The sequence below is a fragment of the Chamaea fasciata genome, unplaced genomic scaffold (genome assembly GCF_029207755.1).
Source record: "Chamaea fasciata isolate MVZ Bird 193981 ecotype frontalis unplaced genomic scaffold, bChaFas1.0.hap1 SCAF_6, whole genome shotgun sequence".
Classification (NCBI taxonomy): domain Eukaryota; kingdom Metazoa; phylum Chordata; class Aves; order Passeriformes; family Sylviidae; genus Chamaea; species Chamaea fasciata.
This window is the reverse complement of record NW_027094091.1, coordinates 18,435,138-18,495,788: the sequence shown is the minus strand read 5'-3', so window position 1 is coordinate 18,495,788 and position 60,651 is coordinate 18,435,138. Positions and strand designations below refer to the sequence as shown.

The 60,651-nt window shown below is 36.8% G+C and overlaps 1 protein-coding gene and 1 long non-coding RNA gene across 6 annotated transcripts; one reads left to right on the top strand and one right to left on the bottom strand.

Moving 5' to 3' along the window:
- Positions 1–2,510: 2,510 nt before the first annotated feature.
- TBC1D19 (TBC1 domain family member 19) lies at positions 2,511–53,612 on the bottom strand. Of its 5 annotated transcripts, none has more exons than XM_066185576.1 (22): positions 48,416–50,844; positions 44,256–44,335; positions 43,650–43,722; positions 42,837–42,882; positions 40,962–41,037; positions 35,035–35,109; positions 33,968–34,031; positions 32,946–32,992; positions 31,169–31,279; positions 30,311–30,383; positions 29,496–29,534; positions 26,947–27,059; positions 21,446–21,520; positions 20,914–20,976; positions 12,932–13,016; positions 10,638–10,682; positions 9,414–9,446; positions 6,908–7,017; positions 5,614–5,705; positions 4,756–4,871; positions 3,865–3,935; positions 2,511–2,884 (listed from the first exon to the last, which is right to left on the bottom strand). In XM_066185576.1, exons 1-22 carry the CDS (start codon positions 48,432–48,434, stop codon positions 2,810–2,812), a joined length of 1,581 nt encoding a protein of 526 aa, XP_066041673.1. In that variant the 5' UTR covers positions 48,435–50,844; the 3' UTR covers positions 2,511–2,809. The 5 variants fall into 5 exon arrangements, with proteins under 5 accessions (XP_066041673.1, XP_066041674.1, XP_066041671.1 ...); XM_066185577.1 differs by lacking the exon at positions 44,256–44,335 and adding an exon at positions 47,720–47,766 and having other exon boundaries at positions 48,416–50,843; XM_066185574.1 differs by lacking the exons at positions 44,256–44,335; positions 48,416–50,844 and adding an exon at positions 53,465–53,612.
- A 1,582-nt stretch (positions 53,613–55,194) lies between these two features.
- On the top strand, positions 55,195–57,902 carry LOC136290555 (uncharacterized). The gene is made up of 3 exons (XR_010721201.1): positions 55,195–55,295; positions 55,398–55,521; positions 57,175–57,902. It is a non-coding gene; the product is annotated as an uncharacterized lncRNA (long non-coding RNA).
- Positions 57,903–60,651: the final 2,749 nt, after the last annotated feature.

Sequence of the window (60,651 nt, the reverse complement as noted above, 5' to 3'; positions counted from 1 at the left end):
TTCAAATAGGGAGGAACAGACCAAACCAATCTGACTAAATCGAGCCATTGGATATCAAGCTAAGCCTGTTTAAACCAATGTAATTATCAAGTTAAATACGATTCTACAATCACATCTGGCCATTACTTAAAACATCAAAAATGAAAATAGAGTTTTAGGAATTTGGAAGTCAAATGACAGACTAGAGATGTCAAGAAGTTTGAACTGATCTCCAAAGTTAAAGAATTAAAAATTAAATAATTGATACTACCATGTCTATAAGAGAAGTATCTAGCTGCAAGATAGAAACCAGTCATTTTAATATTAAAAAAAATTAAATTAGTATTTATTTAAGCAAAGAAGATTAAAAATACAAGTATCAGCCAGAATCTGAAACAGAGTATTTTGCTGGAATTAGAGTAACTGAGGAGAAAAGGAAAACAACACCACTTCAGTAAAAGCAACATTTAAAATTAGATTTTAAAAAATATATAAAAATCTAGAGTATAGTTGAAGTATAAGGTGAGGATCTAGTTCATTTTTTAATCTCATCTTAGTCGCACTTTAGAGCACTTACGCTCAATATTCCTGTATGCAAGAAGGTGTGTGGGGACCCTCATGAGCTCCAGAGCACAAGGCTCCCCTGTCCAGTCATCAGGAGAGACACTGGTGCAGGTCAGGAACAGGGTAAGTGCCCCAGCGGGGAAGATGGAGAGGATGCAAGGGAGATGGGAGATAAAAACACACCATATTCTCTTAGTCATGGAACTGCTTGTTCAAACAAGAATCCAACAGTCTCTATCTCTGCCTACTTACAGCACTTCCAAATTTATTGTAAATGAAAAAGAAGATACTATTCAAAAATCCTAATCTGGAAAAGGTTAAGGCACTGTTCAGATTCTGCACCATGTACTAGCACAAAGCAAAGGAATTAGAGGGTCAGCAGGCCTGTAGGGAATCTCCCTTGCTATTTAGTAAATACTTTTAATTCTTGAAAACACCATGGTAACCCTTGTAATGACCTTACTGAGCCAAAATCCTTGTGACTGCTTTGTAACATTGTAAGTTCTGAACCGCTACCCAATTTACGGATTTTTAAAACTGCAAACTGCTGCATTTTTAGAGGTAGATGTATATTATGTGTTGTTCTGAAGATGAAATAAGATCTTGTGGTTTATACAAACTGAGTGTCCAGAAATGCAAACAGAAACTCAAGAGAGAAGAGACTACTCACCTCCTTTAGGAATTTACTCTTTAATCTTTAGCAAATCACTTAATCTTTCTATGCCTTCATTTCCCATATATAAAACAGGGTAGTACGTGCTGTAAAGGATAAAAGCCGTCATGTCTTTTTGCAACAACTCCTTGCAAATATTAAGGAAAACATCCATTTTCTTTGTTATGCAGAGCAAAATTTCCCCAAATATTCTCACATTATATCTGCTAAGCAGTTTGTTTTTTTATATTGGGAAGTGATACCAACGAGTCCACAACTTTACCTTTCTTTAAATTAGCCTGATAAATTTACTAGGTTAATTTAGTTTCTACTACATTATCCTGACAGAGACAAGAAGATTCACAGACATACAGTTCATACCTCTATCTGAGACTACGGCTTAGATCACTTGTTAAATTTTGAGCAAAGTGAGAAGGATTCATGTTTCGCGGATTTACATTCAGCATGGCAAATAATGACAACTACATGTACATAGCATGTACATGTTCATAAACTAGGCAAAGACAGAAGTCCTATTGCAAATGCAGTGACTATATAACCCATTATCATTTTTCGACTTAGAGCCTTTTTCAGGTGTTAAAATATGCTCAATCAAATCAGATTATTGATTCCAACTTTGGTATTAAACAAACTAATTTTGTGAGGAGGACCTCAAAAAAAGGTATGACAGCTAACAGATGATGCCAGCCTGACTGCAGTGACAATCCATCACATATTGATATGAGCAGGGCTCTTCACTGAAGCCTGAGCTGTTGAATCACAGAGGCTGGAAAACTGTCAAAGGCGTAGCACTGCTCTCCCAGAGAGGGTGTGTGGCACAGCAAAAGGAGTCTTGGCATCATTCTCAGGGCAATGTTTTGTCTCATGTAAAGGCCAGCTCCAACAAGTTCTATGCTCAGGCCTTCTCAGCAGGTGAACATAGTGCATGCCTTTGATGGGACTCCAGGGAGGAGTTCAGCAGACTCCTGGGATAGCTCTATACCGAACAAAAGATGAACAGGGAATGCCTGACTACATCTCTGTGTATGAAAAGAATAAACAGGAGCAGTTAACATGAGAAAGAACATGGAGAAAATTTCTGTGAAAAGAATAAGATAGGGATAGCAAAATTGATGTATAATCTCATCTTTTCTTTAGAAAACAAGAAAAAAAAATTGGAAGTATCTTTATTTTCTCACTTGACAGTATTGAAGATGATATCCTCTAAGCTGTGAGCCTGAAAAAGTAATTTCATATTAAAAAAATAAGAGCTTTTAGAACTCTGACAATAACATCACAGAACTCAGATCACGAATTACATTTACTTTATTTAATATTACATGCATTTTAAACAGTGATTAATATTATTTCCTTGCACAAGCAGTCATTCTCAAAGTACAAGTAATAACCATTGCTTTTAGAGTGAAATTAATTAGCATGCACTTCACACAATCGTGTGCAAAGTTATTTTTTTCCGTTAGAAAATATTAAGGTAATTATTTCTAAATTGATTTTATACATGGAGTTTAATTTTGGCTTTATGCAGACATTGCATAGTTGATGCTTAGCTTCTCCAGAAAGACTGGAATGTGGTACCAGTATTGTTGAAGCAGATCAAGTGACAGTAGCAAATAAGAAGATTTGAAGAAGAGGCATAACTTTGAGGGTTGAAAGGTCAGCAAGTACAGCCTAGAATGAAAATCAAAAAGGCTTGTTAAACTTGACATTTGAATCAAATATCCTTAAAGCAAGTTAAGAAGTCAGGAAAAGATTTAAATACTGACTATAATACTACCAATAATCAGATTTGGACATGGCTAGAAACAAATTATTCTGGTTTATGTTAATACCGTATTGCATAATTTTTCACTCTAACATTTCAAAGAAAAAACACGTTTACCCAATGTATAGTACCCATGTAACTTTATTTTAGCCTTTAGCCTTACTTCAGATATACACAGTATCATGGGTGAATAAGGAGTCTAACATTTCAACTTGCTTCTAAAAATAATTGGGAATTAAGAATCCTTATCCTGTGGCTTGGCTAGTACTTGTGAAGTAAATCCAATGCAATGCCTCAGACAATCAATGTCTTCTCATGAAAGTATGTTTTAAAAAAAGCCAAAGAAAGTGATCACAAACTCAAAGATTGGAAAAAATTCATCACTGTATTTTTGAAAAAAAAAAAGAAGAAAAAATAGGTTACTAGATATAAACAATAACAATCTTCATGCTGATAACTTCATTTTCTTCATTTCCTATGGCAGTACGCACAGGGAAATTTCAAATTCACATTGAAAAATACTGTAAATTTTTTGTCATTTGTAGAACAGAAGCAACTAAAATGTACTGAGGAAAAGTTTACAAACCTCTGCAATATTTCAAAAACAATATAGCCCACTAACACAGATTATATATTAAAAAAAACTTAACCATACAAAATGATTTTATAACACTGTGTTTTTATAGCAAATATGTTTTATTTCCTTTACTCCAGAAAAGCAGCATTATGTACTGCATGTTCACAATTTCCTTATTTTTTATCTAAGGTAAGAATTTAGACAGAAAGATTTGCACTATGCACCACGTGCCATGTGAAGCTTAAGTTACTTTTATTGGCAAAGCATCAGAAACTATTTCAATCTTCTCTAAGTGAAACTTATCCTTACTTCAGCTGCAGCCAGTGATGTCACCTCCATCAGGTTGACTGCTCGGAAAGCAAACACAGCAGCTGCCAGGACTGAAAGAAAATGTCCAATATTTACGTTTCTGACCTGATAAGTAGTGGTTAGAATTAATCTTGATATAAAATACCAATTTTCACTTACTTTAATTATTTTGATTCTAAAGAATAATATACAACAGGTGGCTGTGTTTGAGTTTCTTTGACCACTCTTTCAAACAGACAGGAAAAACACAACATTCTTTCAGGAAAGTCTGAGTGAACATGCCTGAGGTTGAAGATGACTAGCTTTTAATTGAAAGGGACAAGCTGTCTTACATATACACAAATGCAACCAAAACCTTTTCTCTTCTACTCACCTACTTTGTATTTAAAAATTGACTCAAATGAAGATACGGATTTTCTTTAAAATCTCCATCTTAAAACTTCCCAAATATGAGGACATTATTTAGCTACAAAACTTACAAAGTGTCTTAAAAGATGACACTTCAAAGGAAGAAATCCAGCAAAATCAGGGGGACTCTCAATTGTTTTAAGTAGAGCCAGTTGCCATAAATAACATGAATGCAGTATTTTGTGAAAGGTGATGAATTCATTTACCACTGAAGCTGGGAGAACATCCTATATCCTGTTCAGAGAGTACTCAGCATTATTTGAGTATTGCCATAAAAAAAGTTACCTGACATATTTTTTTTAAAGATGCAGTACTCATGCAATTCCATTTTTCTAGATGATATATCCTTTGACATGCATGTAACCTGCTGTCTGCATTCAAAGAGCAACTATTTTCTTCCCATCACAAAATACATTGAAGCTAACAAGTATTTGTCTTACATTCACACAGACTTCACACATTTAGTAAAAATAATTCTATTACCAGCAAGAATTTCTAGAGAATTGTATCCCAGGATTCTGTCCCACAGAAGCAAGAGCTGGTCTGTAGCTAAATAACCAGAAAATGCTCGTACCATCCATTTAAATGAAATTCGTAGCCTGCAAACGAGTGACAAACAACAGTTATTTTATTTCTGCCTTCCATAATGATCAGATTGTCTATAAACTGAAAATATTTCATTATCCTTCTGCATTTCTCTTTCAGGATGAATAAACATTTTCTCTTGCTACAGTAATAATTGATAGTTTTAATTTGCAAGCGCCATAATAAAACTATTTAGCATCTCATTTGATAAAGTACTAATATCATTCTCATTATCATTCTGATCAAACAATCACATTAGAGTGATCCTCAGCTATTATCACCCTCCATGTTTCGTCCTTTCTGCTATTATGCTATTAAGATGGATACCAATTAAGACAAAAAGGTTCTGTTGTGCCTGGCGCCATTAGTTCACTATTGAATGACTCTTGCTCTCTTGCCTCTTCCAGTACCTTCTGCTGCAACTAACACATCTCCGTGTCTTCTGTCCCCTAGGAAATTAATCACTTAGTTCCATCAGATCCAACATAAATTACTGAAACTCAGCTGAATAATGCAGCAACAGGGCATTTCTCACAGAACAATTCTCTCTCTTTCACAGAGCATATAGAAGAAATGCACAAAGCACAGACACACAGGTTAGACAAAGCACTCCATCTGACTCTCAAAGAAAAATGGCACACTGATGGTTATACATTTATGTAATTTCCCATAGATCTTACATTAAAATACTACAGAACAGCATTTTCAGAACAATCAATGTGAAACATTTGTAACAAGTCAGAAAAAAGTACTTACGGCTGAGCTCCAATTTCTCGGAGGTGATAGAAGAGCTGGGGCAGGTGGGTTTGTAGAAGAGTCTCAAAAAGCAAACACAATGACACAATGCCCTAAAGAAACAAGATCATATCGTGAATACTAACACTCATCCTGTCAAATCTGGGAAAACACTATCAGCATGTAAGGGTACATGAATTTTTAGTTCAAGCAATAAAACACTATTAACGATATAACAATCAACTCACGTGAGAAAGGCACAACCAATTCTAATACCTTCAGTCACTAAAGCCTTGCTCCTGCAATTCCATGTATGTGTTAGCAGCATAACATGTTCTGATAGTCCCTTTCAAGTCTGAGTTACTTATGGTGTATGTCAGAGTTGAAGTACTTAATGGGTTATTATAGTGTAACCTACTTGAAATATTCCCACTTTGATGAAATAGACCTCAGTTGCACTAAAAAATAAAGGATGTGAGAAAAAGTATCTCTCTGATAAGTAAAACCAAAGAGCAACAGGGATAACTACAAAAAGAGTTAAACATAAACACATTTTAAAGATTGTTTCAAAAATTACCATGGAAATGAATAGACTCTTGTTTGACCCCTTTCTCTGCTATTAAAGATGGAAAGCACAATACATAGCCTTGAAATGGTATACCAAGGAAAGGATTTTCTTTTAACGAGGAAATATTTTCAAAAAGCAATATAACTCTTCAGCACTTTTTGAAGGAAAAAAGAAGTATTTCCTCTGTTTTATTCTTCACAAGTAGAAGACAAGCCAATTTTTACAACTCTCGTACATTCAAGACAACTGATCCTGGTCACAAACAGACAAAGTATTTAAACTCATCCAGTAGTACTAAAAAGCATGTGCTGTCATACCAAGATACTTCAGATAAAGAAACAGACACTAACTTGGTATCACTGAAACAATATCTATACATGTATTTTAGTCCCTTTACCCCAGACAATATTTCAGATATTACATATCTTTAATGAAAGGGAATTTGTGTGACTCTTTGAACTGAGAAATGTATTAAAAAACTTATAAATTCTTATAAAAGACTCCACACCCTCATAAATTGAGAACTTACTATTTTAATAAAGTACATGATAGCAAAGACTAACACTGACATAGAAAGCAACAACATCCAGACTGGAATTATCTAATAATTTTCCCAAGCTTGCCTGAAATATTTTATTATATTTAAAAGGATACATTTCAATCACACAGAAAACCATGCTACTGTATACTATTGTTCTGTAGCAAACAGGATATCAAGTGAGTGGATTTAATTCCTAATGAACTTACAGAGGGATGAGAAGAGATGGAATGGAGTCTGAAGAAAAAACGCACATACATCTCACGGAATATCTGATACAATTTGGAAGGTTCATGGTACAGAAAACAAAGTGGAGCAACTGAAAGGATAAAAGAATTATAATTGACTCAACACTGTAAACTGCTAAAAGAGTTCAATGATTAAGCGCATGAAGTATGAGGAAAACCAAGTAATTTATAGTACCACAATTTACAAAAACAGTACTAAACCAATTATTGAGAAAGAAGTATTCAATCACAGTCTATCATTTAATGTAAAAAGTCAAAAAAGGGAGTATGATACATTCTAGATATTATTCTTACATATTTCAAGAAGCTAAACCGATTAGAACCTGCTTACTACAGTGCTGGCTTCTGAACCATGAGAAATATGCTGTAAGGAGAGCACCCCTGGGGTGTAAGGCAATGTGAACAGTGCAAGTTCTGATTCAAGTGTCTGTAACTTTCCATGTGCCATGGGGCCAGTGACCAGCTCCAAACTGATGCCCTGTTTGTAAGACTGCTTGAAAACGGACATTCGTGAAAACAAACACATTGAAAGAACAGCTTTGGGTTGCCAAAATAACACCACTAAGTATGAACAAACTCATAGAGACATGTTTATTTCTTACAAGATCTGTAAACCATGGACATTTGGTAGTTTACTGTTTAAAAGTCTTCTAGTACACCTGATTCAAAATGAAAATTGATTACATTTGTAAAAGAGCAGCTCTGAAACTTTGCTTGTTTCATAGAAGTCTAGCATATAGATAAATCTGTTATACGTATGTGCTGCTCAAACACAACCATCATTCCTTGAGACTGATAGTCCATCCACTCAATGCATTCTCACAGTTGTCATGCCTTTTTGTGAACAGCCTTTTGATCTGTCCAGTCATCATGATGACTGCTTCATTTTACAGATGCATTCATTTTAGCTGACAGCTTACATTTTAACACACTCACAGTTTCTATCTCTATATTCACCTTCCCCTCCATTTTATTTACACTAAGCTAGGGATATGGATATATTATCTGCATATGTATGTACACATACACACACACACACACACACATATATATACAGATATATGCACATGTGAATTTATTTTCATATCTAAATATCACAGAAGGTGGCTTAATGACAAAAATGGTGTCTGTGTATGAGAGGTGGGGTGCTAAGGTAGGGTAAGATGTTCACAGAAACAGGTATTTCTATAGGGATAAGAAAAGCAAAGGGTGTTACCCGTGTTCATGTTTTTAATGCTTGAAGATGGAGGTGGAAAACCTGTCAGTGTGCACATGTACATAAAGTCAAGGAGGGTAACAGATCAGCCTCTGACAGCTGGCACCCTGACAGCGTATGCATGCAAACAGGAAAAAGGGTATAGGATTTTCCTAAGGACCCAGACACTTCCTCATATAGCAGCACAGCATGGAATACAGAGGACGCTCTGCTTGGTCCCAGCCACTGTACCCACAGCCTGGAGCTCCATTACCATGTTTCTGCTGCCTTGCTTTTTACCCTTCCTCCTTCTCAGAGCCAGCATATTCTGAGCCTGTGCAAAGAGCAAGGACAGGAGGGAGGGAGGAAAACTCACACCCAAGTTTGGGAGGCACTGTTCTCAAGGGCAGAATCAAATCCAAACATTTTGAAAAGCAGTTCACACAGAACAAGTGAACGCCTCTAAATGAGTCCCTAAGGAAGAGTTTGTAACTTAAGTGCTCATTACTCCACAGACTTTGCCTGCTCAGGTTAAATTTCCATTTCATATTTCAATTCCATGATTTTAATGACTGTGTGTGACCATTAAACTTTATTATTTGGAAAACATAGCATTTTATGTATAATCTTACAATCTGCTTGCCCTGTGATGCTACAAACACCTTTGATAAACCAGAACAAAAAACTGAAAAGCCAAAACATCTAATCTCACATCTGCAATAGCTGTAATACATCTGTAACCCAAGGAGATTCTTCTGCTTTTTTTCCTAAAAATATTGTTGATATTTGTGCTTTCCTCTGTGCAGGAAATAAATTATAGCAACCATTATACTCTGTAATGCTCTCTTAACACCTCTTGTAGGCAAATGTAGAAAGCAACAGGCCTTTCACTTTATTCATGTTTTAAGAACTTTTAAGAACTTTTTTTTTAAGAACTTTTTTTATGGGTAACTTGGTCTACCTAGAAGTGAAACACAAGGAAAAAGCACTTTGTAAGTGAAATTTATCCCTCTATTCATATACATTAAGATGCATAGCTTAGCTCAGCTGTTAGCTCTCAAAGAAGGAATTCTCACATGGCAGCAAGCTGTAATCTAAGTAAATAAAACAGCCTGAAATTTAAAGAATTATATTCAACAATCTTCATACACAAAAACCCATAAAAGCATCTACATACACAAGTTTAAAAGTTGCAGAAAAGTATATACAGCTTTAAACCACAATATGAGGAAAAGCAATCCTGAGGTTTTAGCTTATGAGAGTCACACTTACCATACATAGAAAAGCCGTGGAAAGGAATTACACCTGCAAAACAAAAATATTTCTTCTTTTGTTCTTTAATAATCCTCTTTATGCATGCAAAAAAAATTATACCCCCCTCACATTATTGAACTGTATTCTGCCTAGGTCAGGAATAAAGTGTTTCCTTGTTACTGCACCTGCATAGATCTCCATCTTGTACCTATGTAAGTACAGCATCGCCTATGTCAGTACAACCAATTACAAGCTTAAACACAAGCTACAGTTCCTAGAAAGCCAAGTAAAAGCTCAGTTTGAAGTTGTTACACAGAGGCTTTATTGATAGCAGAACCTAATTTCAGATAAATGACAACCCATAAATGTCATGCTCTGACAAGAATGGAGTAGGAAAAAAAGGAGGCCAAGACCTCTAGTAATTCATGTAGTACTCAGAACATTCACAATACTTGGCAGTTGTAGCATGACAGCTCGCTCCTCCTTCCTAGCTGATCTTAGCTCCAATTCACTAGATTTTATTTAAGACTGGTAAGAGGTGGCTGCTTTGGCAAAATATCAGAAGAACAATGCTTCATGGCTACAAAGCTGCAAGAATTGCAGAGGCGAACACAGAAAAAAGAGAAACAAAAGTATGTACTGCAACTGACTTCACTGACATACAGACACAAAAGACAAGGCCAGAGACACAGATTTAAGATTGGTGACATAAGGCCTTGAAAGCAAGAGGAAAGAGCTTGAAATTGAAATACAAATGGAGGGAAAGGATGCAATAAGGGATTGAAATGGTCAAAGTAAGAGCTGAAAAAAACAATTTTAATAACTGAAGTTATAACAACAGCAATGATATTAAAATTACATAGATCTGTTGTGTCTACGCACATTTTGAAAGGAGAAGATTTTAGGGTGTGGTTTGTTAAAAAGTGAAAAGCTGGGAGGTCAGCAAGTTACAGCATTTATCATTCAAATCCTCTAGGTGCTGATACAAGACTGAATACAAGCTGCTGCACCACAAGTTGTTTGCCTTCTCCTTCCCACACATAGACAAGCTCCGTTTGTGATCACTAACACCCGGCTGAATGTGGGTTTGGAGTAGCTTCCATCCAGCTTACTCCTTTAAATTAATGAATTTCACAGAGTAACAGCAAAACATAACTTGTAATAGAAAAAGAAAATATCATGTATTTGAGGAAAAAAATCTTTCCAAACTACCACTAGAGGAGGCAATAGTATAATTCATACCATTTGGAGGATAGAAAACTGCATATTCTTCCATTCCAAGTTTTCCTGTAAACCATCAAACCACAAAGAAAATGCCATTAAGCTGTAAAAAGGTATAAAGACTTACGTAATTTAAATTAAAAAGTGTATTTTAAGTTACAATTACAAATATCAAAAATAAGTACATTATTGACCATCTGACATTGTCTAAAATGTGGCAAGCAATGCAATGGGACAGGTACAATGTCAGATATAACACTAAAATGCAGCACCACTAAAGAAGGATGACAAACAACAAAAAAGAGGAGGAAAATTTCAGCAGTGCTGTTCCATTGAGATTCTATTTGGGTGTGTCTCAGGAGCTTCTGGTGTTTGCTGCAGACCTTGAAGACAGTGAAGCTCTAGGAGGAAGTAAGGGCAGACTGACCTAGGAATAGGAAGGGCCTTTAAACAGGTACAACCACAGATAAATATTCAAGGCCTCATTAGATCTGCAACAGAGGAAGATGGATGTTCTGATATAACAAACAAACATTTAAGTCATCCACTGGACACAAAAAACTTAATTAAGTCAAGAAAATCACTGATCATATACACTGATCATATAACTTTTTTATCTTCCCTGCAAAATGAACATTATTAAAACATATTTTGACTACAGAAACTAATAATCAAAAATCCATTTATAAAATTTAACAATCTATTTAGAAATATAAAGGTGTTATTAAATACAATTACAACTAATAAAAATTTGCAATTATTTTAGTTCTAAAATGAGAACATTCACATAAAAATGTAATTAATTACATGAAAATTTAGAATATTCTGTGTACTCTACTTACTCTTCACAATAGAATTTAGCACATGCAACTTTTGTCAGGTTCAATGGAATCTGGACCTTGATATTTTCCTATAGCATGAATTGACTAAAATAAAATAAAAATTAACCTGCAAAACTCCTGCCTAATACTCAATGAAAAAAAAATCCAGTATTTTCCAATTATACAAATGAGGAGTTTCATTAAACTAAAAATTATTTTCTCCTTTTCCTTTCAACAGTTTGCTTGTTGTGCAGCCAGGAATTATAATCTCGGAGGATGAGTATTTTTAGCATAAAGCACATCTCTTGGAAAATCGGCTAAAAATAGGACATACAAGCCTTTCAGATTTACACTGCACCGATTTAGGCATCAGCAACATCATTCCCCACACTTGTCTAGGAATATGCAGGATGTTCTCCACAGCTGTGTTTCTGGGCTGCCAAGGTTCTGTGTCTGAAGTGAGACCTGGGATCGCACTGTTGTTCTGCTCTCAGGTGAGCCCTTTGCTTATTTCAAGGAGTAGGCAAAGAAAACTCCATAATTCAGCGGAAGACAGTGAAAAAAACAATAAAAGAAATTAAAAAATTAGAAAACAAACATTACTTATAGCGATGTAAGAAGCAGCAAGATGAAAACTGTCAGCAGAGGTCCTGCACAAGAAAAGTACTTCGGTATCATATTTGGCTAAATGCACAGGCACCAGGAGCAAGGAAATAAACAGGAATGTAGAAGATGAAGGCACATGGGAAAAAAAGTGATTGGATTACTGAATGACTCAAGAAAGAAGGCAAAATTAGGAACCTCTAGGTAAAATCAAGGCAGGTGTGGTTCTAAGATGCATGGAAACATCCAGAAGAATGGCATGAGAAGCTGGCAGAGAAGGCAAGTGGCCTGAATCAAGAAATCTAAAGATTGTTAAGAAAAATAATGAGACTTCAAGTCACAGAACATCCAAAAATAAGTTAATACTCTGGAAGATGCCATGCTGCCATGCTTTTTTAAAAAAATCAGTGCTAAGTATGTTTGGTAAAGTTCTACTCTCCTATACTTGAACAGAGCCCACAATTCTTCAGCAACATGTTCTGCTCCTGTCTACAAATATTTGCAAAACTCACTGCTTTGCAAAGACAACATAACTTCCAGCTGCTACATTTATTGGAGTTGCAGAGGACAATATTTAAATGTCTATTTAAATGTCTAGCTCTGATGAAAATCATTGTAATGATTTTACCATATTGTCATAGTTGTGTTTCACTTCTGGTAAAACACTGCAGAACTATACACAGAAAACTGGAGTAAAAGAACAACATTGGAATCTATGACCAGCTTCTAAACTGTCATAATAGAATCCATGCAGAAGTCATCTGGATATATTTTAATTAACATTCTTTAAAGTGTAGTCTACAAGGTGTAATGAACACAAAGAAAATTCACATGCTCTATTAGTGCATCCACAAAAATCTACATGATCTTATTAAAAACAGCTCTTTTTACCTCTTATGTATGACTTAGGTGGGGTGGCACTACTGTAAGCAAAGTGCTCCAATACAGATGTATCTCGGGAAAAACACAGTAACACCTGCAGAAAAGAAAGTCAACTGACTAACTGGATCAAAGCAATGTCAAACAAATTTAAGGACCTGTCTTAATTAGCACCTATCAGATGCTATTTAAGAGAGCCAATAAGGTTGAAAGCTCCTCACCACCTTAGTTTATTTTCCTGCTCAGATTTCCAGGCTCACTTTGAACTTGCTATGATTTTACATTCATCTTCATTTGTTATCAGTTTTACATCAACATTCTTCAACCCTCCTCCTTCCCTCTCAGCAGGTGTTTGTCCCCTTCTGTCACAACATTAGTGACTGTATGGTACCTGGCTGCTTTTACATCTTTTAGACTGTTTTTCTACTCAGTTAATATGACCTGGGGATGTCCTACTAAGGGAATAAGCAAACAAAGCATTTGCATTTTTGGATGTGTGCAGTTCTGGAAGAACTCACATTTGCTTTCATTCCCAGGATCTTTACAAAATGTTTGCATGCAATTCAGCTCTTTCAAAAAACAGATTATAATGTTCACCTTGTATCCTAAAGATCAGAAACACTCATCGTATACTCTAAAGTATATTTGGGGTGTATTGCATACATAAATGAAAAAAACTGTATTCACAACAACTGCATATAAAATTAAGCAGTAAAAGCATTAATAAAAAAAAAAAAAAAAAAAACAAAAAATAAAGAATCTCATCCTATCTGGAGTTGTAAAAAATGTAGCAGTTAGTACTGTACTTTAAAATCTTCATGTTCTCATGCACTGAAAGGCTGCACTATGAAGAATGTACACTAGAGGGCAGACACAACGCAGACTTCAAGTCACTGCTGACTTTTGCACACCTGAATCCCACTCTGTTGGAGTTTAAGCCAAGCTGGAAACTAAGCATCACTCATATGCTCACTCAACCCCCTCCCTCTCCCTCTATACCCCGGTGAAATGGGGAGGAGAATCAAAGTAAAACTTGGAGGCTGAGACAAGAACAGTTTAGTAAGTGAATAACAGAAAATGGTAATAATAATGATAATAAAAGACTAATACCAGACCCTTCCCAAACCCAGATCAGCCACCCAATTCCAGGTAACTCCCCCCAGTTTATATACTGGGCATGATGCTCTGTGGTGTGGAATATCCCTCTGATCAGTCCTGACAATGCTCCCTCCCAGTTTCTTTTGTGTACCTCCTCATTGGCAGAGCATGAGACAAGGAAAAAGTCCTTAGGATAAACACAACCTAGCAATATCCCAAAATACCAGTCTGTTATCAACACCATTCTCATTCCCAATCCAAAACACAGCACTGTAACAGCTACTGAGAAGAAATTAACTCTACCCTAGCTGAACCCAGGACGCTCTGCTCTTTAAGGTTTTAAGAGTTTATTTTAAGTGTAGTCAAGGTGTAAAAGGAGGAAATGCTTCACTACATAATTTATTATGAATAAAAATGAATGGACTTTTCCTTCCCACTAATTGGTGCAAACATGTTCCCCATATCAGCATTCGTCAAAGGAAACACATAAAATGACACAATTGAATATTATTGCTTTAATTTTTTTTATGGTAAGCAGGTCATATTTTGAGACTTTTTTCTTTTTTGAACCTCAAAACTATTTCTCAAATACAAACATCTTTTAAAAACGAATAAAACTTTCTTATCTCAAACAGTTTAAGCTAAATATTATTTTTGTGCAATACACAATCGTGTTCATAGCTGCCAAAATATCACTGACAATAACAATACACAGGCAAATGTAATTCCATGTGTATGTTAACTGAGGTGAAGGAAAGAGAAACTAATCTGAACAGGACATAAACTGTGTTCTCTCATAGGGGAAAGAATGTAACCTTCATTTGAGGCTCTCTTTTTTAGGAATACAGTGTCCAGTACCAGTATCTGGAAATCTTTAAATGAAGACTCTGCATCTTTATAAGAGATAGACTCTAGCTCAAACCTAAGTTATGACTATACCCAAAAAACTCTGGGCAAGGTTCTTTGCATCTAAGACTATAGTATTCAAATTGAACTTCTGGCCTGAAATAAAGAATTTATGAATTTACTAACCCATGTGTTATTTTCCTCATTAACAGAATGATAGTGCTAAAGAAAACAATAGCAAAAATCCCTTTTCAAGGACAGAAATATTAACCAAATTACTGGATATTTATAATCCAACTCAAAAGAAAAACATTGAATTCAAATCACTGAGGTAAAGAAAATAACCCAAAGTCAAAGCTTTTATCAAAAAGAAATCACATTATTAAAAGTACCTGTATTTTATTTTAATAGTTAGGAAGAAGTAATAAAAATAAGTAAACTTTGGGGAAAAGAAAGCAAAGATATTAAAGAAAATAAATGACATAATTTCACAGTGTTTTTCCTGAAAACAACTGTATGCTACTAAAGAGGTAGCAATAATGCAACAAAACAGCCTCATCATTATTTTAAGCCCAAATTTTCTTGTTTCGGTGGACACTTCATCTATTCCACAACACACAAAGGATACACTCTGCTCAATGACTTGGAAAACTTAAGAGGCAGTAACTAGTCATGAAAAAAAGCCAAAACCCTGTGCAAACCCAGAAATAATGTATCTGGTTTAAACTAACACTTTCATTATCTATCTTATTTAGCCAATATTTAATTCCATATATCATATTAAATCAATAAATAATATCCCATATCACAGTGACTCACACTACAAAATTTTTCCAAGGGCTATAGAACAAAATAATTCGGCAGTAAAGCATTTGCAAATTAGGTTGGAAGAGGAAATTATCAAGGAAAACGGATAACTTTTTTCTAGAGCAGAGTCTGAAGAATACCACAAAATAGCAATCAAAACTAGAGCAACAAATAATTAGAAGTTTGAGATAATCTCTACTTCAAAGCCTTGCAGTAAAACTAGCCATATAATTTTTCAAAGATTTTTGGTGAGTCTTCTTCAAATTACTAAAGACAGTTTAGTCTTTTTTATGATTTTCATTCTTTAGCTATTCTTTCAGTCAATAGAGATATTAAAAAATGGAAAACATTCAACTGTTTATATATTGACAATGATGAAAAAAAATGTATTTCTGATGATCTTAAAACAAAATATTATGTCATACACTAGTTCATACATCATAGTTTATAGCCCCATGTCTACTGCAAGTGTCAGTTAATGACTAATTAATGCCATGGTACTCTACATAACAAATGAAAAAGAAATAGAAATCAGATTTTCAAATCCCAAGATGAAGATACAGTGTTACAACAATGAAGATCATCTTTGACCATTAAATCAAGAAAAACTCTTACATGTAAATATTTTTAGTGAACAAATATCAATGTTTGAGTTGACATTATTCAGACAGTTTGCAAATTTCACAGAATCACAGAATCACTAGATTGGAAGAGACCTTCAAGATTATTGAGTCCAACCCAGCCCTAACACCTCAACTAAACCATGGCAACGAGTGCCACATCTAGTCTTTTTCTGTATCCACACATGCAGAGATGGTGACTCCACCACCTCCCCAGGCAGACCATTCCAGTACTTTGTCACTCTTTCTGGAATAAACTTTCTCCTAATATCCAACCTATATTTCCCTTGGCACAGCTTAAGACAGTGTCCTCTCATTCTGTCAGTTGCTGCCTGGTGAAGGAGACCAACCCCACCTGACTACAGCCACCTTTCAGGAGGTTGTAAAGTGTGCTAAGGTCACCTCTGAGTTTCCTCCAGGCTAAACAACCCCAGCCCCCTCAGTCATTCCTCACAGGGTTTGTGTTCCAAGCCCCTCACCAGCCTCGTTGCCTTCTCTGGATGCATTCAAGCGTCTCAACATCCTTCCTAAACTGAGGGGCCAGAACTGGACACAGCACTCAAGGTATGGCCTCACCAGTGCTGCTCCTGCTGGCCACACTATTCCTGATCCAGGCCAGGATGCTGTTTGCCTTCTTGACCACCACAGCACACTGCTGGCTCGTGTTCAGCTGCTGTCACCAGTACCCCCAGGTCCCTTTCTGCCTGGGCACTGTCCAGCCACGCCAGCCCCAGCCTATAACACTGCAGGGGGTTATTGTGGCCAAAATGCAGAACTCGGCACCTGGACTTATTGAACTTCAACTTATTGGACTCTGGCTTTGGACTTATTTTAAACTTCATCTTATTGGACTCTGCCCATCCATCCAACCATTCCAGGTCTCTCTGCAGAGCCCTCCTACCATCCAACAGACCAACACACACTCCCAAGCTTAGTGTCGTCTGCAAATTTACTAATGAAAGACCCAATACCCTCATCCATGTCATCAATAAAAATATTGAACAGAACTGGCCCCAGCACAGACCCCTGAGGAGCACCACTGGTGACTGGCCGCCAGCTCGATGCAGCACCACTCACCACCACTCCGGGCCCAGCCATCCAGCCAGTTCCTACCCCAGCAAAGAGTGCTCCTGTCCAAGCCATGGACTGCCAGCTTTTCCAGGAGTGTGCTGTGGGAGACAGTGTCAAAGGCCTTGCTGAAGTCCAAACAGACAATATCCACAGCCTTTCCTGTATCCACCAGGTGGGTCACCTGGTCATAAAAGGAGACCAAGTTGGTCAAACATGACCAACCCCTCCTAAACCCATGCTGGCTGGGTCTGATACCCTGGCCATCCTGTAAGTGCTGTGTGATGACACTCATTATAAACTAACTGTTCCATTACCTTACTGGGTACTGATGTCAGACCGGCCTATCAGGATTCTCCTTCCTACCATTTTTGTGAATGGGCATCACAGTGGCCAGCTTCCAGTCATCTGGAACCTCACCAGTGAGCCAAGACTGTTGGTAAATGATGGAGAGCAGCTTCACAAGCCCATCTGCCAGCTCTCTCATCACCCTGGGATGGACCCCATCTGAGCCCATAGATTTATGAACATCCAGGCACCTCAGCAGTTCTCTGACTGCCTCCTCCTGGATAAAAGGGGGACCATTCTGCTCCCTGACACCATCTACGAACCCAGGAGAGTTGTCCGGAGGACAAGCCGTCTTCCCATTAAAGACTGAGGCAAAGAAGGTGTTAAGCACTTCCGCCTTCTCCTCATCTGCAGTTACTAAGTTCCCTCCCACATCCACTAGAGAACAAAGGTTGGTCTTACCCTTCCTTTTGCCATTAATATATTTGTAAAAACATTTTTTTTATTATCCTTTATGAAAGTTGCCAAATTAAATTCTAACTGAGCTTTGGCCTCTCTAATTTTTTTCCTACATGCCCTAGCAACCCCCTTAAATACTTTCAGAGAGGCCTGACCCTCCTTCCAAAGATGATACATCCTCTTTTTATTCCTAAGCTCCATTAAAATCTCCTTGCCCATCCAGGCTGGATGTTTGCTTTGTTGACTCATCTTTCAGTGCACAGGGACAGTCTGTTCCTGTGCCCTCAAGATCTCTGTTTTGAAGTACGCCCACCTTTTCTGGACTCCTTTGTTTTTAAGGGCTGCTTCCCAAGGAACTCTCTGAAGAAGTCTCCTAAATAGGCCGTAGTCTGCCGTCCTGAAGTCCAGTATAAGAGTCTTACTGATGCTCTTCCTCATTTCATCAAATATCAGGAACTCCATAATTTCATGATCACTACACCCCAAGCAGCCTCCAACCACCACATTTCCCACCAGTCCATCTCTATTTGCAAACAACAGATCTAACATAGTCCCTCCCCTGGTAGGCCCACTCACCGGCTGCGACAAAAAGTTGTCCTCCACACACTCTAAGAACTTCCTGGACTGTCTCTTTTCTGCTGTATTAAGCTCCCAGCAGATGTCTGGTAGGTTAAAGTCACCTACCAGAACACGGGCTGGTGATCCTGAAACATTCTCCAGCTGAGAGTAAGTTGTCCACCTCTTCTTCCTGGCTGCGTGGACGATAATAGACTCCCAGTATGATGTCAGCCTTCTTGGCCTTCCCCTTAATTCTTATCCATAGGAATTCAACTTCATCGTCATTAGTTTCAACACCCATGGCAACAAAAACCTCCCTATATAAAGGGCCACCCCTCCACCTCTTCTCCCTCTCCTGTCTCTCCTGAAGAGCTTGTAGCCATAGAGTGCAGTGCTGCAGCCATGTGAGACATCTCACCATGTTTTCATGATGGTGACTACATCACAGCTTTGCTGCTGCACCATGGCCTCCAGCTCTTCTTGCTTGTTCCCCATGCTGTGTGCATTACTGCACATGCACCTCAGCTGGGCTACTGATTTCACCCCTAACTCAGGCTTACCATCCGTGGGCCTGCTTCCAGACAGCCCAGCTGCATCCCCTTCCCACTAGTTTAAAGCCCTCTCAATGAGTTCCACCAGTTCATGAGCTAAATCCTTCTGCCCTTAACAGAGAGATGGAATCCATCTGGTTCCAGCAGGCCAGGTACTGAAAGTTGTCCCATGCAAAGAACCCAAAATTCTGTCAATGACACCAACCCTTGAGCCACTTGTTGATAATGTGGGCTCTCCTATCCCTTTAATCGTTTTTTTCCACCACCAAAGGGACTGAGCAAAACACTACCTGTGCTCCTGTCCCATAAACCACTTGACCCAGTGCCCCAAAATCCCTCTTAATTGCCCTGATGCTCCTGTTTTCAATCTCATCACTGCCAGCGTGGAGTATCAGCAGTGGGTAATAATCAGAGGGCTGAATCAGCCCAGGAAGTCTCTCAGTAATATCCCACACCCAAGCCCCAGGGAGGCAGCAGACTTCCCTGTGGGTTGGGTCCAGCCGACATACGGGGCCCTTCGTTCTCTTCAGAAGGGAATCACCCACTACGATTACCCTTCTTTTCTCTTTAATGTCAGAGGTCGTGATCTGTCTGACAGACGAAGCATAACTGGGAGGTGCTCTGGGCAGATTGTTTTCTTCTACGTCAGCTGGCTGACCCTCAGGATCCAGGGCCTCATACCTATTCTGAAGCGGCACCTGGGTAGGTGATGTGGGTCGAGAGGAAATTTTAATTCTGATACAGATCTTAACATTGTGCCTACTTTTAAATAAAAAAGGTCATAATTTCATGAGGTAATAGTTTTAACTATTAATGTTTAAATGCTGAATTATATGCAGACATGCTTGAATAGTATGCCTAAACAGTACTGCATATTTTTATATTTATATGGACTAAAGCAGCAATAAGGACAGTTTCTTGCCTAGTTAAATTACTAGCAGTTTTATATATTCCCATCAAAGAAGAAATTATTTAGTTTCACATAGCTCTAAACAAAAAAATTGAGCAAGTCTGACATAACAGGTATGACTAATGAAATCAAAAGCACTGTGGAAATGTTAAGTTTGCTGCATGACAGTTATGTTGACACTGCAATCATCAACACATTAGGAAATTCATAGATGTACTCTCCTTCTAATTACGGGCATTTGATAGGCACCAACAAAGATAATTCCTTATAAATTAGCTGGATTCCTGATTGCTAGAAACAGCTTTGCAATGGGAGCAATCCTGCAAGTAACCATACCTGTCACTACCTTATTCAGAATCAATGTCTTTAATTTAAAAATACGTCAATATGCTTATTGCAATAGGTCACTGTAAAGCAGGAGGGTTTTTTAAATGGAACCCTGAATATACTTCTCAAGTCTTAATTTCTCCGTACAAAACAGCTTTTAATTGTTGGGGGTTATTTACTGCAAAGCTGGAAAGGGGAAAAACATGGCTGATTTCGAATTTTCCAGCTTAGTGTACTGGAATGACATTGTTTATGGTCCTTCATAGCAGCAGTTTTAGAAGCTTGCCCTGCTTAATCTGTTTAAGCACCCAAGTTTGCTATTCAGAAGGGAAAGTATATGCAGCAAACAGAAGTATCTGTCCCACTGTACTCTGTCTTACAAAGGCAGTTCTCTCTTCAAAGATGATACAACCCCACAAGAGTATACCTCCTAGGTTTTCTAACCAAAAAATAGTTACATACCTGATATAAATAATCCTCAAATACAAAATAGTAGTCATCGTTACTTGCTGTCAGCTTTACATCCTGTAATAAAAAATACAAGAGTCTGAAGCCAAAAGACCCCACTTCAGACTCCCATGGAGGCTGGAATTAACATGGTGATATAGAAGACACTGTTTCACTTTCATTCACAGAAATAAATAGTTAAGCTTAGACTCCACATTTTAAAATAAAAAATGGTATATTAACTTGATGATTAAGCATTCAGAGATGAAACTTGAAATGGAAGCAACCCTGTTGGTTCTTTCTCACAAACCCAGTTACTCCTTCAAATGAAGATATCATTCCTTTATGACTTATGACATTCGACTCAAATGTCTTACATGAGAGACAACACAGGCACAAGGAATAAGTTCATAAGAATAAGTTCACACTAATTACTTTTACAGTCCTCAAAACCATACCATCTAGTATTTTCTTTGTTAATAAAACCAACAACAAGATAACAGTGTGATAAGCACATAAATCATTCACTGTTTAGTGAATTACTTACTTTGTAAATCAGGCTGTCCACTAAAAGGTCGTGTTGAATCACATTTGACTTAAGCTGTTCATAATACAAGATGTCCTAAAATAAAGAATATTGCCATCATCTGTCTGAGACATGACATGAATTTATATTTAAAGTAAAAAAATTAATTTTCAGCAATTGAAAAAAAAAAGCATGCAAAAAACTTGAAAAAATGGAAAGAACTGAAAAAAGGTACTACACGTTTATGAAGCATCTATCATGGTTTGTTCTAGTTTAAGCTCTAAGAACTGAGATTTGACACATGAAACAACTTCACCGTCATGTAAGTAATAAAACGAGAAGGAAGAGACTAGTTCATACCAAAGACCCATATCTTCCAACCTTTGGTTCTCTCTACACCTAAAATCTTATCAATGCTCTAAATCACTATGTTTTATTTTTTTGTTACTCTATTTTCATGCGCCTTTCCATCAATAGGTTGTCTTATCTTTAAACATTACTGAATTGCTGCAAATATTTGACATTAAATTAGTATGAACCTGTAAACAGTTTAAATTTGTGCAAAGATGAAATGATAAATATATAAAAAAACCTGGTGAAGAGTACAAAAAACTAGGACCTGTTTTTAAACTCCAATTATTTCCTGAATGTCTATAGAACATCCAGGTGAAACAATGGGGAAGAATCAGAACAAACTTCTCTGCTTTTACTTATTCTATCCCTTATTTCTTAGAAAGTGCTTGCAAAGGGAAAATAGCATTAAACATCGCACTGTCATCCTGTAACTCCCAAATACCTAAATATCTCTTTGTCATTACACCTACAACTGAATAACAATTTCTGATTGATTTGAACTAATTGATAAATCACATCAACCATCCCAAAGATCCTTCCCACTTCAAAAAACTGTTTTGATTTCGAGGTATCTATATGACACAACACAAATATTTGTATATTCCAAACTTCACAGATTTATTGCTGATTTCTTTGATAAATACAAGCCCAGAGTAAGGATTTGAAGAACAAGTGGGAAGTAAGATGAAATCTTGAGAGGGAGAGAAAGGTGAATAGTACACACTTAGAAACTATTAGAGTTAACATATTACTAAACTGGTAAGTTGAAATGAGGACAAGAGCTGTATTTACTAAGTACTGATGCCTCTCACAGGGAAAATATTGAAATTATCCTTTTGAGAAATAAAAAAGGGGAGGTATAAATAATTCACTATTTCTTTAGGAAGGATCAGACATAAATAATGACTAAATGCAAAATATCTGTAGTATTAACATAGCATTCTCCAAAGCTACAAAGAACTATACAAATGCTCAAGTCATTACTTTAAAGCATCAATACTGTGGTCTAATCAAGTATAACACTGCCAAATGAATAACTTTTTTTTTTGCCATCTCAAATGACTGTCTATATTAAAACACAAAAAGCTAATATTTAAAAAAAAACCCAAAGAAACCAAAACCAAAGAAACCACAAACCAAAACCCATGGTCAGGGGGTTGGAACAAGATGATCTTTAAGGTCCCTTCCAACCCAAACTATTCTATGATTCTAAGAAGACCAGAAGGACAAGCTATTCACTTGAAATAGAACTCATGCAAAAAAAGTTTAGGAAACAAATCAGAAATTATTAAAAAAGGACTTGCAAAGCTAACACAATTATAGCCATTCTAAAAATAAAGGTCTTAACTCCTTACTTGCCATTCATTTCTCTTCTAAACTGTGATTGCTGTGATGCAAAATGAAGCTGGGCTTGGGAATCACGCCAGGTTTTCAGCCACAACTTGGCTACAAGAGGATCTTGCCCATGTCTCTCAGTAAGACAAGAGGCTTGTGATTGATGCTGTATTAATAGATTTATTCCTTACATCTGAATCATAAACAAGATTTAACTTTCAAGACACAAGACTCTCTGGTGATCAGTCTCTCACACAGTGAGGAATATTTTAAGAGCCTCACTTAGCCTGTAAAAAAGATTCAAGTCTTCTTTTACCCTTCACCTGCTGCATTTCTTTCTCCAGATAAGAAATTCCACTACTGACAAGTTTCAGGAGTGTCCAAAAATGTGTTATATTTCTAATGTTATTTAAAACCTTTTCAGTTATAAAACAAAAATCTTACCATTTTCATCTGATTCACATTTCTTTTGTCAAATCTTCATGTAGTATTAATTTGTAAGCTTTTTTCCTTTTAAAAATATGTTCCATTTTTATATAGACAGCAGCTTTTCTGAAAATCATGTACTTTTACACTACACCTCTAAATATACTCATGTTTCCCAATTGAAATAAAGTACACTTCAGGACGGCAGTGACCAGCCTTCTTGACCTTACAGAGCCACATCCTAAAATTTCACCCAAAACATTCATATTGTATCCACCTGAGAGCACAAGGGAGCTCTGAAAGGAGCAAGACAGAACATTAAAGAGAGAAAGAGAAATGGGCAAGAGAAAACAGTATCTTTCAGCAGAATCCAGGAAAGCTACTTCAAGCAGAATCTGGATAATCATCTTCTCTGAAATAAAGGTTTGGATTACTCAGCAGCCTCTGTGCTGGCACAGTCCACCTGTGTCGTGTCATGAAACCCCTGGCACTAGAGCTACACTCTCACTGATGAACTGTTGGCAGGTCATGACCCATTCTTAGTTACCCTCGCCATGTGATTGCACTATTGCACTTGCCTCTTGCATTTGCCTCTCAAATCGAACAAGGACAAAACAAACACAGAATCAGATTACATAAAGAGAAAACAGACAAAAGAGTTAAAGGAAGACCCTCCTGGTAAATCCTTGAAGAGGGTCCAAAGTTTATTCTTCTTTTACCAGAGATCTGTGAAATCATCTTCTAACGTACATCCTTCTCCAGCCAAAGATGATGACCGTCTGTTACTGTAATTGGGTTTTCTGCTGTTTGAACGAGACAGTGGGGACCTCTGGCTACTGATCCCAATCTAAAAAAACCCTTCTGATAAGGCAGATACACATAATGTCCCATTCTGAACTTAGCACCTCATCTATTTGTTAAGTTTTTAAACCTTCGAAACTACATTCAGTAAAACCTACAGCAAAGTAAAGCATTACTCATTTTTGCATGCTGGAATGTTCGGAATTAAGATTTTCCACCTGTTAACTCAAAAAAAAAATTAGAGGGGAAGAAAAAGCCTATCAGCAAATGAACAGATTTCTTTCCTAAGCATTGTTTGAGCAGCACGCAGAGAATAAACAACTGTGTAACACTATGAACAGAAGGAAAAAGAAATTAAACAGATTCTCAGTAAGTGTGTGCCATCCATTTCGTGCAATGAGACAGACATCCCACAGGAAATAACTGGGATTCTGTGATTCAAGACTATATGATTAAAATATATATACAGCAAATTGAATTGTTTACACAGACTATATTAACTGTGACACTGTTCACCTTCAAATGTTTGTCTTTGCAACCTTAAAAAGGCTCTTTTAACACACTTCCTCTAAAGCGTACCATTACAAACGAAAACTGAGAAACAATTCATTGTCAGGCAATGTGTTCATACATTTCCAAATAATCCTGCATATCGAGCTCACAGTTTACCATTTTTATGATTACAATGCAGATTGTTAGTATCATCCCTTGCTTGGCTGTAAATTAGCTTTATACAGAGGCTGAGCTTTACTGAATAAAATTTTCCAAACAACAATATTGGATGCTAGCACACACAATGCCGCCCATACCAAACTCTTCTAATGTTTCACATTAAAGAAAGGAAATTCACAGTTCATGTGATTTAGAGATTCATACAGCTATAAATGTAATAGAGCCTAAACTGCAAATCAGAAATATTACAGCAAGGAATGTCTTCAAACAGACAACTCAACTCTAGCAGAGAAACTATCCACAAGAGGTAGAGAAAAGAAGTGTTAGGTAAATCTACAGAGTCTATATGAAATTCAGCAGATCATGAAACAGCTACATGTATATAGAAACCGCTTTGCTATACTTCACAAAAAAAAAAAAAAAAAGCCGTGTATTCAGTCCATGCAAGAAGAACATCTCAGGGTGTTGGCATTATTGCAGTAGTCACAGCTTACTTCTGTGTAAGAAACATTAGTAAATGCAATGCCTAAACTCAACCACGGCTATTCAGCTTATAACATAGCTGTGGTAACCCACATGCTATTCTACCTGACCCATGGGCAGTCTGCTAGGTCTCACTCAGAAAATCCATCTTTGAAACGCATTTCTATTTTTAGTACTTGAAGTCCATTAAACAACTTTTAGAAGCCAGGATGAAAAATGCTATGCAAAAACAGTCTTGGAAAAGAAGGCAGAAGATTATGACAGCTGTTACATTAGAAGAACCATTTCAGTTTTGCATGACAGAAAAGCATTTACATGTACTTACCTCACAGCTTAAATTATTTTCTCCAATACAGTGTATCTTGTCCCAACTTGATAATTTCTGTTTTTCATGGGGACTGAGGGTGCATTTTGTATTTCACTGTTTTTCAACCCTTTATTTCAACAATCTCAAAGTAGCAGATTAATTTCCCAGTCTGCATCACTTTATCTGCCATTACCACTTTGTCTCAAAGTTATCATTACCATCTTATAGCCACTTGCCCACATCTTTCTAGAGTTCTTTCAGCATCATGAGTATTGTCTCACCACTAATTCCCTGCACACAATCTACTCAGTTCAGTCTGAAGGCTCTGGATGCTGCAAAATGTCTCCTAAAGGAAAATTTCTACTGCACTCAGTCTCAGAATAATGTATGTGTACATAGTTTATTTTTCAACTATAGGTGACAAATATAATTTGCTAAGTGTGTAATTATCACAAGGTAAATTATTAGGTACATATAAAAGCCTCACATCAAAGTGTTCCCAATTATGCACAGACTTTAAAGAGGGATGTAACTTTTTAAGGTATATTAAATATGACGACTATGGCATGGCTTCAGATACTGCAAAAAACTTCATTGTTGAGGACTTCTATCAAACATAAGGTAAAATGAAAAATCGTTGCTGTACAAGAGAACATGGAAACAACCCATGTCTTACTAGCTTCTCTCTAAGTCTTTCTGATTGTACATATGCAGAGTATATGCCATAATATATAAAGCAACTCATAAGATATATAAATGCATATGATGACAGGGTCAAACAACCCGGAAAATGATAAAACACGACTTTTTATAAAACTTAGCAAAAATATGAGAGGTTCAGTCCTCATCCCAGATCTTTATTCTTGCCCCTTTCTAAAAAAGTCAGCATTTTACAAGAAATTGTCAGGAGACAGATTAATTGAATAATTTGTTTGACAGTATTTTGCTCACAAATCTATTAAAAATAAGGAAGAGTGGCAAAGACTTCACCACAGCACAGAGCTTTTTAAGTCATAAAATATTTATCAGTTTCTGTGACAACTCAGAGCATTTCTATTTCGGAAAAAATATCACTAGAAGACATGTGCTTGCACTTTTGTGTTCTCACCTAGCCTTTACATTTTACTCTCCCTTTGCCACTTACCTCTGGCTGATTAGAAATGTTGAGGATGAGAGCCCACAGATCAGCTCGGAGCGCTGTTGGACATCCCTGACGAACATACTGCTGAGCTGCAGCACTATCTTGCTCTGCTAAAACTGTAAGAAACAAAGCAGGTAAAGAGTTGATGTAGCATAAGACTTCTATCAAATACCCTAATATTTAACTTTAAAAACTGGCTTACCCTGCTGAAAGCATTACCTAATAGGAAAATACTGAAAAGATCTGGTTTCCACAGTGCAATTTTTAAGTAATTCCTTGGGAAACAAGGCAGTTGGTATTAATCAGCAAGGGTGTACTACTTTCTGTCATAAAATAGGACTTAGTATGTACACATGGCTATATCAAGGCTAGTTGCAGCTACTACGCTAGTATCATGCAGAATAAGCAGCCATTTACAGCCACAAAATACTCCTGGTTTAACAAGGAGTGGTATCTCAGTTCAAATAGGAGACTGCCATTCATTATGGCTTTTTTTGTGTCTCCCTTCTTTTCATGTTAACTATAGGACCATCTCCACAGATAACTGTGGGGCCAGAATTCTCCATTCCAGAGTGTACTGTCATGTTCTCTCATTATTGGTAAACTTACTCTAGAGGATAAAGACCTTGAAAGATGTCGGTTTGCCTTCATATTGACATAAAATAAATACTCTACTGCTGACAGATTTGTTTATTTGGGTCACTGTTGTGAAGCTTTAGGCTACTCTATCACAAGGGCCTCATGCTGAATACAATACTGTATATACCACAAAACAGATTATCCTGTTCCCTACTTAAATCTATAAACTTGAAATACACACATCTTTAGCTATAGTAATCAGGTAAAAGTGTTCCTCACCGAGGGTATGTGATTAATTGTACCCTCATACCCAAAATGCCTTCCCCAAAAGAAAGAGAGTTGGAGAGATTTCTGTGTTATTATCCAAACATTACATAGGTGTTCGACTGCTACTCAGAAGTTTCCAAATCCATATCCTCTAATTTTTCTGAAGTGTCTATGAAACACCTTGCTTTCTATATCTCACTGAATTTGATATTCACAGTATCTGCTTTGATCTGACTTAGATATTTAATTCCAAACCGTGTCCTTCTATCTAATTGATTTTTCTGTCCTTCCCTCTTTGCTTAAACACTGAATAGACCAGCTTGCCAGATTTTTGTTTAACTGGCAGAGCTCTAACACAAACATTTCTGTGATCCTGCATGAAGAGGGCAAAAAAACCCCATTCCTATATTCTCCACAGAACTTCAGAAACACTGTGATTCATCGTGGCATCCATGAGTATTGACCTTATTTTCTTCTTACTTAGATATAAAATATTAAAAAGCAGTTTTGGTTAAAAAAAAAGTAGTTTTAGTAAAACCCATACAAGATGGGTTTTACTAAACACAACAAAATAAAATCCTCAGACTTGACAATATATCTAATATAAAAGCAAAATCAATACCTCAGTGGCAAACAAAGTCATAACTAACACCTATTAGAGCATGTAGTAGGATTCCCACTGAATGTAAAGGGATTTCAGTTTATGGTCAAGGCACTTATATAGTTACAAAATTATTAGTCTTTGAATATAGGAAAAGCTAAGGCATTCTCTAGAATAGAGCTGCTTGGTATAGACAAGAGATGATGAATATGAACAACAATGTGGAGCTGAATGAATGGCTCAAGAAGTCCAGAAAATACAGTTTATTTGAAAGAATGGGAAAAGAACAGAGGCGGACAGTACCCAATGAGCTGCTCTTGGATTAGAAAATTGACAGTGCGGGACAGAAAGATGACAACAGAAGAAGTAAGAAAGAAAGAAAGATCATTGTTTTGTTACTGCAACAACAAAAAAAAATTAGGATGAAGCACTTTGGGTACAGTATCCTGCCTATTTTTTCCTTTGGTGCTAATGTTTAGCAGGAATCAGAAGAGACAGTAATGAGTAAATATTGGTGGATTTCAACCATTCCTTGTATGTTTCTTCTAGAACTAAACTTAAACTATTAAATTATTATTTCTTTTAACTTTCCCTTCCTTTTGTATGTTATTTCTTAACCTACAAAAACAATCCTGGAACTTTTCAGCAAAAGCAGTACAGAGAGACAAGTACGTGAATACTCCATAGTGGCTACTTACTGCAATATTCTGCAATTGCAACTGATTATTAAAAAGACTATTCTGACACAAAGGCATAGATCCCATTACAGTAATGAGAACTTTGTTTGCAGAGAACCGACTCCACAGAATTTTGATTTTAAACTGAAATTCAGTAGTGGAGTAGGTTAAGTTGTCACCAAAAAGATGTCTATGTGCTTCTTATTTTGTTTTTATCTGGCAGCTACTAGACTGCAAATGTTTGCTTTTCTGTCCCTGTCTAAATAACAACAGTATTAGTGACTGTCTATCTAAATTACAATGGTATTACTGATAATGCTTTGTGCTAGTCTAAGTTCTTAAAATTCAAAGAGGTAAATGCAAATTCTAATTTACTAAATGCAATCTTAACTACTCACAATTTATTACAGATAAAAACAGATCCATACCTTTCTGCCCAACACGTACATGTTCATTTTCAAAGAACTCTAGAAAATAAAGACACAGGAAAGCATGGCAAAAAATTAATGAAAAAGACACTCCAGCTGATAATGCATTTCGTATTTTTACCACACACCATTACATTCAGTTGCTATTTATTGCTAACATCACTCAAAATGAACATTTCAAAGTCAAAGTTCTTTTCCAAAAACTAATTTTGTGTTTCAAAAACACAAATATCAAAGCAGCACTATACTACAAGATTTTCAATTAGGCAAGTTTCCATTTACAAAGAAAAATCTCGTGATACTACAGTGATTTCCATTTCTATGTGGAAGGACCATTTTAAAGCCTCTTCCTGCAGCAATAGATGCATACATGGAAAATCAATAGAGATTATACACTATCTAAGCTACTGAATATTAATATATGGGTATGTCTTGTAATATTTTTTTACAACAGTTATTTAAAATATGTTTCTATGTATATATATATGCGTATATATATATATGCCTCTGTTAGCTGGATTAACATTTATTGATAATTTCTGTATTTCAGGATACAGGCAATGTGGTTTTCCAGATCCTGAGGTGTTCAAACATATCAAAATAAATATATTCTCTACTTAAGGTGATGACTTGAACAAGATTTAAAGATCCAAGATCTTCTCTAATCTTTTCTATTATTAGCTATAATTTACTATAGTTACAGAACAAATATTAATGGTTCACTGTGGGAAAAATACACAATTTTTTAATGATAATTTCCAGGATTCTACTCTTTAGCGTTCTGTTTGAATGACTGGAGCATGGCATTAGCTTACCAGGAGGCACTTGTGCTGAATCATCAATACCCAGCTGTCCTATATTTAAGCCTAGTTCACTGAAGTCTTCTTTCTGAAAAGGAACAGAACCATAACAAAATAATGAATGTGTTGAAATCTCTAAATCACTTGAGATTTCTTCCGAAAGGCTTAATGTGAGTATTTTCTGGACCAAATTAAGTTCTTCTAAATGCACACATTTGAAATAGAATCTCACATCAATTCTTACTCCAATTTCAGTTATAAGTCCCAGTCTGCATGTCAAGTATGAGCTACACCTGGATGTAGTGAAGTGGTGAATGAAAGATCAGGTGAAAGTTTTTCTACTAGCATAAAATCTCCATGAGACTCATCAGTGAAGCATTTAGAAAAAGTCTCCTGTATAATACACTAGTACTCAAACATTTATTTTCATTTACAACCTGACAATAAAGGCATTTAAAATTATATTGAGAAGAAAGTGAGAAGTGAACTCATTATCAGGCTACTGATCTTGTAGAGCATCTGCAGAATTGAGATGTGCTACAAATTTGAAGTTTCTTGTACAGAAGAAAAATGATTAAGTGAATAACACATACAGAAGTGTATTTTTGGCACAAATTAAACCTGTGTGGCATAAAATGAAAACTTCCCTACTGGCAGAAAATTTACAGTTTATGTTTTATTTTTCATTAAAAATGTTTTTTCATAGAACTTCTTTGTGCTCTGTATTTTTACTACTTATTTAGACTGATCTTCACTTTCAAAAGGAGAAATTCAAGATGACACTAATATTCTTTTTTGTTCGTTAGAATAATTTTCATTAGCAAGAAAAAATAACTCTTACAGAAACCTCTTATAAGAAAAAAATATACTTACCAACTCTGGAATGTCTTTAACTTTTAAGGGAACTTGAATTAGTCCCAGATGATTTCTGAAACTAGGCTGCTCTCCATTTTCATAATTTGGGTTTCGAAGATTCATCAGTACCTTAAAAATTGTAGCTCTGTCATTTCTTGCTTACATCCAGAACTCTTCAAAACATCATCAGCATTACAAACACTACATCCAGCACTAAAACATTCCCCACAACTTATACATATGGATGCAAATGATCAAATTATATCTCAACATTTCCAAAATCAAAAGGTATTGAAATTTTTAAGGAAGCTAACATAGTCTACTTTGAAAAGTCAGCTCAATAAAAAAGCAGAAATAACTTTTAATATACACAATTAAGTGCTGGCTACATAGTAATGTCTTGATTAAAATTTACTTCCTCATTTAGGTTATGCCAACAATACATTTCTGATGGCTACACTATCCAGGATATTCTTCAGTCTTACTTTTCTCTGAAAGAATTTTTATCCATCTTCTTACACTGGCAATCTTACAGAGTTTCCAATAAAAGTGCTACATAATTTATTAATAATAAAGTGTTAATATTTTAACAATCAATATTTTAATATTAATTATTAAGTAAATAGTGTAATATTAGTATTTAATAACTTTATTACTAAGTAATTAATGTTATTTACCTAATAGCCAAAATTATTCCTTACTAAAAATATATCAAAATATCTTCTTTCACATAAGAAAAAGAAATTACAGAATTGAAGAGTTCAAGCAAATATAATTTAAAGGACAAGGAATCATGTCAAGTTAAATAACTGGGATGTAGAAAGGAATTTACAGTCTCTTACATACTGTTATTCCAAGGTATAGATTTTATGATGTTGAACTGCAAAGATTCTTTCTAGCATGAATTTCCAGCTCTTATGAAATTCTTTCATAACATCGTACTTCTACAATTCTCACTTTTTTAAGTATTCTCATACCATATAATCTCACTGTCAGACTTGTTAATTTAAAGAAACTGCAAACTCTGGAAAGAAAACAGTATAAAAGAAAAAGAGAGTGATCACGAGGGTCACTGAATAAAGCTAAAAAAAAAAAAAGACGGATTTATTTACAGATCCAAGACTAAAAACACACCATGGTTGTTGGTACAGTGATGGAAAACAAAATAAATAGAACATTTTCAACATGATTTTGATTAACTTAACAGAAGGAGTAATATGTAATAAGTATTGTTTTACTATGATGTTCTGTGCTTGAGTCATAGAAAATGATGAATAACACTGATATTTAAGACTTTAAAGATTCCACAGTCACCAATTTTTTAATGGTTCAGTTTGGTTACATATAAAAACCTTGAAACTTCATACAGTCTTGTTTCATGTTTGATTTTTTACAATGTTCCTAGATGACCTACAATTTCAACTGCACGCAAGTCTACAATCAACTATCAAACAGTCTATTAGCTCATTGTGATTTATGAGCTTAATATATTGGAATTTAAAATGTAAAATTGTTTACAAAATCAGTTGAGACTCGCTCTCCAAGGGAAAAAAGTTGGGTTCAGACTATGCTTAGAGAAGTTTATCACAGGTACAATATAAAACTGCAGTTTAACAAAAAAAGGGATAACAGCATTTTGTTTTGTAAACCAAATATGGATTCATAAAAACCATACCAAATTTCACTTGCTACAAATGATGGTATGAAATACACTTAGCAATTATTTTTCCCACTTCATATAAAAGGCTATAATGGATACAAGCCAATGGCTGAGTACTGTTTCTTAGAGGCTTACCTCAAGAAAATCTTTAGGTGCATAAACAGGCCGGAAAAGACTTAGATCTGAAGTAAGATTTCAATGACACTATGTTAAAATCAAAAGATCAAAAAAACATGTGCCATATCTATAACACAATCTAGAAATTTAAATAACAGATTAGAGCAAAGATCAAAATAACATCAGCACAAATACCATGGCAAGAACCACCATATTTTCTGTCATGATTATGCTATTGATAATGCCTTATTTTTGTAAACCCCAGATAAATGAAGAGGAGGGTGTTTTTCAAGGTCCCTTCCAGACCAAACCATTCTATGATTCTATGAAGTGAACAGTAGTCACAGGAAGCTTTTTTTACTCCTCATAAGTGTTTAGACTGAATCATTCTTAGACTTAGGAAAGATGATTTTCAAAAGCAAAAAGTATTTTTCAAAAACATATTTTAAAAGTACTTTTTAACAACTTAGATTGTTGAATTACACGTACTGATGTCAAATGAAAACTGGGGAGAAGTACTAAAAAATCCATGAAAAGTGTTTGCCATTAGAGAAGTGGTAGTGTGAATACAAACCAGCACGTCTGCAAAAACATTTTTAAGGAACTTGGCTATGAACTAACATGAGAGTCAGCTTTGCTCTCCCAAAGTATAACATCACTGATTATTCTGTGCAAGAGTTATTTTTATCTTTTGTCAAGAAAACATCTGATCTTAATTATCCATAGTTCTGAACATTTTCTGTTAGCCTGAGCTTACAGTAAGAGGAGCTGTGTCCTAGTTGAATAAACCTCAAAAGCATTGGAATATGGACTACTACACAATAACCTCTCATTAATGATTCAATGCTAGTACAGTAACTTGAAACAAGATAACAATGAAATAAGTATTTATTTATGCATAATGATGCATTACCAATGAAAGAAAGATCAAAACCAATTTGCCTTGAAGAGATTAGATTAACCTTTGACTGGTAAGTCAGATGTGCATGCTACCTTTCTATGTACAAAAATTTAATGCATGTAAATTTAGTTGACCTTACCTGGCTCATCAGTTCCCATTTCATTCCATTTATTAAGCAGTTCCTTTTGTTCATTTACAGGCCTCTGAAAGACACAAAACAGTGTTATCTTCTTTTTTTAACAGAACGAATAAAACCATGCACATTTTAAATATGTTTTCATTTCAACTATACATCAATGCAATGTTTTATGGAAGAGCAATACAAACTTACTTGCTTACAAATTATCCCTAGCCTGAAGGTGCATTACACTGTAGAAAGCCCAAGTTCCATTTCCCAGAAGGAATGAAGCCCATTAAATAGTTTCAGGTGTTTAGTAATGAATTTAGGATATTTAGTACTCAATTACGTGTTACTGAAGATTTATTGCCCATTCCATAGAGCTGTTGGACTCTATCAAATTCCTGTTCCTGGCAGTCATGAAAACCAAATACAGCCACATCCTTTAGCTCATGATGAACCACAGAGATTCTGCCACCTAACACAAAGGTATAACAGGAGAATGAACAAAGCATTCTAATGTTACTCCCTAATTCCATGATCTTTAAAATTAAAGCCTCTATATTAATTTAAAAAACCACACCCCCCCCCAAAAAAAACCCAAAAAACCAGACCAGAATGAATGACAAACAAAATCAGCAATGTACCGGTATCTCTCTCTTAATACTCAGCTGAACTGAGTACCAGTTCAACTACAAGTTCAACTACAAGCTGAAGTTCTGCTTTCTCTGCACACAAAGCACATTGTATCACACACAGGCTGCACAAGTTACACAGCTGAGTCTGCACACAAAATACTGTTAAGAGCAATGAACACAGTAATTGGCTTTCCAACGTGCTGTTCCCTCAAGAGGATAATTACTGCAACAGCAGAGGAAAATCTCTCTAGAGCCTTCATCTTCCCCCAAGTTGAGCTGATGCATTCATTGTCACCATTTCTGAAAATTATTCTGCATTAAAATTATTTAGTACTGATCCTGCAGCCCTTAATAACCATGCCTAAAATGAAGATTACACTACAAGTGTAAGACGAGGCTTAATTTCAGAGAAAATGTCAGTTTGGAAACAGAAAATTAACAATACATTACCTTCTGTGCTAGTGGGATATTGAGTTCTGTGCACATGCTGTTCAGACTTTTCAGAATTCGCTTCTCCCAGCTTCCCTAAAATACATACAAAAGATAAATTACAAGGAATTTATTTTTCCTGAAAATTGAATTTACTATATAATTACAAGCAGTTTTTTAAAGTCAGATATATATAAAAGGATAGTAAGAGTCACTGACTGACATCTGTAAACATATGAAGGGAATATTTACATGCTTCTTTACATGGAAACAATAGAACAAACAGATTTCATTCTTTACAACACAAAAAAGAACCAGAAAAATAGGTTGTTCATATTTCAGATATTTTAAAAAGCATGTATTTCACAATTACCGATTTTTATATATGCTTAATGATCAAGCTCCTTTATAGATCAACATTTAACAAATTTTTCAAACAATTTTAAGAGGTGCCTAGCAAATACCTTCTCCACTTTGTGGCCTGAAGACACTGGCACTCTTTCTCCACAAAAAGTATCTTAGATATTGTCAGAAATTAAGGAAAGTTAGAAATGTAGTATTCTGTAATGCTTAAAAAAATAGTTATTCTAATAAATGCCAAAGAAATAGTTCTCTAATCAGAGAAAACCAGCAGACAATGCCTCAGTGGCCAGTGGACAGCTTAAAAAGCAACCAGATTCTTCTGACAATTGCATAATAGTGCCTACTCCACGGCTAATGCCTCTGAAGTTAATGCTAATTAGTATTGACTTCCTTGTCAATAGTATTTGTACTTTGCTTCCGTGATTACAGCACCACTGGTGACTTTTATACTCAATTTAGTTTTCTGTGGATGACAAGCCAGGCCTCGATCACATGAATGCAAAGACTCCTCTTAATTTCATTTAGTTCTCTTTATTACTTGTAATTTGCTCGACACAAATTTTACAACAGTTAGTTACTGTTTAACCACAGTCCTCAAAGTTCTGTCCAAAAGAGGCTGCAGTTTATTAGACAGGAAGCAAATGAAGGGAAGGACAGATGTTCAATTGTTCTGTTAAAAAAAAAAAATCAAAATCTTACCTATAATTGTTTCATTTTAGCTTTAATTTACAAGATCCTTTCATACCTTTTTACATCAAAAAAAATAGCTATCTTTCACCAGAAATTTTTCCTCACAATTAAGTTATCCCTTCACTTTCTTTTGTATAAACAAAACAGATCTGAGTTTTGACTGTAAGGAATGTTTTCCAAATTGCATATTTTTTTACCATACCCTGTACAATATTTTTTTTCTTTAACTGTATTATCATATTTAAATTTCTTTCAAATGCTGCAGTTACACAACACCATGCCACAAACTGGTTCATCTCTCACAAAGTGGTAGTATCAAGCATTTACTCTTTTGCTAAGAAGTGAGGTTTTGTTGCTAGAGAAATAAGAAATGAGAGAGCATGAAGATTACTAGGCCATATAGAATAAGAAAGTGGAAATGGAGAAATTACAGGTAGTAGTAGCAAAAACAAAGTTAAAGTCTTTTTTGGTAAAAGCGTGGTCTAGATCAGACAGCCCAGCCGCCTGTCCAGCTACATCCTCAGCGTCCAATGTTGTCTCCCTAAGCAGATTATTCCAATGGCTGATTGTTCCCTATGTGAAAAATTTTCCTCTTCTGTCCAATCAGAATCTCCCCAAGAGTAACTTGTACCCATTACTTCTCATCCTTTCCCTGTGACACTGTAAAAGGAGTTTCCATTTTCTCTCTAGCCACCCTTAAGTACTGGAACAAGATCTCCCCTAAGCCTCCATTTTTCAAGACGGAACAAACGCAGCTCTCCCAGCCTTTCCTCACATGTCAGGCTTCCCAGTTCTTTGAATATCTCTCTGGACTTTCTCTGGACCCTCTCCAGTCTGTCCACGTCCTTTCTTATACAGTGGGGACGAAAACTGAACACAGAACTTCAGATGTGACCTAACAAGGGTTAAGTGGAGTGGGATAATAGCTTCTTTATCTCTGCTGGTGATGCTCACATTGATGCAATCCAGCATCCTGTTGTCTTTCTTTGATGCAGCAGCACACTGTCCACTCATATGGAGCTTGCTGTCCACCAGGTCCTTCAGGTTCATCTCCTTCAGGCTGCTCCCCAGCCAGGTAGATCCAAGCCTGTGCTGCACTCCTGGATTAGTTTTCCCACATGCCAGACCTTACATTTGTGCTTGTACATCATAAGGCTCTTGTTAGCCCACTCTTCCAGCATATCCAAGTTTTTCTGCACGGTGACTCTCCCCCCACTTCTGAAGCCCTTCTGACTTCGCCCTTCTTCACTCAGTTTGGCACCATTGGCACCATCACATCATGATACCATCAAAACTAAGGCAGGACAGGTGGGGGGGCGTAAGAAGGGGAATAGCAAAGATATGCTTAAAGACATGAAAGCTACAAAAGAAGAGACAGATGGCAGCTTTGCAAGACCAAGAACCATCTAATTCCAAAGAGCAATGGAGGTCAACACAGTTGGTGTGACTTACAACTGCCACACCAGACATTACTCCACTTATTGCACTGGGGATGCAACATGTTGGTAATAAACCACTTTTACACAGTCATAACCTGTGACATAATTCACCTTTCAAGACCCAGTATACTATATTCAAATAAATGCAAAAAAGACAAAACTGAAGTCAGGGTTATACAGACTTTCCAAGCAAGATACTCTCTGTCCAGGACAGCAGTTACCTGAAGTGAGCAGAAACAGAATGCACTGTTCTGAAATAAAACTGAAATAAAAGGCAGAGGCAGAGCTCATAAAGTGATTTTATTGATGGGAACAATACATTTAACAAGATGATTCCTCTAGTCGTATTCAACACTAAGAAATTCAACACCAAGAAAACACACTATTAGGATTGCTATGGTTACAATTATTCAGTAAAATAGCTGAAACTGAGGAAGGTAGTACTGCAATTTGGAAACTATTTCACAGCATCACAGAATAGTTTCCAACACCTAAAGACCCTGCCTGAAGGGAGGAGAATGATTATTAACAAGGGCAAGTGTAGTAATAGCACACGGGGGAATGTATTTTAACTGAAAGGGTAGGTTTAGATGAGATACGAGGAAGAAATTCTTTACTGTGAAGGTGGTGAGACATTGAACAGGCTGCCCAGAGAAGTTGTGGATGCCCTGGAGAAGTTGTGGATGCCCCATGCCTGAAAGTGTTCAAAGACAGGCTGGATGGGGCTCTGAAAAACCTGATCTAGTGGGAGGTATCCTTGCAAGGGAAGGTTGAGACCAGGTCTTTAAGGTCCCTTCCAACCCCAACTATTCTATCACCCTATGACTTACAGAATTATTACTCATTGCCATTAATGCTCTATCCTTCACTAGAAACCTGGTTTTCTTTCGAGGCAGGAAAAGAAAGCAATACAAAAACTTCAGTCAGCCATCTATAAGAAAACAGAACCAATGTGAGAAGAAAAAAAATTATGAACATTTTAATACCTATTCTAGAAAAAATATTAATATCCTTTTAATCACTGATTCAAAGTCTTTCCAGTAACTATCAGAGATGGTTTTCTGGGAGTAGTACCCTTTTTTCCAGAATTCTGAAGCAGAGCAAAATTAATTAAGATAGAAAAGGATAAAGAAATTGTCAACAAACTTACAACAATGGAAACAGCATCTTAAATGGTGACTGTATCTAATAAAAAATAGAATATGATAAATATGACTTATAGGGACAACATTTTTCTATGGGGTCAAAATTTGATGATAGCACCAAAATATTTTTTCCAACTGCTGTGATGCTCAAGAAAAATAAAGTTAAAAAAAAAAAAAATACTCACAAATAAAAAAAAACCCTGTCTTTACTGTCAAAGCATTAATTACATTTTCAATACCTATGGAAGTAAATTGTTAAGTTTTCACTTTTATCTCTCACCCAAAAGGTATTAGCAACCTGTACACTTGTATTTTAGCTTTTTCCAATTATTTTAAAGAAACAAAATCGTTGAAACACCGAGTTTGTAAGTCTTTTACATTGTTTATTCATTTTTAATCAAAAATTGTAACAAAACAAAACCTAGTTGTGATTCAATTGCTCTGATGATGCTTGTCTTCTTAGAGGACCATTATCTACAGTGATAAATGTGTGTCATCTTGAAAATCAAACACATGTATCTCAGTGGTTTTAGAAAAGATAATGTTAGTTCTCTAACTGTGCATTTATAACTACTTCACAACTACCATAATTTACCAGTACTTCTCTATGGAAAGGATTCACAAGTCTTTATCAAAGAGCTGTATTTCAAGAAAGGGTTTGAAAGAGCATTTACTTGCTTGGGATGGAGTTAACTTTCTTCATAGTAGTTGGTATGGTGCTTTCTTTTGGATTTGTGACCGAAAGGGTGTTGATAACACACCAATGTTTTAGCTATTGCTGAGAAGTGCATACATAGCTTCAAGGTCTTCTCTAATGCTTCCCCAATGGCAAGGAGGCTGGGAGTGCACAAGAAAACGGGAGGAGACAGAGCAAGGACAGTTGACCCCTAATGAGCAATGGGATATTCCAGACCCTACAACATCATGCTCCAAGTAAAGAACCTGGGATAAAAGTTGCCTGATGATGGAAAGTAATGAATACATTCCTGTTTTGTTTTGTTGATGTATAGCTTTTGCTTTGCCAATCAAACTGTCTTTGCAACATGATTTCTGACTTTTGTCCTTTTGATTCCCTCCTGTTTTGCTGGGGGAAATTGAGTGAGTAGCTGAGCTGCCTAACAGGGTCAACCCACCCACCCTATTAATGGACGATTAATCATCCACCCTATTAATGGATGATTAATAGTCTTTAAAATAGGGAATCAAATTTTGAAACTAGCAAAAACAGGACTGCTCACTTTTAAATTACTGGAGTAACAGGCCTTTCTACATACAGCTAAAAACACTGCAAGTACTACATACACTTTTGTAAAATAATAACCCATGAAATTGGTTCAGAAAAACATGCCAAGAGATATATCTCTGTGGTTTTCGCATTAATAAACTAATAAGAATGATTCTTTTCAGGCAGAAAACTGGCATTACATTTCACACTACACAAGAAAAATTGATTAAAGCAATCTTTAGCCCCAAATCCTAAAGATTGAAACCTAGGACAGAGAGATAAGACTTAGGGGAATAAACAACAATGTGATTATAGAAGTAACACAATTTGTTCAGTATTTTGTAAAAGAATAGTGCAATGTATTTCTAGGCACAGCACAGTTAAATACGCTTTTATCTCTACCTCAGATGTTTGGGGTTTTTTTATAATAGATCATATATTTGAAGCTTGTTTTTTTTTTTTTTTTTTTACATTTTTTGTGGATTTCTCTTCTTTATTTCAAATGGCATATATTGGCAAAAAAAATAAACAATGTAAAAGTATTTTTTCTTAACACTAAAAACCCTCATTTAATCTTTACAGTCCAGTTTCTCTAATTTTCCTTCAATATGCCTTAAGCTCCTTAGCTCTTTATTTTTCATCTTCCTTTCACATTTCTAAGTACTAAATATATCTCTTCTTTCTGAAGATGTCATTATCTCTGCAGCCTTTTATCTTTCATCATGAAACTGCCTGTGTCTCTTCAAAACATATTTTTGTAACCCTAAGTGAAATCACCTATAGCTACCCCTTTTTTTCTTTTTAATGAAACCGAATTCTCTTCTTTGACATTTTCACATCATCTCTATTCTACATTTTTCACCTACCGGCCACTATATCCTACTTTGTTCATGGCTGGAGAATTACTTCAGCAATTTCTGTATTTATGTAAAATGTCACATATACAATATTACTATTAACTTTGATGCAATTACAAATCTGTGCTTTTCCTAAGGTATAAAACCTAGAAATACAGAACCATTCTACAGAGTAAATCTCAGTTTAATTAAAGATCTGATATGAATGGTAAAACTGAAAACCACCAACCTGTGCTTTTCTCATATAGGCTAAAGGTTCTTTAATATGTTCAGGCGGTGCTGCAGGATGACAGGGCGAAGGAAACCTTAAGAAGAAAATATGGTAAACTTTTAATATTTTGATGTTATATTTTGATTAATTAATCCTGTATTTGTAAACCTAAATGTAACTTCTTTCATGAGAGCAACAGAAAAAACACAAGTGCATGCTGATCATGCAAACTGAGTATTGTTTTTAGAAGTATTTTCTCCTCATCCATTCTATGGATACAAATAAGATAACAATATGCAAGAATTAGTAACATTTCAACGTGAATTCTTCTTGTATTAAAAATAATGCTCCCTTATAATTTCACATAAAAATAAAATAAAATAAAATAAAATAAAATAAAATAAAATAAAATAAAATAAAATAAAATAAAATAAAATAAAATAAAATAAAATAAAATAATTACATTAACAAATCAGGTATTTTAAAAGTGTATTATCTTCACATCACGTCATCTTTATGATTCCCTGGAACTTTCCCTCTCCAAGTCATCACATTTTTCCAAGAGACAATTTTTTTTTTGAGGGTCTCCTTTTAAAAATCAGTAGTGAACATGTACATGTCCAAAGTAATTAGAAGTTTGAGGTGTTGACTTAAGCAAAGTTGAATATCCACTCATAAACTGCATTATGACAAAATATAAGAGCTGGAACAAAAAATAAAAACCAAACCAAAACACTAATTTATCTTCCCGTAGTGCAGGTTATTTCCAATGAGTTTTTGCCAAACATTTCATCCAGCTAAATTTTAAGTGTCTCAAATATCTTTCAGGAAACAAAATTTACACATAGCTTCTCTAACTGTTAGCCTGAATTTTCATTTGTTTGAATGCATTCAATCAGCTCCTATCATATGTTTTTGGGAAACCCTCCCCAAACTTCTTCCCATTTTTAACTGATAAGGTGAAGATTTGTTACGGACTATTCTGTCCCAGTGTGTAAAACAGAATCAATACCAACAGATTTCAGAAATGCTGTTTCTTGGCTTTTAAAACAATGCTTCATGAAATCATGGTGTTCATGACTAATTTCAATTTTCAAGGGCTAATTTCCTTATTCTGCTGCTTATTTCCGTTCATTAGCCCTAGAGACAGGTAAATATTTTTCCCTGTAAAGATATGATGAAGATGAATCCTTACTAACAGAAGTATTTTGCTGAATTAAGTCCTCATACTAATAAACATACATTGTGCTAAACTGGTAACTCTAACAACCTTATTTAAATTAGCAGAAATAGATTTGCATACACGTTATTTATTTTATAGTTGCATTTCTGGCTGTATCTGTTATGAAATTCAGCTTTCCACTGTGTCAGAATATAAAGAAAAATTATGCTTCCCAGAAGTCTAATCCAAAGTTTGCTGAAAAATAATAAAAAGTAGACTAGACCGATTTTACTGTGTTCATAACCATTTCCCAAGCATGATCAGTACCGAGCTGGGAAACCTAGAGATCCAATTTCTTCAATATTTTAAAAAATAAATAATACAACAAATATGTCCAATGCTGTGCACATACCTCAATTAAAACTCATTTGCAGCAACTACCTCATTTAGATAAGAATTATGTTGAAAGTAAAGCAAAAAGGAAAATACAAAAGTAACAACAAAATGTGGTGATATTTATCTCACTTATTCTTTAAAATGCACTTGAGTCCAGTATTTTCACTAAGGTGAAAAAGAAATAATAGCACTTTAAAAGCAGAAACTAAGCAGGTACCCTTGCTATGACAGATATTGTGGATTATAGTAACACACCATACACCTCTATAAACAAATGGATCAAAAGTAAATCATGTGAGTAGAACTCATTAAGTGAAAATACTAAATAAACTCACACATTGAGTTCACTATAAACAGCATTCTGAAGCTTCTTTTCCCAACCTGTTAAAATAAAAAAAGAACCAGAAGACAACTTTAGGAATTAATACTAACGGAACATCAATCAGAGGTTGCTTAGCAGACACTGGAGTTTTATGTCTGGTCTCAGTTCATGTCTACCTACCAGAGAGACAGGAACGGACAAGGAAACCTTAATCTAATTCAGACAGGAAAACTGCAAGTTGAAACCTCTAAAGAGACCAAATATCCTTTATTTCCAGCTGCTATTCAAGTAATTGCAGTACAGTTTTGGTTAAAAAATTTACATTCTATTTTTTTCAAAGCCATCATTTTATTAATCCAACAATTAATAATAATAGACACAGAGTTCCAGATGATTATAAATCTTAGATCATTTATCATAAAATCCTCACATTATAGTAACATAGCCTACTACTTTCAGTGCAAATTGGAAACTTAACTAAAGGTAAAATTTTCAAGAGTATCACCATGGAAGTTAACTTCCATTTTCAGAAGTGACTGAACTCTCGTTTCACTCAGAACTTTCAAAAAAATCACCAGTATCTCATAAAATGATAAATGCACTTTGCATAGTATGTCTTTTAAAATGCAGATGGAATCCAAGAACACTTTCCCTTTTAAATTTTCTCTATCTGATTTAATAATCTGGAATCACTGAATGTCTGCTCCTGGCTGCTGTCAGTGACAAGACACCAAGCTCCACAAACTACTGTTTTCATCACATATTTCACATATGCTCTTACATACATCTATCCTACTCACAAATGTATCAAGGAAGTATTACAAACCCGATGTCTTCAGAAAATCCTTAATATCCTCTTTTAGTGATTCCAGCTTAATTTCTGGTTTGTGCAGGCTAACCTAATATGAAAAACAAAAAATTAAGCATCAAGAACTAATGAGAAGTTACATTTTTCAAGTTACAAAGTAAGTAATGAACATGCTTAAGGTTACACACAAAGCAAACTTCTTCCTTGAGCAATGGCCATAGCAGTCAAAAATATCAGTTAACACTTTTCTCACTCAGTGTCTTTGCCTTTTTCATCAATGCTAAAAGGTGTATGTGGGGAAGGAGACAGAAGAAAGGAGTAGAAATAATCTGAGCAAATACCCCACATACTTAGCTGAAATTCTAGACTATACACATTAAGAATTGGTCATAAGGTACACACGGAAGAAACTAGAAACCAGTCACTGTATTTCAGGTGAAAGAATAAAACTGAAAACATTCCATATTTTTCAGTTAACCTCCCACAGTTCACCTCTTTCAGGTAAGAAATGCCATTTTCAAACAAAAAAACTGACTGTGCACCAAAATTCCCCACTGCAGCTGTGACTACTGGGTCTATACGAACTCTTGCAATGAAATGCACTCAACACTAACCAGCACTAACCAGCTTTACAACCATACCATGACACAACCACACAGATGGTGCTGCACATCTTTCAGCTACAGCATCTCCTTCTTCTACAGCTAGATCAAGAGAAGAAAACAAACACATCACAAATGTCCAAAAGGACAACAAGCAGAACTCAGAAGTTTCTGTGAAGTGCCTTCTAATACATATTCTCCTAAGCACGGTACACGGCAATAGCTGATTAACATCAGATAATAAAGCTAAAGGTTTGGAAAAAAAAAAAATAGCAACACTGCATGCTAACTTGACAATAACACCAGAAGATCTGCATGTCCACAGCGATGACAGCTCCAGGCATATGCTGGAAGCATATGGCCATATCATCTACACAGAAATGTGAGACATCACTTATCACAAGCTACTCAACAACATGCTGTAGGTGTATCAGCTACTGATTCTATACCAGCAAGCTTTACTGCTGCAATAGAATTTTAATTATTATTTAATTAAAAATAATCTTTCACCAACTTGTGCAGTTTTCCAGCCCTAACAGCACTGCTGACAGCATGACATACTTTAAGCCCATGACACATAACTAAAACTCCAAAATCCTGTAATTTGTCTTACAGTTTATACATAGAAAAGGGTGTCTCTGCACTGGAAGAGTTGGTCTAGGTGAATTCACAATGCAGAATTTTAAGGAAATCTTTCCATGTTCCCCAGATGAAAAGAGGAATGGATAATAATGGAGAGAATGACAGCATCAACATTTCTGTTCTTATTTCAAGTCCCCTTGCCATTACAGGTAAGGAAGGCATTTATATTTGGTTTGACTGCAATAGCAAAGAGACTGTAAGCATGCTTATCAGAAAGAAAGGTCATCCTAAGCACAGACCAGAAGATGTGGTGAGTTACATAACTCATGTCAAATGACGAACACATATTCCATTCAGCACAATGGTAAAAGCTGGCAAAGGATCGTTGTTAATGTCTGGGAAACAAAGATTTTTATGTGAGTTCTTGGGCAGCTCACAAAAAAACCTTTTATGCAAAAACCTCAAGGAGTATTTTATGAAGAATTCCTTCTGAAGCTACTTTGATGGAAAGTCCTATGTCCTTTTTGGACATTTGTCAGGTTGAGGGTTTTCTCTACTGCAAGACACCGTTTTTGTGCACCTCCTGTAGAAATTTTAAATAAAGTAAGACACATCAAGTAGGGCAGATTTTGTCATACTGTTCCTCAGAAGCTTTTGTGCACCCTTTTGTAAATGTCCAGTTTTGTCTTTGAGTTAAATATGGCTAATACTAATCTCAGGGTCCATTGGGTGTTTACCTGTCAAGCCTGGAACAATTTTTAAATATGTAAACAAATCCCCGCACAAATACAAGTCATTGAAAGATGATAAATCACACAAAAAATGAAAGCTCCTGTACAATTTGCTATAAAATGGGTTAATTATCTTGATACTGAGAACAGTACAAGAAATGATGGAAGTCTAATCAGACCAGTATTTTAATACTCTGCTGTTCACACACTTGTGAGCTCTTGGCTTATTAAGGAATATCTGACACTCTATTGACAACAACAGGGTTTTTTTTGGAGATTCCTGGAAATTCTGGAAATTGATACAGCGTATCGCATTAGAAGGCATTAAGGAGTTCAGTCCACAGACTACTTCCCATTTTCCCTGTCTGGCCAAAAGAACAGAGGTCTTTTTTGTAAACTGCTGCTCCCAAGAGAGCCTGTTCCCCAGCTGCAGAATATAAAATCCAGTGACTCTCCTGTATGTAGCAAAAAGGCAGTCAAAAAGGAAACAGGACAGCATGTTGGGGAAAATTTTCTCAAAGGATTACATTAGTGCATCAACCTGCACTGGTTACTGGTTTCATAAATCCTAACCCTGCTGCAGCCAATATTCTTAGGCTAATCTTTAATTTATCAAAACATCTACCTTTAGCAACTTTCCTGTGTCCTTTTTCTTCTCTTTGCTGAAAAAAGCTCTACTGCAACAAATTGTCACATGAGAAATGTGTAAATTCCCCCCCAAATTATGGGGGCACTTTTGTATCCACTTTCACCAATTCAGGGTTCAGTTGCAAAAGTCTCCTCCCATTTATACTCTCCCTTTTGTTTACTTGTGTATTACAATCAATACATTCCTAAGTGCTAAGCAGAACAAGAGAGCCACAGAAACTGTTAGGGATTCACTGCCCACTGGATTGCTGATCAGTTTTCAAATCAGAAATTAGATACTTGAAAATGTGGCAAACAGTTCAGCAGGTAGCTGCAGCCAGCTCTAACACAGACCATACTCTAGCCCTGTATAACACAACAAGGGAAAATTACTCATTTTGGTAAGTGAAAGGAACTGCTTTCAGAACTGTTTTGCTGTAAGTTAACAGTACCATACCTCTTTGGAATTGATATGGGTGTTTATGGGAACTAAATTGAGGAATCAAGGGGACTTAGCAGAGCTGATGTTCCAAAGTTACTAGTCCAGGTCTCCCACATAATCTTGGTTTTCCTTTGAATTAACTGATCTAACTTATTTCTGTGTTGTACCGTGTTGGGAAACACATTTAGGTACTTATATTTTAGGTAGGGTTGGTTTGTTTTAAACTGCTTGGTACAACATACTGACTAAGTCTCATATGGATTTACATTCCCTGTGGTTTTTCGGTAGAATGAAAAATATGTTGACAAAATTTTATTTATATAAAAAAGCATTGCTACAACTTTACACAGATAAAAATGCCTGCCTAACATTTACTGGGAGAAAATGCCACGTTGACAAGATTTGTACTCATGAACTGAATCAATTCCCTGCATGATCAAAACACAGCAAACACCCAGGTAGAACTACCAACTTCAATACACACAACTTGATGAAAGGGCATCCTACTTTTATAAGAAAAATACTACTGTTACTATAAGGAGACTATCACAAGCAGGGTAATAGAGAGTGAGCAATACAGTGGAACAACCCCTGAAGGCAAAGGGTGAAAGCTAGAACAGGGAAAAAGTCAAATATTCAGAGGCTGAGTCAGGCCAATACAGAGCCCTTAAAGGAAACAGGGATGAAAGTTGACTATTTCAGCAAGAAATAACAAATTCTTTTATATAAATGTTAATGGCTAACACCTTTTTCCCTGTAAAACCAGCACTGTGCATAATCTTATGGGTAGGGCACCAAGGTCCAGATGTGGGATGTCTACATTCCTCTGCAGTCTTGATGAGCTTCTTGTGCATCAAGATGCACCTGTCCCTTTCACATTCCTTCATAAAACAAGCTATCATTACAGCATTTCTTGGCACCCCCCATTCTTCAGCAGTAGAGAACAGTAGGGTAGTTTGGGGACCTTTAAATGTGGCCAAATGTGCTGGTGCCTAAGGTACCCCTAGCAATCTTGTGTGTATGTCTTTGATTTTGGCAAGGGATCCTGCTGAGATCTGGGCAGACACCATCATAAGTGATACTGTAAACGTCCACTCTCTGTACCTGCATGACAAGATGGAAGAAAATCCAGACACCCAATACTGATGTGGCTGGAAGCAAGCAAAAGTAAAAAGCACAACAGTAAAATAGCAGAGTTGGTGGAAATAGTAAATTGATTCACAGAGGAACTGAACAGAGAGATCTGTTTGCAAATTAGCATCTAAATTTGAAAGTGGCATTCAGTCATTATGACTGGAGCAGCATTGATCATGCAAGAGATGATCCATCAACCACAGCACTTAAAGAAGTATAGGAAAATAACTAGAGGACCAGCAACATACTACTAAGAGGAGGTTTGACAGAACAAAGTGTTCCAGCATAACTCCTGTGTTAAACTATTTCTTTTCTCAACAAGAATAAACACTGCAGAGAAGTGATCCAACTATACTGAAATGTGGAATTGCATCAGGTGAACACATATTTTTATCCTGTTGCAAACAGTTCTGCAAATAACTTTACACAATCCTAATATTTTTACAGGCGATCCACCATAATTTCTCTTCAAAGCCTTTCTTGTTTAGATAAGCATGTACCCTCACAAAGCATTTATTACTGTTCAGTATGTTTTTGCACAAGTGCACAATGCTTTTCAGTTTTATTGCTATTATTTCCCAAATTACAGTAAAACACAATAAATTATATTCCCCAAATATAATCCATCTTTAGAAGTAAATTCAATGAAAGCTAATAAACACTCACCTTTCCTTATGTACTTCATTCTGCCATAACTGGACTTTATCAGGACCAAGCTGACTTGGAAAAAATGACTTCAAGCACAACCACAACAATTTCAACATAAACACTTATTAAAAACTTAAAACCCTACAACTTCAAGAGACAGATTTTAGTTTTGGTTACACATTTCTGTAAAAGAAAGAAGAACCATTCTGAATGTCACACCAAATTTCAGTAACTGTAAAACCCTGATTACACTGACAATTTTCCAACCCTTCTACATTTCCACATGAACTACACTAAGAGAAAAAGTATAGTGAACTTTCTTATACAAGTAAAAACAGCCTAGCAGATACAGAGAGCTTCAATCAGCCTCATATAGAAGTATACAGCTTCAAATGTTACGCTGTGCCACAAGACATGAGGATATATTTTAATGATGTAATTTTCATGTTTAATAAATTTTCTAGATTTTGAATATAAAATTAGCGCTGAAAATAAAACACACACACAAGGCAAAAAACAGAATCCACACTACTAAAAACATACTTCTCTGCCAATCAAGCTTGCATTGCTTCTGAACTCCATCATCTGATCAACACATACTCAACTGCATTCAATTTAAAACTCACTGCAATGCAAATATTACTGTTGAACCACTTAAAACAAAGGTACAAGCTCTATCAGCAGGGATAGTAAATCCTTTGCCAAATACAATGCATGAAAACGAACCATTAATTATCTATGATGACTCAAGAGCCTACATTTGTTTGCTAGTTTTTATTAAATAAATGCTACATTGCACAGAAACATTCTCCTTCTTAATTTGATCTTTTATTTAAGTTGAGATTGGTATCAATTTCTTTTTTTTTTTTTTTACTGGTGAAAAATGCCATGAAAACAATATGCTGAGACATACTACAAACCATTCACTCCATATAAATTATTCGAAGCTTATCTACCTACACTTTCTTTATGAGCACAGTCAAGCACTACTCCAGCTCCAATGTTCTCCGTGCTCCCAAAGCAAGTCCTCTCCTCCTTTGCCCCATCTGAAGTCTTGTAAAGACCCTTACCTCTCCCTTTGATCAATATTGTCCTTAGACCCTTCTGGTTCTATCACAGGTCTGCTCAAAGAATGATGGCAGATTCCCCTCCTCTGGACAGTGTTTCTGACCCTGACATCTCCTCTCCACCCTTCTTTGTACCTTCAGGTACCTCCACCAGTGTATTCTCAGTACAGTGGGGTGGGATGGGGTATCAGGCCTGATTTTTGCACTTACATTATTACCCCTTTTAGCCCACTATAGCAGCCCTTATCATGCTTTCTCACAAGTTCCCCTCAGGTTGTCCCACTCCAGACATACCTACAAGAAACATCTGAGAACATTTATGCAGACAGTGCTGAGGGGGCTTCCTTGCACAGTGAGTCCTTCTTGTTCCATTTAAAACATAATTTAGAACCTCTATCTTTCATTTAGAACCTCTCCTTTTATTGTCACCTCCTGTTTCAGAAAAGCTCTTCAGGAATGAACTACTGAAGGTTTTGTTTGTTGGCTGGTTTTGTTGGGGTTTTTTTAACTTTGTTACTTGACCCTGGTCACTAAGGTTCTGGGCAACTCTGAGTTAGACTGATTTCTATTAGAGGTCTGCATGGGACAAAAATTAAGATTGATTAATCTTAACTGATTAAAAAAGCCCAACTTCCTTCAAAGATTAAGAAAAATGAAGTTTCTGAATTGGCTGCAAATGAAAATGTGCTAAAAGGTAGCACTTTTTTCATGTCTCTGAACGATTTCATTTTTATTGTCAGTTCACTGACACAGATTCTCCCTAAAGCATTTTAGCAAGATTTCAGAAAATAATTTCTTTTAAAACTGCATTTGGTCCTTGAGATGTCCATGACTTAGCTTTTCTGAACACCTCTAATCTCTACCTTAAAAAAATTTACAATTCAGAAACGGAAGAGAAAAATTAAGATAAAAACAAGCAAATTTGATTACAAACTTGCACAGTGAAGTTGTGCCCAGAGAATGAGCTCTCTCCTCTGCTACCCCACTAACGCCAGCAGCAATTCTACTTGTTGAAAAGTTACTACCTAATATTTTGGCTCTTTGTCACTGTCACTCTTTTCCTTCAAACACACTACAAAATATGTTCAGAAGAAATTCCAAAGCAAATGACAGGCACATTAGCACTCTTACTTGCATTAATCTCTCTCTTATTAACTGCAGTAATATATCAATATATCAAAACTCAACCTATAAACCTAACATTTATTTTTCATTCATTCATCACTTACAAGCACATGACACTATCTCTACTTCAATCCATGGGATGAAAATGTGATTATCTTGGTATTCCCAGAGGTCAAGCTGTGACAGCAAATCATTTGGTACCCATGCCAAAGTTATTTCAAAGAGACTGTGTATCACAGCCCTTGACACTAGCTCAGGCTGCCAGCGACAGCCAAGCAAAGTACTGGTTTGATCAGTTCATAACCACAGGGCTACTCTATCACCTCTCACAAATAATGTCAGGATACTGTGTTTTCCCCAAAATTCTATTAACTCATCAATGAAACCATTCATTCTGAGCTCTTCTTCCTAGAAAATAAAAGAAGAGATGAATTTACACAGCATAGCTTTTCTAACAGCTTAAATACTGTTTGTGAGACTACATGTTCTCTCAGAATTTCAGAGAATATTATAATGGACCTTACAATTAATTTTGACTGTAATGTTTTCAGAGACAGTAAATATTTTTGAAGAAAAAAATGACAACAACATAATTTTCTACACTAAGAGATTAAGAATATTTGTGTAGTATAACTGCAGTATAAATATCCAAAACAAGAGTGAGTTTGATGCACTGATTCCAAAGACTTCTCAAAATAGAGTGTGCATCTCCCAAAATAGTTTAAAATCCCCAAAAAAGTGATCACCCTTCAAAATCACAACTGGTGCAGACTGAGCATTGTTAACCAGCAGACAGAAACCTCCATCACATCCTACCAATAAACTGGAGCTCAGGTGTGATGCACAGCAACAGCTAAGATTTCATATTTGACAGTGCAACTCCATCATACCCCATGCAATGGGAGGAATATCAAGCATTAACTTAATACAGAGTGAAGCAAAACCCAGAAACTTTCAGAATTCTGTGCAGCTGCTACAGAATGGACAGGAGACACACCACTGACTGAGGGGCCCTTGAGGGGCAACTGCACAGTACAGCACTAACATGACTATCCAAGCTTTACAAACAAAAGAAGCCAATACATGAAGGAACATAAATGCCTGTAAGGTCAATAAAAAAACTCCTCTCTTATCAAGAACACACAGATTCCTGACAAACACAGTGTACATTTGGCCCTGCTAACCTAAACTACAACCTCCAAGAGATAATTCTTTTGATTGAGAAATCCCATTGCTGAAGTATCTATAAACTTTTAGATCACTGCACTAAACTATAGCTCTGAGTTAACCTTCTATTATAAACCCTTCAAACACAACTCTAAGAATCAACTTGAATATTTGTTGCCCTGTTTCTTTTCTTTCCCCTTAGCACTTCATATGACTAGAATGACCATGACCTATAAAAATACTTTCTTTTCTTCTCCAAGAAATCTGTAGAACAGTACTCTGCAAAGCCATCACAGAAGATACATTCTCTCATCCAGCAGGGATTTAGGCACCTCACTGCCACTTCAGACTCCAAACACCACCTTGGGAGGGCACTGCTCACGTTCTCAGTGTCCACCTGCACAAAATGGCTCCATGAAACAGCCACCCACCAGCAGCTTCTGAACACCCAGCCAAGTCCCGAGAACACCAAGCTTCCTTCTGTCTCAAAAACCCCATGCAAAGTATCAAATGACTGTGAAATCAGGCCCTGCCAGAGACAGGGATAAAAGAATGGACGTGGGAGGGAGCGCATTCAGGTTTGTTAGAAACAAGAACAGAGTTGTTAGAAGACAGCCTTGTTTGCCACCTGATTTGGGGACAAGGTCTGACTCTCCACTCCTCATGTCAGGCTATTTAGGATACTCAACTTCTCAACACTTAGCAGAAGCCAGCCTCTAAACTCTTTCATAATTCCAGCCCCCTTCAAGTCATGCACATTGGCTTATTCAAATATTTAGAAAGTCTCATCAACAGAAGCAAGGCAGACACACATTAGAGACCAAATCAGCAAATCTAAATACAAAACAAACATAAGACAGGCAATGTCATTTGCTATAGGAAGCTTCAGGGACACTCAAAGAGGAAAATCATGTTTCATTTTAAAATGCAACAAAACTAATGGACAGATAATGGATACGGTCTCCTGAAAAACAAAAAAAATAAAAATAATTTTTAAAACCCTGTATAATTTTAAGCAATGTTTGAAAAAAACCCCCACCAAAACCAAAAGCGTAAGATTTTATAAAACCCAACCCAAAATATTTCAGTAATGCACAATTTTTGTTACAGCACCATGACTAGATTATTATGATCATGAAAACTGACGCAATTTTGATCTGAAACATCCTAAATTAAATTCAGCTGAAATACGAAAATCTGGCTCCAAGTGCAGATAAGTTATTAAATATTAAAAAAAGCAAATGTTTTCCCAGCTACTAAAATTTACTTCCATGCTTGTTTTTTCATTTATTTTCACTTCCTTTCACCAAATCCTCATTTTCTCAGGGACACTAAGGGAGCGGGGGCAGACGGGTGGAATTTAAAGCTCTCCAAATTAAAGATTAAAAAAGCAATTCGTTCCAGGACCTATATCTGAAGCAGTGAGATTTCAGACGGATAGTCTTCATATTCACTGCGAAATCCTTGGGTCCCAAGGGGAAACACAATAAATACGGCTCTAGAATCCAAACACACCGCTCTCCGGCCCCGCCGAGGAGGGAGGGGAGCGAGACAAAGAGGAAAAGAGGGAGGGGACCGGGGAGGCCCCAGACCCGCTGCCCACGAGGAGGCCACACGGGCCGGGTTCGGCGGCCGGGAACAAAGCGCCGGGGAGGGGCAGCGCGGAAGGGAAGCGTGCCTGGGGGCACAGCGGCAGGTCAGGGCTCACCCGGGCCTGTCGCTCCAGCTGTGAGTGGAGGCTGGAGCCCTGCAGGCGCTGCACGACCCTGGCGATGGTGAGGGACAGCCCGCGGTCCGGGTCCAGCATCGCGGCCCCTGCGCGGCCGGGCCGCCTTCGCCGCCGCACCGCCGCGTTACCCGGCAACGGCGGCAGCGGCGCCGTCCTGCGGCTGCGTCCGGGCGGCAAGCGGCGCCGCACCGAAAGGTTCCCCCCGCCGCCGCCGCCGCCGCCGCCGCGCCCAGAGGGGGAAGGAAGCCCCCAAGAGCTGCGGGTGCTCCTGCTCGAAAGGAACGGCAAAAGTCAGAGGGTCCGCAAACAGTCAGAGAGTTTTATGAGAAAACTACTGGGAATTGTTATGCCCTGACCTGCTCTATAAGCACAGAAAGAAAGAAAGGAAGGAAGGAAGAGAAAGAGATGACGAGTCCTGGTTCCAGCGCAGCGGTTCAGCTGTGGGATGCCCAGCGTCCTGGGCGGACACCTTTTTGTGGACAGGTTCCTCTACCCCGAAGACACGTTTCGGTGTGCTTCTCGAGGGATACAAGTCGGCCTGTATTGATGCGCAGTTTTATTGCACTTTTGGATATTTTACCTTGTCTGCTCGGTATGGTGAGGCGTTAGTTCAGGCTCAGTACCAGGACACATTTGAGCCGAGCAGGTGTGTGGCATTGTGTGCACATCCCTGCCCCAGGTACATGCAAGGAACTCCCATCTGTTTAACCTCTCTGGGAAAATCGATTCCTATGTGCATCAGTAACAGAACCATGTAATCAATTTTTTTACTTAATAAACTAATCTAAGTCAAAATACCCATTTTTAAAGTCCCAGAAGAAATAATAAATAAGCTAAGAGAGGAGATAACATGGAAAAGCTGATCGTGGACCTCTAAAGCATCTGGACCAATCAGGACCAATCCATCAACTCTGAGGATGACCTCTGTAAAACAAAGAGTGTTTCAAGATTCTGAAACATCAGGAGTAACTTTTTCCACTGTTGGGAGCGACAGATATGAGGAAATGATAGCTGTCATCAGTTACATCAATAGAAAAAACATCAGTTACACCAATAATAAAAAGAAGCATATAATAGGTATAAAAATGCACCTGAACTCCTTGGTCTGCAACGGTTTTGACTTATCTGTGAGAATTTCTGAATAAAATGAAGTTTAAAGAAGAATAGTAATAGAAGGTCAGAGATTAGGTTCTTTGATGAACTGTAGAGAAACCTGAAAAAATCACTTATGCTAATCAAAATACTGAGGAGTGATTGCTTCTCAGATCAGGGAGAGCATGGGGAAATCAAGTGCCCAGTTGTCTACCGGTGCCTTGAATGTCTCCTGATTTACATCAGGTTTTCCATCAGTTCTTTTCTTACATGCATGTATGATGTTAGGGCAACAGTGAGCACTTTCCCCCCCCACCTCTGTATTGTGAGAGTTAATGTTATTTTTGTCTACATTCCCAACTGAAAAAGCATACAAAGTGTAATAACCTTCTGTGCTAGTTCATAAAAAAAGTTTGCAAATTGTTCCCATACAGAGAATACTTTGCCTCATTTTGGTTTGGTCTGGTTTGTTTTAATTAACAAGGATCATTTGTGTGTGTGGGAACTTCACCTGCTAAGGAAAGCACATGCAGAGAACTGGAGCATGATTATAAGCTCTGCAGGTCAATAGCTGAAGTCCAGAGTTTTATATTTTAGCTGCAAGTGTGAGAGAAAGCCCTTCCTCCTTGCCTGGCACAGTCCTCAGCTGCATTTTCCTTTCCAGTTTGTAAGCGAACCTGTGGACTGCCACAGGGATGGAAGTCTTACATTGTGTTTGGTGGGTGTGTTGTTTGTCAGGGCTGCTTGATAAGTGAGGGCTCAGAGGCTGGGTACATTTCTACTGGTAGCACAACACAGTCTCTTGCTGCTTTCCATGTAGTGATCTGCAGGCACCACATTTGGCCACATGGCAGGTCATGGACTGGGACAGAAGCCACAACACCTTGCTGATTAGAAGTGTGTGTTCCCCTGCTACTGGGGAATATGGGGAAACCGTACATCAGGTGAGTTTCATGTGCAGTGCATAAGACTTTGCAGGTCTGCAAAAGCCATCCTGATCACTAGAGGTCAAGAAAACAGGACAAGAAACTAATGTCACCTGCAAATGACTAATGTCCTGCAGCTGACTACCTCTGCTCCAAGCTTGCCTTTATAACTCTCTGCATTTGCACATCTATAAGTCTTCATTTCCTGGTTTTTTTTGGCTGTTTCCAGTCTGGTTTCCTTCCACTGGATTTCCCTTTGGTCAGTTACATCTCCAGTATGGGTAGGAAAACTTACTTCTTGTAAATGCCAATCCAAGCTTAAAAGTAGGGCAATATAAAGAGATATACTACAGAATCTTGCCAAGGGCTGTTAACAGCTTCTTGTGTATCCCTACCATATCTAGTTAAGAAATCTGATGCTTAAGTGTGTGCTTCTTCTTTGTTTCCTTACAAGGATTATACTGCATGGCAGCTTGAGATATACAGAGTCATTATTAGAAAATGTCACTTAAATAACAGGCATTGGCAGAAATCCCAACTACTGCTTTAGCCTATCCCCCTGGTATCACACGACTGGTTTAACTTGGTTCACGTGATAAGTTTTTGACAATTACAGCTTTTTCATCATGATTTGCTTTTAAGCTTCAAGTAAGCAACAGCAGTACAGTCAGCATAGAGTGGTTTTATGATGTCCACATACCAGAGGCAGCTTGTTGGTTTTATCAGGAGGTCTGGTGTAGATGTCACGGTTTTTCTGTTTTGGGTTGTTGGTCTTTCCTTCTCAGTGTCTCAGTCTTACACCCTTGAACACCAATTCTCTTCCCTTTGTAGTCCTCCTCCATTTGCAGCTGCAGTGCTCTACAATGTTATACCTTAGTTTACTGTGTTTTGTGTCAAGTTTCTTCACTTAACCATACTTGATACTGGTATCCCAAGTGGCTTTCTTGTTTATGACAGGTCTGGACAGCATCAAGAATTTGGAAATGGAAAGTAAAAATTACATAGTCAGTCAGCTTGGCTTTTTCCATGTAATATGGTAGTTGACCTAATATCAAACTAGGCTGTCTGCAGGTATCACCAAAGGAGGCAGTGGCGTTGTATGACAGATAATGGGTGAGGGAAGACAACAGAATCCCAGCAAGGTCAATAAAATCCCAAGAGTCACAAAATCCCAGCAGTCAACAAAATCCTAGCACTTCCAGTCAGCTGCTCACTGTGCCTAAGCAATTCACAACACCCATGCTGCCCTGATCCCACCTTCACCTGTCATTCTGTTGCCATGAGAAATGCCAAGTCATGAAGTCTCCTCTTAGGGCTGCTGTCTCTACTGGGGGAAAAGGGGTGTGGAGGGGCTGGAGTGGGAACACTGCCCCCTTACCTGTGCTGAGGGTGGGTGCCTTGATGCACTCAGTGCTGGCAGTAAAAGGGAACAAGGTGTGGTGCAGAACAGGACTAAGCGTGCAATCACTGTACTTACTTACTACTTACTACTGTAGGGGAGCTGCTTCCCTTTCCTTTGCACCTTGAGTGCCAAGAGTTTAATGCTACCCAGGGAGAGCTACATACTGCATTCAGCCTGATAATGTATCATAAATATTGTGTAGCTCTCTAAGTTATTCTTTTTTTTTTTCTTTTTTTTTTTCTTTTTCTTTTTTTTTTTTTTTTCTACAGGAGACACTGCCAGGAGGATAGGAGACACCACCAAGAGGACGATAGCATGGGCAAACCCCAGTGGCAGTCTGGGTCAAGTGTAAGAATGGCTGTGTCCCAAATCAGCCAAGTGCCACAGAAACCCAGATTTAGAAAAAAAACCCCAAAACCAAATCAACACCAAACAACAACAACCCAACCCAGCAACTTTCTATTTTCTGCCAAAACAAAAGGATAAGACATTAGAGGGAAAAAACCCAACAAACTCAAACGAAAGCCACACACATCTCCCTTATGCCCCCAAAACTCCAAATCTGCCTTTCTTCAGCCAGGGTACTTCTATCCCTGCTCAGAAGACTGGATTTTTTTGTTTAGCTAGTTAGTGTTTTTTCATCTAAAGAGCTGCTCCTATCTAAAACTTAATCTCTTCTTTCTCCACTTGAAACCATTTTAATTCATGAGGGCTTAAAATCCATAACCTCAGTCCTCCATTTCAAGCTATTATGAGAACTTCACCTGTGAACTAAAGTGTCAGGTTCCAATAGATTTCTCATCCAAGCAGGTCCTGTCAGAGAACATCATATTCAGTCTTTTATTCAGTGTGCTCACTCTCTATATTAGACAAATGTATTTTAGACTTTAATCTCTGTTATGGGCCTATCCTGCAAGCTCCTCTTTGTAATATCCACTGGTTTCCTTGTGCAGTCTGAATCACGACATATTGTTTGGAACTGATAACAGATGTATGACAAAAGAAGAAAGATCTGTCAGTGATTCACCCTCCTGACTTTCAAACTTTATTCAAATTACCATGAAGTGACAGTGTGTATTTTGACAAGTTTCAATACTTTCTTCAAAATAAACAGTTCCTGTGGAGTAATGAGATTTTTTTTTTTGCCCCAGTACCACTGATGCAATCTGAAGAATGTAGGAAGTTTAGATGATGTATCTTCACTTATCAGAGCAGAAAATATCTCCTATTGCAGAATGTTGTTCATGAGAAATAATATACTTTCTCTAATATGTGGCTGAACTTGAGAGCTAGACTTTGACTAAAGTGATATCAAGGACTATCAGTCTAGTTTTAGGAGTTTCATGTTGCCTCAGTTCTTGATTTTAGGTGTTTCCCTGCCAAACCTTGGCTTTAGATAGTGTAGGCCTCCCTAGAGAGGTCCATGTATCTGAGGTCATAATATCTGTTAGTGGTACTTTTTTGTAGCATTTCTAAGTCATAGCAGGAACTGCAAATTATCAGATATGTTACAAAACTAACATTCAAAGTCCCTAGTTTTTCTGGTGTTATTAGATTTAGTCCATTTTTCATGTGTTCTACTATTAGTCACGTGACATGGGTTTTAGCAGTAATATTCTGTATTTTCTGGTTGGTAAAATCCCATGTGTGCACTTGCCAGGCATTAGGATATAATTATGCTGATGTAGGATTTCTTGGAGTTAAAGCAGAAATTGAGTCTTTTGATCTAGATACACACTGAAGAGAAACATGCTGAATCACAAATACAGCTGATATATTGAGTAGTTTATGCACTTCACACATGGCATATATATTTTGTTTCTTTAAATGGTATATTCACCTGAGAGCAACTCTGTTGGGAAATTTACACAACTCTTGTACTTAGCCAAACCTTTAAAAAGACGTCATTCAGCATTCATGAACAAGCATTTTCTCAGTTCACACATAGCAGCTTACTTCATCTATTTCTTTTAAGGTTTTTACAAAATTTAACCAATTGGTCTGCAAGGAAGAAATGCATTAAAAAGAACTGTCTCTTTGGATTCTTAGTTAACATCTCCATGTCAGAGTTTACTGGTGTGTGGGTGTGCTAGGGTGCTCTTTTCAAACCTATTGACTCCAGTGAGTCTATGGGATCTAAATACGAGCAGGATTGGGTCCTGTCTGTCATAAGAAGTAGGCTCTTTTAAGAATAGGAACAATCTGATCTAGTGGGTGGCATCTCTGCCCTTGGAGTGGGGCTTGGAACTAGATGATCTTTGAGGTTCTTTCCAATCCAAGCCTTTCTATGATGCTATGAAAATATCTAAAAATGTATTTGTGGTGATGTTCTGTATCTACTTTTGAAAAATATCAAACCCTCTCATTCTCTGTTTATTTGTTACACAATATTGAGCATTAGTCCACTAGAATAGCTTCTTGATGCCATATCCTACTTACTGCAGTAGGGGAATTCCATCTTCTGTGGAAAATGTAATAAATGTTTTAAGGTAGTCTGTTATACTTTTGTTCACTGCCTGGAATATATACAATTTACTGCACAGTCATATCAGTGCGTGTTGCAAGCCTTCAACAACCAGCAGACCACCTTGGATGCCTTATTTAGTATCTAGATCATAGCTGCCTTCTCCTTAATCACTAAGAGGTGGAACTATAAACTTCAGTGGAAGTACAAGGATCTCTTCTTGGGTACATTTTATTCTTCCGATTAGGATTTGATTACAAAGTTGATTGATCCTTTCTCTCCTCTCTTTTTTTTTTTTTTTTCCATGTGAAGGAATATTCCATTGTTTCATTTCCTTGTCTGATAAATTTTCAAATGGAAGATTCAAAAGTGAAAAATAAAACAAAAGGAACCAGAAATTCTTGAAGGGTTTTTATAACAGTTATGGTTCACCAGCCACTGTTTCCCTTCAAAGAAACAACCTAGTTTAGGTCATGGAGATTTTTACTTCCATTACAAGGATTTTTCACATATCCTTTACCTTGATTTCCACTTCCTTAACTTGATGTCTGCTCTGTTGGAAAGACAGCTAGAAGTGCAACAAAAAGGAAATGCTGAATGAGCAGGAGATAGCAAGTGAACCTTCATAAGTTTCCCATAATTTTGTCTCCAGTGATGGTGCTTTCCTTTCCCTGTACAGAAAAATGCTGTCTGTCATTGGCAGGGAGCACCAGGCACTGATGAAATATCATCACCAACTATGGAATAAAATTTTCTCTGACACACCTCAGGCCATAGTGGGGGGCTAAAGAATCCTATGTTGAAATACTTGCAGTTGTCCTGTATTAGTTCAAAAGAGAATAAGTCAAAATGTGAAACTGAGGCCTAATTTCTAAATTTCTACTGCTTCTCTGTTTATATACAGGAATACATTATTGCAGAAAGTTATCCAAAACATTGATTACTAATGCTGCCTGTTACAGGAATAGTTGCGCATATGTGAAGCACAATTAGATGATCGAACTTTTACTGTGGAAATAAATTCATTATAACATCATGCTCAAATATTCACGCAAAAAAGAGTGGAACAGTGGGATGGAAGAGCACACATCTGTGAAGCACAGCTCTGAAGGCTGGGTTCAGAGCCATTGAGTAGCAAACTACCCTGCTTTCACTAACCCAAAACATACAAATTAATATACGGATCTGCTTAAAGGAAAAATGACACCAAAATATTATACATAGCTCTAGGGAGCACAAACAAACCCAAATGATTTGATTTCAGATGAAGCTCTGCACATTG

Excerpts from the sequence above, each read along its gene's own strand:
- TBC1D19 (XM_066185574.1), bottom strand. The coding sequence starts at position 53,563 with ATGCTGGACCCGGACCGCGGGCTGTCCCTCACCATCGCCAGGGTCGTG. Across the intron at positions 29,535-30,310 it reads TTCAGCACAAGTGCCTCCTG|AGTTCTTTGAAAATGAACAT; the intron begins GTAAGCTAATGC and ends TTTATTTTCTAG. Across the intron at positions 10,683-12,931 it reads ACCTAAGTCATACATAAGAG|GAAAACTTGGAATGGAAGAA; the intron begins GTAAAAAGAGCT and ends GATGGTTTACAG.